The sequence below is a fragment of the Biomphalaria glabrata genome, chromosome 11 (genome assembly GCF_947242115.1).
Source record: "Biomphalaria glabrata chromosome 11, xgBioGlab47.1, whole genome shotgun sequence".
NCBI classification, from domain to species: Eukaryota; Metazoa; Mollusca; class Gastropoda; family Planorbidae; genus Biomphalaria; species Biomphalaria glabrata.
Window position 1 is genome coordinate 13223064 of NC_074721.1, and position 58201 is coordinate 13281264.

A 58201-nucleotide genomic window follows, 5' to 3' on the forward strand; every position below is an offset into this window, starting at 1 on the left:
AAACGTTGCAAAAACACATTATCAATAATATGTTGTTCCGTTTTTTATGTAAATAGCATATTAATGCTAAATCATAATCTCTATACTGACTTATATTTCATTAAGTGTAAAAATGTTCCGGATATTGTTTTATAAAACATGAATTATGCCTAATGATTGTTTGAAATCGCATAAGGCTTTTAAAAAAAGTAATTTACTAGAATTGATTACTGAAAATTACTTTTTAGACATTTAATTTTCTTGTAAAACATAACATAGAAGTTTTGTAATCGATAAAGAAAGTTACGGATTTTGTTTCTTACAAATCGTCGCCAGAAATTTCCGAATTTATTTAAAAATCTACTAACGCCAAATAATTGTTTGAACTCCCTCTTCTAATTAATAAACAAATAATCTTCTCATTTACGAAATAATGTTTTTACGGATTTTTATGAAAAATATTTTAACTCACTACTCTCTTACAGTACATTTAACTTTCTACCTAAAACATTAAAAAATCTAATTATCGTTAATATTATGTTCCGATTTTTAAGGAAAACAGAATCCAAACACCAAAGTAAGGTATGAAAATATCTCCACGTGGCTGTAGTACATCTAATTTTTATACGAGACCATCCAAAAAATTTAATTAACGGTATTACATTTATCTGAAATTCTCTTTTTTCTTTTACTATTTATACAAACATCCGGAACAATCTATTATATAAACTTTTCAATTGTGTTCATACCTAAAAATTATTGCGATGTTTTGAAACGTAAAATAAAGGTTAATCAATTTTTAATAACTTTTAGTTGTTTTTTTTATATCAAGATAACGGACAGACCGACTGACAGACAAAACGCAAAAACAATGTGGCTTTGATCCTTTTTAAATAATATCTATTAGAACTCAGTGCACCAATGTCTATGAACCCTCGTTAAATATCTCGTGTAAATAAAGACATTTTTTTTTTATGGTACCGGTAGGCCTACTAGCCTATTGTGAGGTAATAGAATTTTTTTTCTTTGACGTCATATGAATGAACTCTTTAAATGTAATGTTAAAAGAACGCACTCGGTGCACCAATGTCTATTAACCCTCGAAAAAATTGCTTGTATTAATGAAAACATATTTTAGTATAACTAAGCCGTGTGACGTAGTGTTTTTTTTTCCTTTAACGTCACATGGAATGAATTCTTTAAATGAAATGCTAAAAGAACGCACTCGGTGCACCAATGTCTATGAACACTCGAGAAATGGCTCGTGTTGATAAAGGTGATTTTTAGTCTAGCTAGGCCTTGTGACGTAGTGTTTTTTTTTCCTTTGACGTCATATGGAATGAATTCTTTAAATGAAATGCTAAAAGAACGCACTCGGTGCACCAATGTCTATGAACACTCTATAAAAGGCTCGTAATGATGAAGGCGATTTTTATTCTAGCTAGGCCGTGTGACGTAGTGTTTTTTTTTCCTTTGACGTCATATGGAATGAATTCTTTAAATGAAATGCTTAAAGAACGCACTCGGTGCACCAATGTCTATGAACACTCGATAAAAGGCTCTTATAGATGAAGGCGATTTTTAGTCTAGCTTGGCCGTGTGACGTAGTGTTTTTTTTTCCCTCTGACGTTATATGGAATTAATTCTTCAAATGAAATGAAAAAAGAACTCGGTATAGTAATGTTTACTAAGCCTCGTTATGTGACTCGCGTTTAAAAAAGGAATGATATCTTGATTTAGATCTAATCTAGATTTTTTAAACTAGATCTAGATTTTTATTACAGTATATCTAGATCTGGATTTATATTCTAATTAAAATTATTTTAGAGTCTAGATCTAGAATTTCTAGATCTAGTTTAGACTAAAATAGACTAGATTAAGATGTAGAATTTCAATTTCTAAACTTAAAGTGTAAAAAAAAAGTGTAGATTTTCATTTCCAAACGTTTTGATCAATATTGTAATGTTTTAATATACTAAAACTAATCTACTATTTTTTTTATTAAATTTAAATTTAAATTTACGGCAAATGAATCTTTGAAACATTATTACTTTTGACCATCGGATGGCTGCCTGGTCGTGCGGTTTGCGCGCTGGACTGTCGTTCAGATTTATGGATGGCCCAGGGTTCAAACCCTGCCCGCTCCCATCCCCCGTCGTCCTGCGGGAGGTTTGGACTAGGAAGTAATTATCTTCAACTCTGAAGGAACATCCGAAACGTGTAAAACATTTTACATCAAAATTAAATCACCTCTTGAATATTATTTGCGAATATGCAGATCTGACAGGGATCCGACTTCGACGGGGGCCGCCTCTGAGTTTGTGTAACACAAACTCTCTTTGTAATCTTGTTACATTTATTGTGAGGCCAAAATGTTTGCAGGCGTTGGCAAAGAGGGACAGGCTCTTTTGAAAGTCTTCTTCGTTTGGGGCATTTAGGGCACAGTCATCTTCGAATAGCATCTCTCTGATGCAGTCGTAGTTTACCTTGGTCGTTACCTTGAGTCTCTGAGCGTTGAATAAATTTGCATTGGTGCGATATCGTATGCCAACTCCAATGCTTTCTGTGCGAAAGGCATCTTTCAGCATGGCGGTGAACATTATGCTGAAAAGCGTTGGGGCCAGCACACATCCCTGCTTCACTCCATCTGAGACAGGAAAATGCTTGGAGTAGTCTCCGTTGTCTTGGACTCTTGCTTGCATGTTATCATGGAATTGGCGCACCATTGTTATTATGAATTGATCCGGGCAGCCAAATTTAGACATGATTTGCCAAAAGACCTTCACTACTGACATTATCAAAAGCTTTAGTCAGAGATATGAATGCAGTATAGAGATTTGAATTTTGCTGTCTACATTTCTCTTGGAGTTGGCGAACTGCAAAGATCATGTCAACCGTGCCTCTACCTTGCCTGAAGTCGCATTGACTCTCCGAAAGTAGGCCAGTTTCTAGTAACAAGGTCGCAAGGATAACAACTAGTAAGCTAGTTCCAATCCCAAATTTTGTTAATGCGGCCCACGGTAAAACAAGGTTACAAAGACAGTTTGTGTGGAGACACAAACTCAAAATTGGCCCCCGAAGTGGTCCACCCAGCCAGGTAAAAAGGCAGGTTTCAATATTTTCAGAAAGAACATGAAAATGAAATTCTATCAAAGATAAACGACAGAGAGGAATGGAGAAAGAAGGTTGACAGATCCTGTGTGGTGCCACAAAAGTCTAGCAGACAAAAGGATAGATGAAAGTGAATGTGAAGTTAGATGTGAACCTGGCCTAACCAATGTCTTATAATGAATATATAATTGCTCTAATTGTTTTGTAAAGGGACAATCTATTATCTGTGTGAAGGTTACCGTGATATCTTTTTAAATTTATTTTATTTAAAAAATAGTTGTACTACTTGAATTCGAACTAGAGGACTCACTCCTCCTCAAGCCGACACACTAACCACTGTACCAGCTTATGAAAATAGAAGGTTTTATGGCTATATAGCCTATTGTTAGTTTCAAACGTTAAACCGACGACCTAATTCTTTACACAAAGTATAAAGGGGACTTATTCAACTCATTTTGTCATATCTGTCAAATACAATTTCTTTCTCCTGTTCGATACCAAACAAAATAATTAATTACCAATAATAATTGGTTAATTATTTTAGTGACTCGTGTACAAGAAATAATTGCCCAAAATTTCACCTTGATCCAATATTGAGTATGAGAGAAATAAAGTGTACAAAAATTTACCAGACAGACTGACAGACAGACAGACAGTGTGAGTTGATATACTGTAAAAAGAAAAGGAAAGGCCACTTTAATTTCCCAAATAGACCTACCTACCAAATTTCTACGAAGTTGAAATTTCAATTTTGGCAATATCACAACAACCAGGTAAAAATAAAAGTTGAAAAAAAAAAGATTGTTTATTTAGAATTATTCTTATATGACAATTTAAAACATAAGTTTACGTGTAAATTAATTTTATTGTGAATGGTTATGTGTGTGTATGTGTTTCGTGTGATAATGTTGTTCGTATTTGCATCTATATTGTTATTGTACAGTAGTCAATTGTAGTCAAACTGATTTTCCATTTCATTGGATCAATAACAATTATCTTTTTTTTTAAATCTTATCTAATCTTAATTTACAGAACAATTTCTATAAAGTTAATGCAAGAGAGATAATCCAATAATTTTTAAAGGGAGATACAGTAAATGCAATGGCCAAGTACGAGATTTTCTATTTTTTCTTCTTCAAGTCAAAGTAGTGTTTTCTTACTCCTAAAACAGGATTATGAACTACAGAAGCGAGAGAAATGATAGAGTAAGAGATCACGTGGATATAAGGTAGTCATATTTTAGAAGATAATGTAGTCCCAGCGGAAATGTTGTGGTGAGAGAAAAAGGAAAGAGAAAGGAAAAGAAGTAGAGAAAATTAGTGAAAAAGAATTGGTAACAGTAGCTTTGTTTATATCTTTATTGGATGGTCAGTCTAGTCAAAGTCTATTGATTTGTTCGCTAGGCACTGCGTAGCTGCTAGAAGGAGTTGTCAAATCGGTTGATCATTTGTTCGTACCCTCATCAGTGCTATCCCTTATTTCGCCACGAGTCTATCCTTTCTCTCTCAATCAAAATGTGGTCCCCTAGTGCTGCCTTTATGTGTAATAGGCAGTGTTTTTTTTGTTTGTTTGTTTGTTTTTTTATGTGGCGGTACGCACCGGTACGGCGTACAGACACCTCTTTCAATGTGGGGAAAAATATTATTTTTCTGCATTTTAACGTTTATTATTATTTTATTAGTAGTTAAAAGTTAGGCAATCCATCACTAGGTACCGCACCAATTTGTTTACAAAAAAAGCACTGGTTATAGGTAGAATCTATACAAATTTCTCTGCAGTTGTTACAGAACTACGATATTGTTTATGATTTCTCTTCTTTTTTTTTTTAAAGTCACGATGACCCTCACTTAGAAAAGGCTCCGTTTCTATTCAATCACTAAAAAAACACGAACCTAAATAAGTGATAAAATTAAATATGGCCAATCAGAGATTAAGAAATAATATGTGCAGAATCAACATTCCTTGTTATGGTTGCTATTGAAGCTTTTGAGACTTATATTCAGTCAGTGTGAATCGAAGCTTGTCATCAAATCAATATAACAGATCTATATCTTCAAATAGATTGTACTTCAATATTAAATATTATGCTTTTATGGAGCTAAAAAAAAGTAAGGTAACATTATCATACCAAGAAAGTAAAATAGTTAAGTTAAGGTAATTTTTTTTTCGCGATTTTAGCTTTATTTATAAATATTAAATGATCTCTTCGACTCTTGACTCTTGGTCTTGGTTTTTAGTCTCTAGTGACTCTAGTATCTACCTACTTTAAGTTTTAAGTTAAATTGACTTAATGAAAGTTAATGAGTGAGTAATCTAGATCTAGAGTCTATATACTTAATACACTATCTATATATCTAAATCTAGTATAGGTAAGTAAGCTACTAAGTACTATGACTATGTAATTATAATAATTATAGATCATCTAGTCATCTAGACAATTCTAGTAATAGATCTACTATCATCTACTATAATAGTATAATAGTATATTTAGTAGTACTAAGCAGTAGTGGTAGTACTACAGTTACTACGCCCAAACCCTTCTAGGCCTCTATGTTACAATGTAGTATGGACTATGGTCTAGTTTTTAGTGAGTAGTACTACAGGCAGTTACCAATGTGAATGTCTCGTTCAACTTAAATTCAAGTCATTGTCTGGCAATGTAACAATAACAATCACAATGCTCAATTGTTAGTCATAATATGTTATCAACTATGAATAATACCATAAGACATGATAAATAGACAATGTATAGTGACTAATAAGTTAAAATTAATTCTAGATTACAACAGAATTATATATATTTTTTATATCTATAATATAACTCTAGTTATAAAATTTATATAATAGTAGATCTATCTTAATTATATATAAGATAAGTAGCAGTAATATTAGAATGAATGGATCAAAAGCATATATGTTTTGAAGCTATATTATGGGCTCTATAAAGCAGGCCGTTCCAAATCAATTTAAAAGTTTATGTCAGAGAAATTATGATGTTGAAAAAAAATGGGTGGATATAGAGAGAGAGAGAAAGAGGTCAGGCTGTTTCATTTCATTTTAACAGATAATTCACGAGCCAAAAGTATGTTATGGGAAACGTTAAAATGTGGTCTGTTTATTGAACTTTAAAAAAAAGGATGGGATGTTTTGAAAATTAATTAGCAATATAAAGCATGGAAACAAATCAGTGGGCATAGCCAGTATCATGTGTAATTCTAATATATATATATACACCGTACCTGTGCGTACCGTCACAAAAATACCATCACCTTTTTCAATGTGGGGAAAAAATTATTAATTTTCTTGTATTTTAATGTTTATCATTAATTTATTAGTAGTTACAAATTATGTAATCCATCACTGAGTACCAACACCTATTTTTTTTTTTACAAAAAAAGCACTGTATATATATATATATATATATATATTATTTTAATTGTAAATAGGACTAGACTCAAAAACATATATGCAGGGGTGAAACTGTATAGAAAAACATATATATGCATGTTTATTGTATTTAATAGGACTAGTTGGGAAAAATAAGCACTTTACACATTAAAACCATCAATTGTCCTAAATTAATTATTCTTTCTAATAAGTCTTCATATTTAAAAAAAAAATTGAAATAAAAAAATGACAGTTACACTTATAGGCTACATATGTAAAAAAAAAAAAGCATGTTTGTAGATCTGTGTGCATGTATCAAATAATAAGACTCGATGTCAATTTCTTTCTTATTTGTTAAAATTATTGTTCAGGAAATACGGTTAAAAAACATCAATAACACTTATAGAAGGTAAAAAATAGTTTTTTTTCCAAAAAGCCAGAAAGTTGTAGGAACATATTTGTTTCTTTGCTATTGGGGTGAACACCTTATAATGCTTGTCCTTCTAGTGAAGGATTCACAAAGTTAATTGTTTATGGTTGTAGCAGAAAAGTGTTAATAGAATATTTACGTTATCTTATCTTAGGTAATACATTAGCTGTAGATATAATGTATTATAGCTTTAAAGTATATAGGTAGGTATTTATGATAATAAATTCTATTCTAAATTTTACTTAGAAAGATGACATTAAGTTTGAGAAAGAAAACGTGATTTCATTCTTGCAATGGATAGTGATGATCTAAAGCTACAGTTCCAGCTTCTACAAGAACAACAACAACTAAAGCTGTTAGAAAGAAGAAAACGAAAGGAAGAGGCTAATAAAAATCTCAAGTCCCAATCAAAAGAAAATATTTCCAAATCATTTGGAGTCAATGATGACTTAGGTTTAAAGGTCAGTTTTGTATAATTTTGTTTTGACGATTTATTTGTTATTTGTCTTGTTTTTGTTACTGTCAACTAAATGATATTTATTATTTCCATCTTTTTTTTTAAAAGCTTTCGAGTCCTGAACAAAAAAACACAAATGGCAGCTATATATCAGAAGAGCTAGTAAACCATTTAAATGATCAAATTCGAGTAAGATATTTTACAAATAATTTTGTATTTCTTAAATCTTTGCATTTATAAAGATAAAATGAGCTTTTGTTTGTTCTTTTCATTGATCTCTCTAACCATCTATTATTTAATTAAAATCTGAACATTCCAGCAAATCAAAGATGAAAATGGAAGACTGTACAAGCTCCTGAATGAGAAAGATTTTGAAATTCGACAAATAAAAAAGAAATCTGAAGATTTTCAAAATACTATACTAGGTAATTGTAATTTGTTTTTAATTAAATATCATTATCATCACTTGTGAAAATAGCAGTTAGCGGATTATTTGGCCACATATATTCGTATCTATTACAGACATTACTACTAAAAAAAAAAAAAATACATCCTACCCATTTCATGTGTCAATTTAGTCATGCATGTTAATCAATCACTTAAACTCTGCTAAGTCATGGGTTTTCCTGGCTGATTCAGGCAACCCATTCCATTCTCTAATGGCACTAGGGAAAAAGGAGCACTTTTATGAATTTGTTCTAGTGTATGTAATAAGAAATGTTCCATATGGTACAACTTGACTTGAAGAAATCTCAGAACAAATCAAAGAATAGATATTCTGAATAATTTAAAATACAATAAGAATAGCTCCACAAATCTAAATCACAATATAGAATCAAAGTTATATTTGTTAAGCCACACTTGTAATATTAATTAATGAAATTAGTATCTTCCCCTTTCTACTAGAATGCATCCTATGTTACAAACACCTGAACGTATGACCAAATGAGCATTGTGCGGAAGCTGGCATCCACGAAGTGGGGAGCCCGAGCAGACATGCTCCGATCCCTGTATTTAGGAGCAGTCCGATCACAGATAGACTACAGCCTACCTGTGCAAATTTATGGCGCTAGGACTGCTCTTGAACAACTCGATAAAATACAGTCCCAAGCACTAAGATTTGTCTGAGGAACCTTTAGGACAAGTCCAGTAAATGCGGCTGAAATAATGGCTAATAAAGGTCCACTAAACCTTAGGAGGGAAAGGTCAGTACTGACCTGCTATGAGCGGTATAAAAGGCTGGATGAATACCTCCCAGCTAGAAAACTAGTGGATGGTTGGAGATGCAGAAGACGTATCCAGATGCAGTCTTTTATGCATCATGCCACTAGACTATCTGATGAAGCTGGCCTCTCCACCAACAGACAAAACATTCAACGCTTTCATCCCCTTCCCCCTTGGTGTCGCCCAAGGACCCCAGACATTCGCTTGAAATTAGTAGACCCTAATGCCACTAAGCAAAGTCGCTCATCTAACGACCTCCAAATCATAGCTCTGGAGACCATTAATACCTTCAAGTCCAGTGCTATTTTTGCATACACTGACGGGTCGGCATCAATAGATTCTGGAAGAGCAGGCTATGGAGCCTACATCGACTTTCTTGGCTCTTACACAGTCAAAATCTTTGGACCATGTGGTAGTATATGCAGTTTTGATGCGGAGACCATGGCAGTCTGTGAAGCCTTAAAAGTCATTGACTCTCAACTCGGCGAGGGACATTTGAGGGCAACACAGATTGTTGTGGTCCCTGACTCAAAATCTGTACTTCAGGCTTTGCAAAGCCCCGGACCATGGCCCCCCAATATCAACACTGTCATCATGGCTTCACATAACATTAAACAACGCTATGGCACCCCTGTAATAATGCAGTGGGTACCGAGTCACATAGGTGTGACTGGCAACACAATTGCAGACTCTTTGGCCCTCCAGGGAGGGCAAATTCCACCCACTGATCAGGCTGTAAGCTTTCATCAAGCCCTGGCTATAATACAAAAAACAGAAATGGAAAAGTGGTTTGAGTGCTGGGACAAGTCCCAAAAAGCCTGTGGAATCTGGGAGCGCATGAGGCGCCCTGACAGCACTTCCCCGTGGTGGAGGCTGTCCAGGCCTGAGCAAGCTATTAAAGCACAGTGCAGGACAGGCCACTGTCCTGTTGGCTCATATTTCTTGCGGCTATGGCCAAATTTTGATTCACGGTGCCCCCGCTGCGGGGAAGAAGAGGAAACCGTACCTCATATTCTGTTTGACTGCCCCAGACTTGCTGATCTCCGTCTCGACAGGTCTGGGAAACCCAAAATTCTCGACCTGTACAGCGACATTTATGCACTTTGCAAGACAGCAGGGTTTCTGTTCAGGGCTTTTGCAAGAGAGGATTTGAGCCTCTCAAGCCCTTACTCTAATGGAGTTTGATGATGATGACTAGAATGCATCCTATGTTACTAACACCTGAACGTATGACCAAATGAGCTCTTTAATTTATTTTAGGGTAGTTATGACAAAAAGTGACATTGCTAAAAGAAAACACATGCAACTCATTGTTGTTGTCTTTTTTATTGATGTTATTCTTATCATTTTAAATAGTTTTCATTTTATTTTTATAAATTTGTGTTTTAATTGCAATTACTTGTAGTAACACCTTGTACAATTTAAGAATTACTTTTATAAAAATGTTTAAATAAGTTATTCAACTCATTAGCTTTTCTTCACAGCAACTGGTGGTGCAGTGACCAATGAAACAGCAGCTTCTAAAATTATTGAATTAAGCAAGAAAATCAGAGAGCTGACAGCAGAAAAAGAAACTGAAAAAACAAGATATAGGCAATTGCAGAAAAAGTATCAAGAACTCCAGATTGAAGTATATTCTTGAACATTATCTATAAAACATCTTTAGCCTTAAAAAGCTTTTTTTGTGTATGAATGTGGATTATAGGCCATTTATTCTCATTGAATCTTATAAAACTTTGTAGATTAAATTAGCAAAAAGCTTTCATTAATATTGTAGTAGTATTACATTTTAACATTAATCTGTTTCTACCAGCATCAAAACAATAATGTCAATTTTGAGACTGCCTCTGTGATTAGCTCCGCAAAGGGCACCCAGTCTCAACACTCAGACAATAAGGATGAGGATGTTGTGGATGTGAAAGCCCTACAAGACAGACTGAAGCAAACGGAGTCAAGGCTAACAGATTTTAGAAATCAGTGTCAATCACTGAGACAAGAGCTAAAAATAGCACAGAAGGTTGTTATTTTATAAATAATTTTAAAAATTACTGTTACTTCAGAATTGTATAAAACATAATCGATGAATGGTAGAGCACTTTTTGATCCTCATACTGAATCTTGGACAAAATGTTCTTGGAATTCAAATTACTAAGTGCACTTTGTGTTGATTAGTAGCTGACTTCTGTAGGGTTAAAATAAATGGATTTAAATTGGTATTTGTACTGAATACATAAAATCCTCATGAAGCTTAAAAAGTATAAAAATATAAAATAAAAGAACTCTTCTATGCATACAAGAGTTTGGATACCAAAGAATTAGGAATTAAAAAAAAAAAATGTATTTCATCTTTAATACTTAATATTTTATTACATAAAAAAAATTAAACCCTAGAGAATTGACTTGCATACCATACTTGCATAAAAGTAGTTTCAAATGACTGTCATGAATTGTAAAGCTAATGGTTTGAAGGTTCAAACTAGAAATATACATTGTCATTTTGTTTCAATTGAGTCAAGGTCCATTCAGACTCAATTCAAACTCAAGTTCCCTTGATAGGTATAGTCAAGCAGTTTATGCTAGAACCTCACATCCCACCTTAAGAATTATTTTTTTTTCGGCCTCTAAGTTTGACATCCAGAAATATTGTGTCATTCAGATCTCTCTATGTTTATGTATAAATATGTACAGGTATGCATATATATTTTTGCTTTATTACAATAGGTTATCCTTCATGGTCAGTTGCAAGATGTGTTCTGTTTTATTGGCTTCTATAGTTTGTTTGGTTTGGTTTGCAAAAAATATATGAGTAACAGTTTCTTTTACCATATTTTTATTTTCTAAAATAAATTTAAAACAACTAGGTGTTGAGTCAGGAGATTGGGGAAAATGTCAACTTTCAATCTCTTCTAAATGAAACCAGCAGCTGGAGGGGCAGAGCACAACAAATTATTGCCTTACAACAAAAGGTTAGTTTTTTTTATTATTTTGGTAAGTGCATAGCAGGAAGCTTTTTTTTTTAGATATTTATTTTTTCAAATCTGCAGCTTTGAAAATAGGTTAGTCCCTATCTGAAAATCAAACATAGCAACTTGTTTTAAAAAGTTTTTTTTTTTATTGTTCCTGTCAGTTCCAGCAATCTTGCTTTATTTTGACACTGGCTCAAAAATGCCTGTATTGAAGAAAAACTATATGGAGAGCTGCCTGATTTGGAAACTATAGTGCAGTGCATCTCAGCTATTTGACTAGTTATCTGAACAACCCAACTTGATAATGAAAATGCAGTAGAAGAAACACATTTTTCAAATTCTTTACCCTTAACATTTTTTCTTTAGGTGGATGAACTAAAATCGCAGCTAGACACAACTTCAACATCTAGTCCCAATAACGAGAAACTGTCAGCCAGAAAGAGAGAAGACAAATACAAAGAAGAGTTAAAAAGAATAGAGAAAGAGAGAAAAGAAGCCCAGGAAGTATTACAAGTTTTGAACTCATTAATATTTTATAATGCTCAACTTTAGGGGTTCAAGTCCTAGTAGAGGAAGGAACAATTTTTTTATAGTTAAAGATCCAAACTCTTTCAGCTCTAAACACATACCAGTCATTAGCTAAAAAAATGTAGTTGGTTATTATATTGACTAAATAATATCATCTGCTAAATTTCTTGATGTAAGTTAATGTCATTTTATATTGTGCTCTTAATCCTTAATATGTATCTTTGAAGATATACCATTAAAATAAATCTCAAAGGTATACTGGATGTTTAATGCTACAACATATAGTTCGTCCATCGTGGTTCGATGATGACCACTTTTGTCATCCAGGGGGCTGAGGGCTTTGCACTGGGGTTTTGTGCCTCCTCATGTGGCTGGTGAGACCTATGTGAACCCGAATGTTCGGCTGCACACTGGGCAGGTTATTCCAGGCAACCTTTGCGCCAGTTTTTGCAGCGCGATGATATCAAGCTCTGTCATGTGCCTCTGTCTCCCAGGTGGCTGGGTCTATGCTGAATGCCTTCAGAGAAGCTTTGAGGGTGTCCCTGAAGCGTTTTCTTTGACCACCTTGCGAGCGCTTTCTTTCCCTTAATTGGCCATACAGGAGTCGTTTAGGGATGCAGCAGTCTTTCGTTCTGCTACAACAATATACATATTGTAATCCTTTATAGACCAGAAATGGCTAAGGATATGCCTCTTTAATAGAAGAGATTCTTATTATTATAGCTTTTATATAGAGCTACTTTCATGCTTAGAGCATGTTCAGAGCGCTTTTGGTCCAATCTCATTTGTGGAGGGGAGGGGGTATCTAGGAGTTAGTTTTCCATGCTGCCTTTAGGCGCTCAGTAAACACAACTCTGCCCGAGTCAGGTGTCGAACCTCGAGCCCCCTTCTAGGTAGCCAAGCCAAGCCAATTTCAAGCGCACTTGGCCTCTCGACCACACTTCCCACAGAAGAGATGTGATGATAACTAATGAATTTATATTTTCAATAAATCTGATTTCAAGATGTTATCAAAATTTGATAATAAATCCTCAGGCTGAATTATAAATCAGAACATTTTTATTTATATACTTTTTAAAATTGATATTAAATTCATAGCAAAAAAGCATAAAACAAAAGTAAAAAAAAATTTAAAAATTAAACAGTTCTATTATTTCTCCTGAACAAATAAGCATCGGAATTAACATCGTTTCTTTTTTACCACAGAATTTAGCCTCCAAACAAAAAGTAATTGAAGCAGAAAATGAGAGTTTGAAAGAAAGACTGGATGCTGCCAAAGCTAGGTAGTAATGTATTGTTTCACTATTTTTTTTCTTTTGGACTAATTATTAAAAATTGATCATTCTAGATTGATGGAATTATTTTCATGCAATTAAATGATACAGAATTTTTTATTCTAATGTATTTTAAATGTTACATTTTTCAGAACTAAAGTTTTATCCAATGAAATCAAGACACTCAAACCTCAAATCCAGACTCTTTTAAAAAAAAGTAGAAACGATGATGAATTCATAGATGCTCTGATGGTATATATTTTTTTTATATACTAAGTTGAATAGAAACTATGATATTAGAATAAATATTTAATATATATATATATATATATATATATATATATATATATATATATATATATATATATATATATATATATATATATATATACAAAGAAGTTTCATGTACATTTGGATGAAATGTTGAGCAAAGCTAATTTGAGTCAATCTTTCATAAAATGTAATAATATTTTTTCTTTAACTTGATTACCTTTCAAAGATTAAATGTATTTATTAGACATTAGAAAAATAAAAAAAAAATGCCTGCAATTTTAGCTGTTTTTTTTTCTGCTGCTGTGACAGTTAAGAAGTAGTCCTACTTGCATCAATGTTTCTCTCCCCTATGCTTTAGATATTCATGGATTCTTTAGAACTAAACATAGCTATCATGCTGCTAAATATAGCATTAATTTTATTAATTAAAGTGAAAAGTGTGTCATTATAATGAATATTTTTTTTAATTTTAGAAACAGCAGGCCCAGATGAAACAACTGCTGGATGAACACTCCAAGCATCAGAATCAACAGCAGCAACAGCAGCAGCAGCAGCTGCAGCATATGTCCATGAAAAGCCAACAGGACAGCAACATTGTGGAGCAGCTCAAGGCCATTGCTGCTCAGAAAGAGTCTCAAGTAAAAATGTTGGAAATGGAGCTGCAGCATTTGAGAATGGCTGTAAGTTCTTCTGTTGTATCTAATTCATTTTTACAATACCTCTATCCAGCGTGTAACTTCAGGGTAAAACATTTCAAATGTTTTTTAATCTAACATTCATTACTCTATAATTTGTATAAAGGAGGTTCAGTCTTTTTTTTTAAAAGTATTTTTAGTGTTTTTCTAGACAGATACTGGTTGAGCACAAAACATTCCTCAATACTAAACAAATAACTATTTGAACACTTATTGAAATACATTTTTTACTGCCTTTGTGAAGCTGTATCTTGGCCAGTCTGAGAAATGACCCTTAGAGAGCCATGCAAAGCCATAGTAGCTTATGCAACTGTTGGTTAATCAAATGAACATGATTTCCCCCCACCTCCTCCTTTTCCACCTAACCAAAGCCATTTTTACTTGACTGTAAAATAAGTAAAAGATAACAGCCAACCTTTTTCTTTAACTCTTACCATTTCTTTTATGGTTGTACTTTGACTGACATTGGTGGTTCAGTATATAGTCACCTAGGGCAGTGCCTGAAAAAAATTACCTTGTGTTGAGAACATTAAAATTGATTTGTTTTTGTGTAAGTTTTTTAAATACCAATTATAACCTGGCTTAGATTTCTTTGTACCATTAACTAAATTAAATTTATATTAACTTCTTGTGGATCCCAATTATTCATACGTATTTCCTTTTTTTTTTATAATTGACCTTTATCCAAGTAATTTTGTTGGTAAATCCTATCATTTAATATTGAAGGAAGGTCATTACTATTCAGTTGATGATATGCCATTTGGTAGAGTTGGTTGCCATAGGAAAACAGTTCATTGCACTTAGTAAGGATGGAAGATAACCTCATAAACTTGTCACAGTCCATAACAACATTTTCCAAAGGGCCCTTTTTCCAATTGTGTACCTCTCATGACAGTCGTGATAGAAAAAAGAAAATGAGATGATCTCTTTTATATTTTGGCTTTCTGCTTTAGTCCTGTGAATGTTTTTGAATGTTTTAGGATTATAGCCATGAAAGAAAAAAATAAGTTTTGACAAATTTGTATGGGGTTGGAAATAGTTCATTATAATCATACAGCAAGATCAGAGGAGGAGAGTCTTATCTATGGTCTAGAGTCTTAAGAGATGCTATTGAATCTGGTCAATGAAAACATGTTTTTGCATTGCTTTTTTTTAAATTTGAAATTGCTTAACATCAATTGGCTGACTAAAAAATGTGTTCCTTTAATATTATATAATTATTTCTAGTGTGTTAATTTATCAGTATAAACATTTAATGAAATGCTACAAAATATTTTCTTCCAGCATGCACAACAACACAGTATCACCAACGGTGACCACCAACTGTCTGAAAATATTTCCACTGCTATCATTGAAAGTCGACCAAGTACTGGCATTCGGTAATATTACTGATCTTTGTCTTTTGGGTTAAACATTTTCAACTGTAAAATACTTAATACAGTGGAAAGTATTAATTGTTTTCTTTATTTCTGTGTTTGTGTGTTTCTGCAACGTTTCTTCTTTTTTATTTTCTCATCTCACCCAATGATTTTATAATTAAAACTTAATTGACTTGTGTCATCTTTAGCAAATGGTAGTTAAGAAACATGTTACTTTTTCTAAAAATGAAAAAAAAAAATTCACTATTAGCCAATATGATTTTCATGTAATTGTCAAATTGATTTCATAGATTAAGTTTATTACATAATTTTTTGTGGCATCTAAAAGCCAGCTGCAACCCATATATGTTGGCATATCTGATACTGGCTAAATATAAATTCTTTATTTCTTGTCTTCATCTTTCTTCAATTCTAACTTTCCATGGCAAATGTCCAAGAGTTTTCCAGCTGTTTCTTTTGAAATCTATTGCTGAAAAGTGCTATTACTGTGCAAGTAAGAGAAATTGTCTTCCTCCTTTAAACTCTTTGAATAACAAAATTGCATGCCAAAATTAATTCTTATCCAATGTGTAATAGCTTGAGATCAATTAAAGATGTTCTATTTCAATTACATATATTGATGTATAATTAAATGAGTTTCACCATTTCTTATTTTAGCCTGAAAGATGCAACTCAAACTGTTCTGACAAGTGCTCGGACGGGATCAAGAGACTCCACCAGAACAGTGTCTGCACTTGGGTAATGCATTAATACACTTCATTTTACTTTTATAGTACTGGCAGAGAATAATTTTAAAGTAGAAAAGCTAAAATGGGACATAATTGATACCTGTCACAGCACAAATACAATTTAGTGTTAAATACAAGGGAAGTAATGTAGTTCATACACAAATGTCACACAGAAGTTTATTGAAATGTATTTTCTGTTTTCATTGCTGTTTTCTTTCATTGTTAGCAATGAGTTGTGGGGGTCAAAACATGTAGAGGAACATATACATTCATACTTTATATGTATATAATGTATGTATGTACTCATATGTATATAATGTATGTATGTACTCATTTTGTTTTTCAATACAAAAAAAAAGGGTAGGCCCTAATCACTAATGCAGAATTTTTTTAAATGAAATAAATACTCATCCTTATTAACTCACAACCCATAATAATTTTTGTGGCTTTTTTTTTTCTGCTGTTATGTCCATTAAAATTGGTTTCTTTCAGTGGCCAGATAAATGCTCAGATTTCACTGGAGGAGTTAGCTGCCTTGCGCTATCAATGTCAAGAATATGAAATAATGAGTAGAGCAGTAGAAGTGGAAAAAGATAAAATGACAGAGCTAGTCAAGGTGCTTCAAGAGAGGTAACAATTATAGATGTGTCGACACTGATACACTTGCAAATGTTATACATATTTCCCTTTTTTTTTGTACTTTTAAACCGTTGAGGTGGTTATGGTTATCTTTCTATTTAAGCCTTTTGTATGTTTAAAGCATTTTTATATTGTTAATGTTTTTTTTTAAATCATTCTGTACAATTCTCACTGTACAATTAACATTTTTAAAGATTTCAAATGTTGTCATTATTATAATGTCTTAATATGTAAATATATACCGGTAACTAAATGATTATACTTTGTAGAGCTCTCTTAAAACACTATTTGTTTCATTTAAAAAGGGTTATTTTTATTACCCATACAGACAATAAAGTACATGAAGGATAATGACAAATGATTCTTGTTCCTATATCGTGTCGAAAAATTTTACTATTTGTTTTAATTCTTTCAAAGTTATTAATTTGTTCTAATCAATTTTTAGTTCTTTCGTTTTATGGCATCCATTTTTTTTCCAAAGTGCTTATATATATCAGGCTTGTCTTCAAGTTCGAATATTAGTGAGGAATGCGGTATTTCCCTTGGCTGCACAGCTCCAGCTGTGACCTACATATTTTGCCACATTCAGGGCAAGCATAACCATTGTCCGCAGATGATCAATTTAGATTTTCTTTTTGCCGTCTGCATCTGTCCTCAAGTGCATCAACACTAACAACTATATGTACTTTTTACTTCATGTTGCATTGTATTATTACATCCTGCCTTATGAACACCATTTCCATTCTAATTGAAATGTTCTTAATGTAAGCAAGAATTCTCTTCATGTGTTGAAAAATATTATTTCAAAAATGGTTCCATTACCGGTATATCGAAAACATGATGTATTGTAAATATGTTTTTAAAACCAATCAACTTTCAGCATTGTTTTGGCAAAGGTGTATCTGTGTTTGTACCAGTATAAAACGAAGAGGTGAACATCAAATAAAATATGTTTCAAATACAGTACATATAAAAGAACAATTCATAACTTTTTTAAAATCACTATGTTGACAGATTGTCAGAAGAGACCCAGAAATTAACTGATGCACAAAATGAACTTCAGGCTCAAAAAAGGTTAACAGTTGACTTGGAGAAAAAAATAGGGAAATTAATTTTAGAAGGTACCAATAATTATATTGATTCATCAACCCAAAATTAAACTTTCAGATTATCTCCCTTTTTTTCACTGTTACTAAATAAATTCAGGTGTCAGTGTTTATCTTTAACTCAGCCAAACATTTTATGATGATTTCACAGCAGGGAAGAAAAAAGGTAACACAAAGGGTGCAAACTCAGCCAGAGATTTGAGTACTGGTGATGATAGCAGAGATGAAAGTGATTTGTTTACTGATAAAGGTGAACTTCTAACAAGGTAAACAGCTCATTTTTTAACTTAAATTTTTTTTTATATACACATACAATGCTAATGGTAACAAGATTTAGACATGCACACAAAAATACAGCCCCATTCATAAACAATTAATTACTAATTTTGTTTATTTTATTCTCTGAATGAAATGGCTGCCTGGTTGAGTGGTGTGCGCTTTGTACTTTTGTTTGGTGGTCTTGATGGTCCCAGGTTTGAACCCTGCCGGCTGCCATACCCCCATTGCCCTGCAGGAGGCCTGGGCTAGGATGTAATTAACTTCAAATCTGAAGGAACATCTGAATCATGTAAAAAAAAATTTACGTATGCATTTTCTTTTATTGGCAATAATAGTTGAACTAAATTATCAGTAGCTTTATTCTATTACATGTGGGATTGTGTGGCTGAATACCATAAACCACTTGTATACTCAAATGAAGGTGCTTGAGTTTGAATCTCAACAAAGACTAAGAGTTTTAAGTTTGAGCTAAGAAATCTTTTCAGTGATGCTTCCATACTCCTTATATTGGAAAAAAGGATTGAACCAGACAGAGGCATATAGTGAGCAAAATGTGCGCCCAGGGCAAGGTACTTTATTAGCGCCCACCCACCCCATTTTCCATGAACATCACATAGAAATATAGGCTGTGTGTGGCTGCCCACTGAGGGTGGAGCCCGGGGCATCATGCCCCCCCTACCATGTCATGCCTCTGCAACCAGAGTGCACCATGCATGCTATAAGAGCATGGAATTTTAAAAAGCAATAATAATAATAATTAAATTATAATAAATTTAAAACCAACTGCTTTTACTGTTTTGTTGTCAGGTTTGAAATCCAAAGGGATGAAAATGAGACTCTGAAGGCTGCACTGAAGCGAACGATAAAAGCAAAAGAAGAAGATTTGAAAATATACAGCACGACCTTAGAAGAGACAAAAAAAGTGTTTTTACAGGCTTTACGACAGATGAAACAGACATGCTCCTGATGACAAATAAAACAGACAAATCCTGATGACAGATTAAGACCTTATGGTCAAGAAGTGATATGAAATCTTGTTTTTACTATTGGATACTTTGTTTGGCTGTGATTAACATTTCAATGATGAATTTCAAAAAAAAGTTTAGTTGAAATAAAATGTTGGTGGAAAAATGTTCATAATCTGTTTCTAACAACAAAGATTAGAATCTTTTATTCTTTTTATTGATTGTACATATGCCTATTTTACAGTCGGGGTTAGTTTTTAGTTTGCATCACTATCTGATTGATGTACATTCAAACACAAACAAATGTTGTACATTCAAACACAAACAAAACTTCAAAATTAAAATAGGTAAAAAAATTAGTTCTACAGTACCTAAAAAAAAAATAATGTTAAGAATAAACAAATTCTTTTGTTTCATGGTTACACAAATACATTGCTCCCTTTGGACAGTTAAGGACCACATTCTAGTCTGCACCAGTTTTGAACATGTTCAATCTGTTTATTCAATTTTAATAGCCATAAATCTGTGTTTACTTCTCAGTTCTCTGCCTTTCAAGTCTCTAATGTGTCACATTTTTTTAACTACTGGTATCTTGTAGACACAATATGGCCTACAAAGTGCACATGTCATCTACCATAAAATACAACTGGATTAATAAATAGCCACATTGTACTCTGTATTTTGTGTAGCACTTTCCTTGGTAACTGTTATTTTTTATTTCAATTTAAAACTACCCTATACAAATATAGTTGCACTTAATATTTAAAAGTTTGTTACTTTGGTCATAAATAAAAAATTAATTTTCATAAACTCTAGACTCTGAAAATACAGCCAAGCCAAAAGATTCTCATCGTATAGATGGTAAAAAAGATGAGCCTAACAGTGGTAGAGAACTCTCTCCATGACAGTTTACTATAATTACTGTATAATAAATATTGGTTTCTTTTGTTTATTTTTAGTTAATCATCTTAAATGTACTGGCAAGCCTCCAACTGAAAGTATTTAATTGAAATGTTTTTTTAAATGATTTAATTTACAACATATCTAACCTTAAGAGGATGGCCAATTTTTTATCTCAAATTTGAATATGATAGAGAATTCATTGGAGAAAATACAAACCAGGGACAAGAGCTTTGGGACAAATCAGATGTTTCAGCTTTAAATTAATCATAGACAGGTTCACCAGTATTAATAGTTGACTTTCAGTACCGTTTTCTGTCTTTTCATTTTCAAGTTGGAGGTTTCAGATGACTAGTCTAATATCTGAGATGTGACCGCCAGTGCCAGTTAGGAGCATTTTATTGATGGTGATAGCTGACCTACACTGAACAATTCAAATGCAGTCCTCCCTCCACTTGTTACTGACAGGTTAAAGTCAAACTGAGCAGATAGAGCTGTCAACACAATAAGTTAGTTTATCTAGGAAACGAGTCCATTCTTTTTCTAGCAAGTGATGCTAAGGCTACGAGAGTATATCTGAGTAAGCATCTAAGGCAGTCAGATAACCAACACCAAAATGGAATGTCTAGCGTTTGTTAGAACAAGTTGGCACAAAATCTAAGACTATGAGAGACTATGTTGCATGATCAACCAATGATCTCTTTATCTAAGATGCAGCTGTGTGCCCCACAAATTTATCTCTTCTAGGTACCGGGTACATTCATTCTCAATGAATATTTAACATGTACCAGTATTTAATTGAAGCATAAAGTAACAATAAAATTATTAAAATGTTTTAACAAGTATCCATGCTGTTGAATCAGGACTTTAATGTTTGTGTAGGAGTTGAGTTGACTTGTACTCATAAAACCAACTTATCTGTACTGTTTTTGCCATTTCCATTAATTTATTTCCACATCAATATCCTTAGTTTCTTAAAAGTTATTCCAATTATTGACTCAATGTAAGAAGGAAAGTTCCTCAGTCTAGACTTCTAACAAAAACAACATGTATCTGCCTATATACATATAATATGGATTCTAGCAAAAGAACTTAACCTTGTGATCATAGCCTAATGACTATTCAGTGTTGTTAGAAAAGAAAAAAAAAAGCTAATGAACTTAACATACAAATAAAAAGATAACTATACCCACTGCAAGTTTTTATCAAATGGAGTTTAATTCCTTTAATAGCATCTTTTATTTTACCATCCACATATATAATTTATATATATTTAAAATCAGCCACTGGAAGCATTTAATACATAAAAGCAAATAGCATAAGATGCATCCTTTGAGTCCTTATAAATGTACAACTCATGGCAGGTAAACTAGACAATCAGCAGCAAGTAAGGCAGTATAAACAGATGACAGCTGAGATATTAAAACAACAATAAAATTTAATTGGGTTTCATTTGGTGCTATGAGTTTTGAATAAAACTTAAGTGCTATCTGTTTTAATGAACATCTTATTTTTTAAAATGTTTCTAAGGCTAATAAGGAATTAATTTTATATAGAATTTTTAATTGTAAAATATTAGAGCTGTTAGTCATCATCAGGTGATAGTGGTGACTGACACACAGAGCCTCGGGGTAAACAAGTAATATTATGAATTTCATTCCAGTCATTCCTCTGGCATGACTTATCGCAATAGCTTGCCACCATGCATTGCTTACAGTGGAAAAACTTCCAACTGGAACTACAAGAAGAGTCTACCCACTGATCAGCATCTATTTCCTGCACTAAAATGTCTGATATAAAATTTTTACCACCTTTAGGGTACCTCTCACAATACCAGCATATATAGCGCACTCTTGGATCTACACCAGTAATGGCAGCATTATGGTGTTCATGCATATACCTAATCATAGCAAAGTAATAATTATAATACTGTTCCTTATTTAAACTCAAGGCGAGAGCATGGTCAGGTTTCTTAATATAAAAGTAAAGGCATTTTTTAAAATTAACAGCTGGCTCTATAGATTTAATATCCTTCAATATTGACAAATCCGGTTCACATTCTTTATAGCACTGGTGTACATTATCCTGTAAATAGCGAACACTGGTTTCACAAATATCTTCAATATAACAATTATCTATTATGTTGCCATCAATCACAAGCCACACATGTGGCTCATAAGAATGAGTATTGTCAGACTTTCTCTCACCAAAAACTACTTTAGATTTAATTCCAATAGTCTCAAGGCACCTGTGTATCACAAGTGAAATAAAGCCAGGGTCTCTGCTGATGTCCTCATCTTTTTGCTGGTTTAGGCTGAAGCTTAGGAGCGGGTTGATTTTAGTACTGTTGCTGCAGGAGGATGAGATAGCGAAGGGTTGCCGGGTGAAAAATGCGGACAAGGTGTGCATCTGAGACCTCACGTTGCTGGGGAAGCACTCGTGCTGAGATAGGTCAGTGCACACACTAGCTCTAATCTCCAAGGTGGAATGCACAATAGTAGTTTTGACCTGCTTTTTGATGTGCTTGATCTGTTTAATAGCTGCCATGTTTAAAGCAGTTAATCCAGTCACGAAGTAATGTAAGATTATTCAGCAGTGATCCAGTATTTCATTGATTTCTATTAAAGAAAAAATAACATCAAATAAATTTAGCTGTTCCTACAATCAATTGGAATAATTAGTCACTAAATTCCACAAGCTTAGTTTAACCTCCAGGAGGTTTTCAAGTTACCACTCTACAATAAAAAACTATTTGGCGGGCGGGGCCGCAATTACTAGGTTGGCATCCTTACCTACCTTGTGTTCCAAGTAGCCAGGGAATGGTAAAAAGTGGTGGTTTAATTTATGTATGTGTTGGTAATGGCCAGGGAATTGTAGAGACTTGTGGTTTTATTAATACTGTTGCTAACGTGTAGAATTTTAGTTTGATGTATTACCTAATTATTTAAATTACATTTATTGCAGGTCGCAAGTGGGTTTGTGTGGACATATATAATAATTTGCAGGATTGAACACATTACTCTTTTTTTTTGCTAATTAATAACCATTCTCGTATGTTTTCTATGCATTACACAGTTTAAAAAAAAATTATCTTTATCATGTTGTTGTGACGATTGTTTTAAGCTTGCATACAATATCCCACTTAAAGTTATTAGATGTCTCTTATACAGTTTTAATTGCTATTATTTGTACCACTTCTTCATTTGTTGTTGTGATGAATGTTTTAAGGTTGTGTACAATATTCCACTTATAAATTATATGGCAAATATGCAGTAGTATGCGCGGCTGGACTTGAACTCGGACTTATCATCACTTATCGATGGTCCGGGGTTCTAACCTGCCCGCTCCCATCCCCTGTCATCCTGCACAAGGTTTGGACTAGTGAGTAAATTATCTTCAACTCTGAAGGAAATCTGAAATCATAGTCTTAGGCTATGGCCTTAATAATTTTAAAATTTCAAGGAAAATAACAGACTTTAATAACAGTAAACAGAAGAACATGTTACATTGATTGATTGAACATTTACATACTCATGACATACTTATAAAGACTTATTGATACTTACATAGTATGATAGTTACATACGTTTGGTACAATTAAATTTACTTATTTAATTTATTAAGATGTCGGCAATGTATTAAAATCAAGACTTGAGCCTTGGGATTGCTGTTTCAAGTGTTTCCAATGTATGTATTTGTAAATACTACAGATTAAAAAAGAGTGAGATAGATTCTAGCACTGGTGCCACTAGCCTCTAGCAGATACAGTGAGTGACTGAGTGAGATACTCTGATACTGCCTACTGAACTCACTACTCAAACTACTGAGAATACTGAGATTAGTGAGATAGTAAAGCTTCGTGAAGTTCGTCCTAGTGACTAGTCTAGAATTCTAGATCTAAATATTTCAAATAGATCTAGATTAATCATTAAATAGATGTAGATCAAGAGAAGTTGGATCTTTAGATCTATTATCCTCTAATCTAGACTATACTAGCTAGATCTATAGGGCATAAGTATAAGCTAGATCTAAATTATATTATAAATAATATAGAATCTAGGTCTAGATCTATATGTTTACTTACGATATATTTAGATCTAGATCCTGTTGTCACCAACCTAAATATTATAATCAATCAATGCTGCCAACTTTTGCAGATTTTTCTCTAGCTAATAAGGGTAGGTTCCGCAAGGTTGTCAGATATTTTGAGTCAGAAACTGTTTTCACTAACAGAAGAAGGGGAGATTTCGAAAGCGAGTAACTGGCAAGAGGAGCTCATTAGCTATGGAAGGAAAACTCTTAATTCAAACCTCTGCTGATTAGCAGTTATAGGATTAGGGTTAGATCATGGGAAAGACTTCGGGAGTCAACCCTGAGGAAAAACCATGAGTCGGCGACATTAAAGCAAGTTTGCATCACTCGATCAGTGCTACACCGGCAATCAAATCATTAAATAAGAACAATCTGATATAAACTTTGTCACATGTAAATTATGAGTGAGTCTGGTGTGAATGTACATTTTGGTTTCTTATAGTTATAATGTTTTTTGTTTGGTGTAATGCACAAGTTGTAGGCCCCTAAGACAAATTTCCTTACGGATAACAAAGATTATTATTATTATGTTAGAAATGAACGAGTAGTCATTCTCTGGAGCTGCCAGGGTCGAGTTTCGCTAAAGAGAAACAAAATTCATCGTAGTCCCTTTAACAGTTTCCACTGAGGAATTTTCTGGTGATGTGGCAGGTCTGCAGCAGTACCGCTCTCTGACAGGCAACGAAGATGTTCCTAGGAATGTTAAGGGCCTTGAAGGTGTCTGTGAGGTCAGTTGTTATTATCCCCTCGGTTGATATAACAATGGGGTATATTGTTATTTTGGACAATTTCCATAGACGCTTAATCTCCAAGCCTAGGTTCCAATATTTTCTTTGTTTTTCTATCTCAGTTTTTCTTAAATTATGAGACAGTGGTACGGCGATATCGATAATGGTAGCGGTTTTTTCTTTTTTATCGATGAACAGCAGATCCGGGCGATTGAAATCTACCGTTTTGTCGGTCAGAATAGGCCTATCCCAGTACAGCAGATGTTCAGTAGACTCGAGAACCTCTTGCGGAGAGTATTTATAATAAGAGGGAGTGTCCTTACCGATCAATTTGTACGTCAAAGCCAGGTGTTGGTGTATTAACTTTGCAACTTGGTTATGGCGACCCAGGTAGGCTGATTCTGATAGGGCTGGACATCCTGCCATAATGTGTTCAATCGACTCGCCCACATTTCCACATTTTCGGCATTTGTCGACAACATTGAGTTTCAGGATATGCTTCTCGTAATTTTTTGTCCTGATTACTCTGTCCTGTATTGCTGTAACAAAGCCTTCTGTTTCAGGGTAGAGATGACCTGCTTTGAGCCATGTTAAGGACGCAGCCTTGTCGATGTTGTACCCATGTAATGAAGCCGGAAATTTTCCGTGGAGTGTTTTTTCTTCCCATTGGCGAATCTCATGCCCTACGTCGTCCAAACCGACATTGACATCAGCATTGTGTAGGTTCAGAGGGGTTGCATCGGAGTCGTATTTCCGTAGGAAGGAAACTAATTTGTTGCTGGAGGCGAGCAGTTTTGATCGTATTTTTAGAACTTGCATCTTACACAATTTGAGCAGGGGTTCTCAACCTGTGAGTCACGACCCCCTTGGGGGTCGATTGACGATTTGCCAGGGGTCGCCTAAGACCATCGAAAATGTGGATTGTTATTGTCTACTCTTCTATAGCTGTATGTGTGTGTGTGGGGAGGGGGTCGCGGCAGAGTGTGGGATTGTAAAAAGGGGTCGGCGAGCATAAAAGGTTGAGAACCGCTGCTGTAGAGCCAGGCTGTATATCTTTGGATCTCCTGAATTATACGTGTGTTTCGTTACTGGATAGCCTTATCGTTGACCCTGTTATATATTCTTGGATTATTTGACCCCTGTTTAGGGTGAGTTTTATTTCATATTGTATAGTTACTTTTTATTTGGATTCGAATGTATTCGTATTTTTGTATATAGATTAGAAGAATCTGTTCTTTATCTTTTTATAGGGTCTCAGTGTCAAGTTTCAGTTTCAGTGTCAGTCTTAGATTACAGGACTGAGGGCTTTCACCTCAGGTATTGGGACTGAGGCTCGAGTCTGAGATTCCAGATTGTGGGTCTCTAAATACAGACTTGTTGTAGGTGTGAAGTTGTGATTTGAACTTTGACTCTTCATCGTGATGAACATTTATCTTGGTTAGAAGATAGATCTACTTGTGTGTCACTGGTGTATGAACTTCACATGAAGTAGACGGCACCTTTGTCTTAAATTGGAGCATTGATGAGGTCAATTTTGTTTTTCTTATAAATACTATTTTAGTATTGGAATTGAAATATATTATACTATATCATATATATATATACTTGTATTCATATCATTATCATTATTCATATATCCTATCATTATATAAATATCATTGTATTAAATTCATAATTTTATTTTAATCATCATACACATCGTTTATTAGTTTATGCACAACTGGGTGTGTATGGTGTGGCTGTCGGGCTGAACTTTGGGACCAAAATATTACAAGTTATAAAGTAATGTTAATATGTAAACACATTAATAATTTCATTCATCTTAAGACCTGACAGTAGTCACAAATCGCAGGATTTTCCCGCTAAAAAATCTTTTACAAATCACAATTTTATGGAATTTTATGGAAATAGAAATGTGTAGGATAAGAATAATTGAGAGATTAAAATTACGAATTGCTGGAATCCTCTGCTAAAAGATTTCCACACTCCAGTTTGGTACAACCGATAACGCTTAAGGAGAAACATTCACAACGCCATTTACTTTGGAGAGCAAGTCACTATAGAGAACACTAACTCATATTCACGAAGATGATCTGCACCCTTCAACTCCTCCTGAATATTGATTATATATACATGCGCGTTTTCAACTTCCTAAACCTAACTCGAATCAACATTCACTCACGGAACAACAGTAGTGCCGTGGGATAATACAAGTTTGACTTACTCGAGTAGGCATTAACGTACTGAATTGATGAAATAGGCGATAGAGTTGGCCTATTATGAATATACGCCTAAGAGTGGGGGTATGTAAAGGAAGATGACTAATGTGAGCGATAAAGGCGAGGGCAATGAGTTTATCTTGTAATAATTGTTCAAATGATTGTTACTGAATCTTAAACACATTACAATTTATCAACACGGGCATGTATGGTCGTTTGGTTTAAGCTTACGCAAGTAACTAGTGGAAGAAGTTTAAGCATCTTGACACACGAACACTTGCAGGTTTCATGATTAATTAAGTTTTTGAATGAGAACACTTTTTATCCCTGATAAATTAATGTATTGCAAGAACTATTATGTTGCTCCCTTTTTAAGTTTAATAGCCTATGCTTCATTTTTTAAATTTTAAATAAGGTGGCAAGATAAAATAACCAGTGAGGAAGTGCTACGAAGAGCATGATGTCAGGACATCCGCTGTGTTATCAGTAGCAGACGCCTTAGCTGGCTTAGCCACGTTTAGAGAATGCCAGAAGATTGACTTCCACAAGTCATTCTGTATGGCGATCTAACAGAAGGCAGGAGAGCCGCTGGTCGACCAATTTTACGATAAACGGGTGTATGCAAACGCTACATGAAATTCTTCAAAATCGACACTAGCAGCTGGGGAAAAAAAGTGGCACTGGATAGATCCACATGGAGAGCGAGCATAAAGGAAGGGCCCCAGATTGCAGATGCCATACACAACAGTAGTAGAAAGAAGGGTGAAAATGCAACGCGCGTGTGACCGCAGCTCGATTGGTCATAGCCTCTATGTCTATGGTTGTAGAAAAAATTAACAAAAGGTTCCCTTGCTTGCGTTCAGTTTCCGATGCATTATCGAAACTTCATTTAATAAGAGCATAGGACAATTAATTTGAGGGCCGGAAGGTATAGTAAACACCAGGGCCGATTTTGACACTCGATCCGCCCTGGTTTCAAATATGTACATAAATTATTAATATTATAAATAACATACATAAAAACAAGGTTACAAAGACAGTTTGTGTGAAAACACATACTCAAAATTGGCCCCCTGAAGTGGTCCACACAGGCAGGTAAAAAGGCAGGTTTCAATATTTTCAGAAAGAATATCATAATGAAATTCATTTAAAGTTTTAAATCACTACAATTTTTTTTCAACAATTATTTTGTGTATGAAACTGTGTATCGAAAAATGCCGGGTACTTGAAATAAGTTAGTCCTAAAAAAAACAACACAGATCTTGTGTAAAAGACTCATCAAATAAAGTACTGTAAATGTGTAATTTCACGCGCTAGTTTCAGAGCTTTTTTTTTTTATAGCCTCTTTCGGGTTTTATACCAACTACCAGGGGCGGACTGGATGTCAAAATCAGCCCGGGCATTTCTTAACAATCCGGCCCATAAATTGTATGTCATAATGATATAAGATAATATAGGATAGATCAACTGCCTTCACGTATCCCTCAACCAATGTCAGGTACCCATTAGAGCAAGGTGGATCCCGAAATTAAAAACCACAGTATCACTTAAATTAGTATTACACTGTAAAAGTTTTTTTGAACACCAAGCTCAAAAGTGACTTATAAGATAATATTATAAGACCTCAATTTAGTGAGTGTTATAATGGCATCCTTGAGATTCTTTAGGTTCCTTACCGGCCCATTTGGGTACCGGCCCACCGGGCATTTGCCCGAATGCCCATATAGCCAGTCCGCCCCTGCCAACTACCCGTATTTTTGTGCAGATTTTTTTTCTCTATCAGGCACACTTAAATTATAGCATAATCATAGACATAAATAAATATAGACTGGCCGATTAAAGAGTTTTATGAAACGAAAATTTGTGACTTGCAATTTTGTGTAGCCTACTTTATTATACAGTATTTATGAGCAGTTATCTATTTCAGTCACACACCTATATATATTGTAAATAAGGAGGTAGTGTAGTTTTGTTTAATCTCTAAGAATGAAGATCATGCAATTTTTCATAATTCGGAAATCCGAATACAATAGATTTACATGTTTTCAAGTTACATGAAGTTACTTCCTTCGGCCAGTATATTTTTATTTATGTCTATGAGCATAATAATGTCAGTGTAATTAAAAAAAAAAAAGAGAACTGAAAAATGCAAAGATATATAAGGAAAAAAGGCACTTCCGGCCCAATTTATGATTCTACTTTTTAATCAAAGAAACGAAACGCATTAGTCCAACATTGCCCATTAGGGCCACCAATATCCACTTCGCCTAGGTCCTCCAATAATCCAAGGCCAGCCCTGTTTCTCTTTTACTTCACGAGGAACTTGTGTAGGCCTACTTTGTATGTTGTCTGTCATATGTCTTGTTTAACTTACCAGAAAGGAACTAAATTTGTTTACTTGAACTCTGCCAACGGGTGTATCCTGGTGCAGACGCCACTGCTTTGGCTATTTGTTGGGTAGAAGATTGTATATTTTCTTCGTTAATTCTGAGTATTCAAAGTTGATGCTGCCAATTGTGGAGGCTGCTGGCGATTATCGAAATTAAAGTATCTCTGTTATGATAGAAATGCCTTCTTCTCCGCATTTCTTTTGCGTTTTAATGCACGGCAGCTCAAACTAACATGTTTCATCATATTCAACTATCAGAAGCCACAAGATTCTTGTATCAGGTAGTCTAAAAAGTGAATTATAAACCTGAGTCATAGTAGAGACTTAAAGATAGACATAGAGCCATTATGCTCAACTATGAGATTGATACAAGTTTCGCAATTTTTCTTCTGAATTTGTTTTTTTTAGTCATATGTTAATGAGGATAGTATGTGATAAGAATTATACTTGAAAGAAAAAAAAGAGATCTTACAAGCTAGTTGAAAAATTTAAACAGGCCCTCACTTTACTACACTGTCACATACTGTCCTCATTAACAAAATATTAACAACAAACAAACAAAAAATTAACAAGGAATTTCGGATTAGGCCCGATCTCTAGCAATTTTTTGTTTTTGGAAATATCCAGTGAACGATTTGTCTGTGAACAATTTGTCTGTAAACGAATTGTTAGTGAACGATTTGTCGTGAACCAACTGTCGGTGAACAAGTTGTCTGTGAGCGAATAGTCCGTGAGCGATATGTCGCGTGAACGAATAGTCGCGTGTACGAATTTTTCGGTGAACGAAATGTCTGGTGAACGAATAATCGCGTGAACGAAAAGTCGTGAACCAACTGTCGGTGAACACGTTGTCGGTGATCAAGTTGTCTGTGAGCGATATGTCGCGTGAATGAATAGTCGCGTGAACGAAAAGTCGTGAACGATTTGTCGGTGAACGAATTGTCGAACGAATCTAAATTGACCACCTGCGGACAATGGTTATGCTTGCCTTAGATGTGGCAAAATATGTAGGTCACAGCTGGGACTGCGCAGCCACGGGAAATACTGCATTCCTCACAAATCTTCGGACTCGAAGACTAGCTTAGCCTTATTATTATTATTATATCCTTAACCGCGTAAGCTTCAAGGACAAAATGTAAATGCGATATGCGATTGATTAGAAAGTTAAATAATCCTGTGGGTATATCTAATGCCCTTATTTGGGTTGTTTTTTTTCCCACGAACCAAGAATAGCATAGAGTGCAGTTGGGCCTACAAATTGAAGTCTAAATCTAATTTCGTCTCCTATGCTAAGGCTACGGTGACGCTGCGCATGCGCATAACTATATTAAATATGGTGGAACACACTCCCGGAAATAGCACAGAAAACTAAACTAAAAGCAATAGATTATAGTTTAGTTTATTTTTCTGTTCATTATTAATTTGCTATTCTAGAGTCATTTAAAATTTTCACCTTTTGGTAAGTAACGTAGCTTTAATTTGATCAAATTTAACTATTCTAGATCTAGTCACTTGACTAAACACAGTCACAGCGACTTGTTACACTTACACTACCTAACCTACAGTGAGTTACTACAGATAGTTTAGTTACAAGTTTGAAGTTACAGTACACTGACTCTGACTGAGTCAGTCTGAGTACAGTAACCGTGCGTACACTCATTACACTGTGACTTCAATGTAGTTAGTAGTCAGTGTTGAGTGTAGTGTTAAATGTAACTCACTAAGTTCTAACTCATAAACTGTAACACTCTGACTCTACGAGTCTACAGACTACTACAGTCTACACTCGGACTGACTCAGTTACTACAGTCGAACTAAGTCACTGTGAGTGTGACTTACCCTGTTCTCTGTACAGAGTATACTAGACTAGTATACAAAAAATCACTGCTGTTCACTACAGAGTTTACAAGTCAGAGTAACTCAGTAACACTTTTTAGTATTTTAGTTTTTACAGTTAAATCTTGAGTTACCAATACTATTAATAATAATATTATACCAACACAAAAGTGACAAATTGAAAAACATCTAGAATCTAGATTAATCTAGGTCTAGATCTATCTAGAAATTAGATCTGATTATCTTCTTGAGAGTCAACAATTATAATATAATAATAGAGATCTATTTATTAGACCTAGACTCTAGTATTTGTAAATTATTAGTTATTTACTTATTACCATATAATATGACATATCAGTCATGTCATGAGATATATTATTATAGTAATTATTAGTTACATTAGATTCTATATTCTATATATTTATATATATATTATATATATTGTCATTTTTAGTATTATATTTAATATATTAGTATTTGGCTAGTAGCATAGTATTAGAATTAGATCTAGAGTAGAAATCTACTTAATCTTGAACTAGTAATTGTACTAGAGATTCTAACTAATAGTAGATCTAGTTAAATCTAGTAACACTAACAAACAGTAACACTTACACTACTAGATCTAGATCAGTGTACTCTACACTCTACCTAGACTGAGTCTGACTCTGGTTAGAGCAGGGGTTCTCAACCTGTGGGTCGTGACCGCCTCGGGGTTTGAATGATTGTCAGGGGTCACCTAAGACCCCAGAAAATCTGTTTTTTTTTTTTTTTTTTGTCTATTCATCATTGAAAGTTTTTTTTTCTAAAGTCCACTTTAATATGCTGTAACAAGCAGATTTGAACGGTACTTGGTATTCAAAATATTTCATATCCCGTCTGCGCCGTCTTCCATTTCCAAGATAAAATCTTTGCGAACCTAGGGTTTCCAGCTTTTAGTTATTAAGTCCAAATTCAGAAGCAGACTTGATGCAGAAAGTGACATTCGTTGTGCTATTAGATTCCTGATCTGGTAGACTAGAAACAAGCTTAACCTTCGCACTACCATTGTCGTGTTTGTAACTACTGTGGAAACACTATTTCTGTAACAATGTAGTTCACTGTATCAAAGATTGTTATCCATACTTCGCCATATTTGTCAAATTGTCATTAAGTATGTATATTAGGAATATGCAATAGAAAAGTAATATAAGTGCAAGTCTGAATATGCCTAATACCCTTTTTTTTTTAAATTTAATTATGAGCACACAAATTTTAGGTTGCGGGTTCCACGGTTGTGGAACAAAAAAGGTTGAGAACCGCTGGGTTAGAGAGTGGTCTAGATTCCACACACATACACACCAGTGGTGTCACAGACCTGGCCAGGCTTAGCAGACTCAAGTAATTATTTAGTGATTAGAATCTAGAGCTCTACACTATATTATCTACTATAAAGTAGAAAGTAAGGTGTATGTGTGTATGTCCCGCTTAGAAATCAAAACCGTTTGACCAATCTTGATAAAACTTGGCATATATTATATGCTGCTTGGGTACTAGCTGAAACAGTAACATATGTATGTAATGTTACTAAAAGTAAAATCTAAAACAAGCTTAAGACCCTCAAAAAAAAAGTTTCTCAACTCTATGAAAGTATTACTATTTCATGGATCTATTTAGGTCATATAGCTATGTTTATATGAGACAAGAGATCTAGATCTAATTTTAAGAACTACTTTTTGCAAAAAGATAGTTTTATTATTTTGACACATGAAAATACAAAATATAGTCCATTGATTTAATTATTTAATAAAATTAACCTTCAAATTTGTGTTTCAAAAGCATTTTTACATAAATTTGTTCCTTATACTTGTATTTGCGAAATTAGACGTCTTGACATACTTTATTATCTCATGGCTGCCTGGTTGTGCGGTTTGTGCGCTGGACTGTCATTCAGATTTATCGATGTTCCAGGGTTCAAACCTTGCCCGATCCCATCCCCCGTCATCCTGCGGGAGGTTTGGACTAGGAAGTAATTATCTTCAACTCAGAAGGAACATCCGAAACATGAAGAACAAACAAACAAATTAATTTAACAAATCGGGTAAACCCGTTTTAATAGTTTAGTTTATCTCCATTAAAGATACTTTTTAACAAATCTGGTAAACCTGTTTCCATTGTAGTTTATATATTTGATATGAATTTATCGGCTTAACAGGTAAACCCATTTTAGCAAAACTACTTTTATTTTCATGGCGAAAAAGAAAAACTTGAAAGGAACATTAGCTAAGTTTGACATAGATCTAAATCCAATCCACTAGATTGGTAGTACACAAACTAAGGCCGGCAGGTGCTGGTAATATCCAGCTAGTTATGTTATGTAGATCTAGGTAACTCACAATCACATCCACATTGTTTGTCTCTTGTAACTAGAAATCTAGATCTGGTCTAGACTAAACTTGACTGAAAAAAAAAACTTCATAAAAGACTGACTAGACAGTAGAGTGTCACTATCTCTACTTACTAATGTAAGAGTCTTAGAGTCTTCTAAGATAATGACAGGACTGTCACTGAATTTTCTAGTCTTGTATTGTGGTAGTTCTTCCATGCTTTGAGGTTTTGAGTTCCTTAACCAGTTAAACTAGAAACACTACACTTAATATAACCATAAACAACGTCAGCACTATAACACCAGATTCATGAGTGAATTTATTTACGCACCTTGTTAACACACATGACACATAACATTCCAACATTCACTCCCTTAGTCAAGGGAATCATTCAAGATACTCATAAACAATATCAACATAACCAGTTGGTACGCTTTTTTACTTTTTCATCCCCTCCTCAATTTCTTGACTATTATTCTCTATCCACATCTTCATTTCTTTCATTTCTCTTTTAATCCATATATATGACACTTTTGTATTCATGGGCATATTTTGGGTTGGACAACCTTTTCCCTCTAAGCTCCCGACGCTTTTCACAGTTTTAGAATATCCATTGTTACCCGGGTTTTTTTTTTTTTTTTTTTCGTATCTGTGATTGCTGTGTTCAGCTTATATTGACTTGTGTGTAGATGTCCTGGTCATTTGAGTCAAAGATATTGTGGGCTGCAATGCGTCATCCTACTTGTGCCTCAAATATGGCAGTTACATGGGAGTCTTTCAGTTTGTCCAGGTCAAATTTTAACCTGTTAGGTCCTTGTTTTGTTACCTTTTTGAAGTGTCTTGAAGTGGAATCTCCTATAGACGAACACGGAATTGAAAGAACTAAAGAGCTCTGATGGCGAGGATGAAATTCGTTGAAAGAAAGAAACCCTTAATTTAAAGATAGCCTCCGGCAAGCCTGTTTGAAGTACAGCCGAGCATGGTTGGGATCTTGAATGCCACTTAGGAACAGATGGGTACAATGCTGAACAACATAAATGATGATATCTGAACCATGCTTAAACAGATAGGTATTACGCTGATGGCAAGAAAAACAAACCATTGTTACGCAAAGACATGTAGCTGTACAGGTAATTACAACACAGACGGTGGTGATGTTAGTTCTGTCTGTTACTGTGATTGCAAGCCAGACGAGTGTGGTTCCCATGGCAAGAAATTACTGCAACTATCCCAATAAAAAGCACAGAGCTGAGGATGTCAATGTGATTCCTAATAGCACCCAAAGGTTTAACAAGAATTGTGCTGCCTGAGCCTCGCAGGGAGAGTGCAAGTACCAGTAGACTTACTCACATGGTCTGGACCCATCATATGTTTGTCTTGTTACCAAGATCAGCAAAAGATGCCATGATGGTGGTCCGGAAACCATATGAAACCTGATGCACATAGGCATTTTTTGCTAATTGGACATTACCAATATGCCCCACACATCTTAAGTTGATGACATGTTTGATAACCTTACCTTGTGGGCTTACAACTCATTTGCAAAGTATCCATTGAGTAAGCCTGCCGAATCAAAATATGAGACCAGTGGTCTTGACAACCATGGCCCTGACATCCACTAACTCGCAACTACCCAAGTGGCTGCTATAAGCATTGACTAGCAGAAAAGCCAGGCAAGGAACACGAGACCCCCACCTACCCTGATAAAACTCCACAGCCCATTTGGTCTGTTGGATCTAGTTCGTCATAATCTTCAACCATGTCTGGGGGGGGGGAGCAGGTTGGTAACACTCATTGTGCTAATGTCCATCAGCTGCTTCATCAGGCTATTCTGGTTTTCCTTACCACCGTCAGGGCTTCTTTTGGTGGTCTTGGTATCTGAGCAAAGATCTTTTGGGCCGAGACCTTGTTAACCCTACCCACATCGCCACTACAGTTATAATGTTTTCTTTGATATATTTTATAGATTATAAATTGATTGCTTTTGAAATATTTCAATTTTTTTTTCTTTTTTTTTTCTTTCAGAAATGGCATCAAATGAAGAAGGTTAGTCTTTGGCAGTTTTGTTTTGATTTTTTTTTTTTTCACAAATATACTTTTATGTATGCATATAAAATACTATGTGTCAATTCTTACTTTTAACATAATTTATTGTAAAAAAAAAATCTGTGTATTAATGTTTAAATTCATTATTCATACTATTTTATGATGTGTTTTTATTTCATGAACATAATTGTGCTTTTCATTGCAGAGGTTGTGATGACCCCATCAAAGAAAGGTAAAGTCACACACATCAAAATAGAAAGAAAAAAAAAGATGAATGTGAATCCAGAGGATGTAGTTCATGTTGCTGGTGGTCAGCATCAAGGTCTTGTTATAAACAGGCCAGGTAAAGTAGTACAATAGTTTGTAGACCTAAGCTTTGTGTTAAACTAACAGTAGTCTCCTTTGTGTTGTCACTCTTAATTGTTGAGCTGACTCATGTTTAAGTTTATAATTATACAGTTGACTCTTGATAGCCACACTTCATTATCAGACACACTAAGTAATCTGATGCGGTGCCGACATAAATTCATGTATATAATACATTGTGCGAAAGCTGAAATTGAAATATTTTTTATTTTTTAAATCAATAATTTTTTTTTTTATTTTTATTTTTTTTTTGAAAGTCTAAGAGAATATCTTATTATAAGTATTTTTTTTTGAGATCTTTGGTTAATTCTTTGAGGTACAGCTATCCTTTTGATAATACAAGGTTTTCTGCACTCTGACACCCACCAGTCCTCTTACAGGTGGACTATCTAGAGTCAACTGAAATTTTTTCTGCTCTTTATAAGCTATTTTGTGTAAGTTTTACTTTGCATGGTTCTTATTAAACTCAATAAGTTAGTTGTATAAAAGGTGAGTGTCTAATATTGAAACATTTTTTTACTTCCAGATGCTCAAGATGAAGATTTAGGCAAACCACAATTGCAACTTGGATTTTTATGTTTTCTGGTAGATTTGAAAACTGAGGAACACTATGTTGTGAGTCACAGTTTTTAAAAAATATTTTAAATTAGTTTGTTACCATGGCAACAGAGTGGTGGCTGGGTGGTAAAGCGATTGGCATCTGAACCGAGCTCAAATTTCAGTGAAGACTAGTGTTTTGACATCAGGACTTTAATAGGACCCCTTAATCCACCCAACTCTAGGGGGTACTTGACATTTGAGGAAAGCTAAAGGTGTTTGGTGGTTGTACTTACCACATGCCCTTGTACCACAGAAACAGATGGCCTTACATCATCTGCCCTATAGGTTTTAAAGGGTTACCTTAACCTTTGTTTTTAATTGTAAAGGACTAAAGCATTTAGCTTTGATTAGTGTAACATGATGGGATAATATATTCATGAATGAACTGTATTGCTCTTCATCTATATTACTACAGAATGGACTCTACCATTGGACTAGCAAGGGATGGAGTTTATTTTTGTTATCACTGCTAATTCTAAACCAAATCTCTAACATGTTTCTGTGAAAGATGGTGCCTTTGGAAGTCTGCATAAAATATTGCTTGTCCTATCTCTGATATTCACACATTTTCTTTTTTGTCTTCCTCTTCTTCAAATAGTTTGATCATTTACTTCAAAATCTGCTTCAACAAGTCTTTATCTAATGTTGATATAATTAACCCATTCGTTTACTAATCTATTTCAATGTTTACATTACAGGAAAGTAGGAAGTTAAAGTTTTGGTATAAAGAAGGATGTGACTATTATAATCAAGTAACTACAGCTTATGAATTTTTCAAAGAATTAGTTAGACCAGAAAATTTTCCTAGAGGTATGTCATCATTAATTTTTTTAAAAAAGTTTCTTATAATTTTTTCTTTAGAAATATTAGTATTTGTTGATGGTAAAGAAACTACTATTTCAAACTAAGAACTTATTGAGGTTTTAATTATATCAAATTCTTTTATAGGTCTCTATTTTATTGAATTAAATACTTCGCATGATAAGTAAATACATTAAATATATGGCATAAACATATTAGTAGTCTAAGTTTCCCCTAATAGAAACAAAAAGAATGTGACTAAAGAATTTTGCTTATTTAACACTTCAAAGCAAACAATTAAAATAAAAGTAGGTTGGGACATGCCACACAGTATTTTTTTAGGTCATGGAGCACAAATTCACTATATTTACTTTGTGGACTATGTAGTTTTCAAATGTGAACTTAATATTATATACTAATAGTACACACATCATATACTTTGGTTGTGTCTTTGTTAGTTTTTTAATGCCATTTCTTATGTTTGTTTGTTTTTTTCCCCTTGTTAGATTATGTTGGATTTATAAAAAAATGTATGAAACAAATGCAAAGTCCACGGTACCTGTTAGCTCGCAAAGTAGATCTAGAAGTTGAGCATCTGGATGCTGCGGATGCACCCATGAGCCCAGGTACGTTTCAGTGTCATCTTGTGACTGTGTCAATGTTATATTATACTGTCATTCTTCAAAGCTTCTTTGTATTTATGTTAGTCTTCCTGTCCTGCTACCTTTGTAACTTTTTTAAAAGTAAAAAAAAAAGTTTCCCTTTCAGAATTCTCAATCTATGGGGCAGATGATGTTAAGGTCAACTGTTTCTGGGGCAGATAATGTTAAGGTCAACTGTTTCTATGGCCAGCAGGGTGTCATGTGGCCAGCATAATGACCAACCGCCTTTACTTTCCCCAACTTAAGTCAGGTACCCATTAGAGTTGGGTGGACTCAGGGGCGCCTGAAATTCAAAATCTCAGTCTTCACTGAGATTCGAAACCAGGACTCCAGGTTCAGAAGCCAAGTGCTTAATTACTTAGCCAAAGCGCCCCCTGTAACTTTGTTGGTGTCTGTAAATGATTCTGCTTAAAAATGTTTAAATCTTCATAGAGCAGCTACTTAGTGTCTCTGATGGTGCCCTTTCAATAGTACTACCTCCAGTGATACTTTTTACTTCTGTTGGTGTCTGTTGAAATCTTTAATGCATAATTTTTCTCTAAAAAGTCATTATTGTTAGTATTTTTGGGTGTCTGCCATTCTATCATTGATACATTCTGTTCAAACTTTGAGTATCTGTTTGTACTTTTCAGTCTATGTTGTCAGTCTTTCTTATCTCTATTTATCTCTATTTATCTATTTCTATACATGTCTATTAAGAGAGAAAGAAAAGAGAAGGTTGAGCATGTATATTTACTTGAATACAATTAATATTGATTTAGAAATGCACTGAAATATAATAAAAACATTCTTTTATTTTGTACTTGTCAGAAGTTCTTGTACCTTTTATAACTGAAAATTTAAAAATCTTTTTTTTTTCTTTGGCATCATACACATAAATATTTTTTTTTTTCAAATTTTAAATGAATTTTTTAGTTTGAAAGGATTAGAATGACTATGTCTTGAAATTCTGTACTTAATTCTAGACATAATTTAAAATAGTTTGTAAAAAGTGTGTAGGTATTTCTTTTCTTGTCATGCAATGAGTCTGCGCTGTCTCTACTTCTAGACTGCCTCATTCCTTTGGATCAATTTGGTAGGTGCCGGATCCTGTTGGATGATTGTCCCATTCATTTTTAATCTCTGACATATATTGATGTTCTTTAGTTTCTTTTGTCACCGTTTCTTATTTTATGAAGTTAAAAAAAAAAGGTGTTGCAAGCTAAGTTTACCTTGTCTAATACTAATATCTTCACTCAACCTTTCATTGTTGAAACCAACATGTTCATTAAATGTGTGTGTTAGCGCATTTGCACGTTACTTTTATTATGTTTTGTTCTCAGTTTATTCTAAGTCTTAACTTTTATGTAATGATTTGTTTTTAATATGAATTTCTTGTTTGTTTACATATGTAGTTATTAATGCATGTTTCAGATCAAAATTGCTCTTTAGCAGAAAGTGTTTTCACATCAATACCCATAAGCTTAATTGTAGGGCTTAATCCTCTTCTTTTTTTGAAGTAATGTCTGTATTTTATAAGATAAGAAGAAGCAGACATTCACAATGGATGCCCTTTCACTAATGTTCCATAAGCTATGACTTCATTTATTAACCTAGTATCCTAAAATATTTGATTCTGGCATTAGGCTCACTGCTCGATTTTAAAAGATTTCTGTTCTGTTTTCTTGTTGTTTTTTTTTTTTAAATATTTCATCGCAGTTCTATTTTTTAATATTTTTGTATTGAATGGTGAAAAATTCAGATTGCAATTTACTACACCCCCCCCCCTTTTACCCTTAGTTCCACTACAATAATATGAACACCATAGGTTGTATTGTTTCCAGAAAATGTTGCTTGTCTGATTCACTTTAAATGAATGGGCATTGATAACATGAATGCTATTTAAATAAAAGTTAGGGTAGTTTGAATGTCAATGTTTGTACTCTATTCAGGCTACTATTCAATTTTAAACACTATTAATATGGATTTTTTTTTCTTGGTTAATTTTAAGGTGTTTTTGCTTACTTTGTAGAGCTAAATAGACAAAACTATTAGAACAAGAAAGTCTTAATTGAATATTTTTAAGTAGAGTTTTGTTATAGTTAACTAGTTTGAATATATTGTTTGTATCTTTAAAATGTGACTTATAAATTAATGTAAGCCCAACATTTTTCAAGTTAATGCATTTTCAGCTTCCATCAGTATATCCACTTGAAATGAAAAAAATAACTTGACTAAACAGTATATTTCTTGTTTTCTATCTTCCAATCTTTTTTTCCCCCACTGCCTTCTTCTTTCTAAAGGAATAGAAAATATGAATGGAGAGGGTAAGTGGTACCGTCTGGTTGTTTGATTTTATATGCAGGACTTTGTTTTGTTAAGTGTTACATATTTATGCATTGTGGTTCATGGCACTTTCAATGTACTGACACAAACTTTATACCAGTTACCTTCTTTTATGTTCTAGTTTTATCAGTTACTTTTTTTTTGTTTTGATTATGTTCATTCACAAGTAATAGCATAGAATGATCTCACCCTCCCCCTCAAATCTCTTTTTTTTTTTTTTTTTGTGTGTGTGTCCTTTTTAACATTCAACGTTCTAGGAAAAAATACTTGAATTAAACATCAATCCCTTTGCTCTTTATTGTATTCTATGGGGAAAAAAATTATAAATAGATTGATTTATAGGTTCTGAAATAGAATATGTGCTAAATATCTGATAATTAAGAAAGTATAACCTGCTGTTATTTTGGTGGATGGTGGCAATGGTGTTGAACTATTTTTCACTATGTGGTCAAGGAATGACCAACGCCAACGTTTGCTTTTCTGTTTTAACTGGCAGTTAAAAATGTTGACGGGTTGCTTCTAGTTTTACATTGCATGATTAGTAGTTCTGTTTCAAGGGGCAAGTAATCTCTCTCTTCTCCCAGCTACCATTGAACTAGTTTTACTTGTTTGATGTCCAAACTTAGTGAATGAAATCAAAACAAGGGCTTAGGTTTATTGTAGCACATTAACAGGGGCGTATCTTGTTTTAAGAAAGGCGCAGTCAAATCTAACAGCATCCTAGTGGACAGTTTAACAATTGATGCATCTCATCTCTTTCTTATTGCTTGTGAATGTTAGTTACTGGTCTCAATATTTAAGGACTGGTTTTCCTCTGACAAAAACATAATGCTAATAGGCCCTTCCACTTTTCCAGGCACTGTAAACATTTTTTTGTATTTAAGAGAGACTACACTATGTAGAAAAGAAACTACTCTGGTTATTTTTTTTAAGCCTAAGGCTATGTGAATCGTCATTATATCATATCAAAGATAGGGTTTGTGAACAAGTGTTTTGACATAATATTGCATCATATTTAATTGTTTTGAAGAAGTTCAGTATTTTTCTATGATTTATAATCATAATAAAACACAAGAAAAAAATAAAATTTTTCCTCTTGACTTCTGATTCTTGTTAATAATAAGAAACCATCTTCTTAAAGCAAGGCTTTTATTCAGTTAAGCTACAATCTCTTCTTGCTCTGAATCTAAAAATTTCTGTTATTTACTTGTGTGGATGGAGGATTTACTGGCATCTTAAACTTTACAATAGGTCCAAACAATTTTTCTGGTATGTGTGTGTGTTGGGGAACCATGGTATTGCGTATGCAACCATCATTCTGATGTCATTTTTTATCTAAATCCTTTTACTAGGGATGATAATATATATATAATATTTAACCAAATATATATATATATTTGGTTAAATATTATTTTCTTACTTTTCATGGTACAGTTAATTTAATCTCAGTGCACCTGACTTCTTTCAAGGCTTCTTTTTAGCTATTGCAAAGTGTAACTAATAATTAACAAGAACAACCAAAAAAAAAAGGTTTTATACAATATATAATCTTTATGAGTCATTAAAAACTGCTTACACTTCAGTTTTGTTACTCCCAATTTTTTTGTTTCTTTTGGCTATGTACCTGTTCTTTGGGACATTTTGAGTGTGTATAAGTGAAGGTCACTTCTGCCAAACCATTCATCACATTGTCTTTATCCCCCCTCTCCCTTTTTTTTTTGGGTAGTTTTTCATTCATTTGATTCCCTGTAAAGGTCATTTAAAAGAAAAGGTTAAAAAAAAAAGTAATGTGAAAGCTCTTGTAGATTTTTTTTTTTACGTTTTATTGTGTTTTTAGTGTTACTGTCTTGTTCTCTGATAAATCTCACTTTTAAGGGTGGGTGTGTTAAGGATATACTGTGTATTTTTTCCCAACACTGAAGTGTTCCACTTTTGTCAAAAGAAAAAAATGGCTTGGAATTTTATCCTTAGCTGTCTTGATTGAATGAAACAGCAATCTCTAGTCCACCACCCACCCCACTTCAACTGCCTTGATGAGAAACAGACTGTAATAGTTGCTGTGTCAGTCTTGAACTGAATGAGGACACAATTTTTATGTATTTTTTTTTTGAACTGTGGCAATGACAGATTTATGTCTGTCTTACTGACTCACCAGCAAAGCATTGGGTTATTGTTCTTTCTTCCAGTGTGTAGAAATACAATTAAATGAAGCTAGGATTCTTTTTATCCCCCTCACCACAATCAAATGAAATGTGTATCTATTTAAAATTGTTTTTAAGTTGCATAATCATTTCAATTAACAAACCAATATCAGAAGGCACATATAACGATAATAATACTTTAGACAAAGACAGTTTAAAAAAACATTTTAGAAGCTTTCCTAGAAAATTAAAATTGATCTTGAAATATCTTTACTGATAAGAGACTTTTTAAAAAATCACTCTCTTCCAGCACCAACCGAGAGGAGCGGGACAGTTAAATCAAATGTCCATTCTTTCTCCTTTTTTACATCTCTCTTTTAACTTAAAAAAAAATATTTACACACTACAAATAGATCATTTTAGTTATACATTGTTCTCTTTTAAATACAGTCTTTTTGTTTCAATTGAAACAATTTTATGAAACATAAATGACAAGAAAATTAAGTCCAAAAAAAAATATATTTTTATTGGACAGTTCAGAATATAGACTTACCTATTTTAATAGTGCATCATTGTTTGTAGAAATGTTTCATAGACCCTACACTCCCTGTCTGGCTGAATCATCCTGATTTGATATGAGTAGCCAATTTTTTTTTGTTAAGAAAACAATGAGATCACATGGCCTGCTACTTAATCTTCTTGGGATGGGCTGTGGAAAAGAAGTTATGTAGTAAACAGTGTCAAGGGCTTTTCTGAGAAACAAAATGCAGGTCATGTTAAATTGTGCAATCTATGCTTACCTCATTCTTGGAAATACTTCAAGAAAGGAACTATGTTGCAATAAAAAAAAACAACAACACAGCACAAGAAAAGTTTATTTGATGTCTACATTCTATCTTTATTTTTATTTGTTTTTCATTACTTTTTTTTTAAAACTAGGTAATACATTTAAATAACGTTTAAACGTGCCCTAACACTCTCATGTTCATTATTAGACTTTTTATAATCTATCTGTACTCTCCCAGAACTGTTTGCTTAAATTCTGAAGGCCACTCTGTGGTGCTTTTTTTTTTTTTTTTTTGCTGGATGGTTACTCACTTGTAGATCTAGGACATTCCTGTGGTGACATCTGACATAAGAATCCTTTTAGAGTTGCTCCCCTAAGATTTTTTAAAAAGTTTATATGTGTGAATCGTTAAAACACTTGGTTGTTATTGTGGAAATATTTTTTTCCACACTAATAAAGTTCTACACAAGTAGTGATTTGTATATAAGAATCCCGTCCCTTAAAAAAAAAACACTAACAAACAAATACAGTCTGGCATTCTGTAAAGATGGTTGTAACTCATATCTTTACCAATTTATTTACAGGCAGCAGTGTTAAAATGTTTGAGGGTCTAGGTAAATACATTGAGAACCATCAGTTTTTTTTTCTGGTAGCCATTGCTCCAGTGCATTTTTTTCTTTTCCTTGGGACTTATTGTTCTTTTGATTCTCATTGAACACTTTGTCTTCTTTCGAGAAAGATGAAGATAAAGCATTTGGTTGATTTACTGTACTCTAATTTTCAAGTAAAATTTCCTATATAGATTTTCGTATACTTAAAAATATCTCTTTTCAATGAAAACATTCTAAATATTAATCGTTAATATTTATCATATCATAGGAAATCTTAACTTTAAAACCGTTTAAAAAAAATAAAAAATTCTAAGATGAGTTTCAAAAGCTAGAAATTTGTAAATGCTAGAAAACTTTGACACTTGTTTGGAAAAGTGAGATAAGTTCAAAAGACACAATTAATGTATATGACTTAGTTTGTGTGGTATACACACATTTTATGTACACAATAGCTACTAGTTTTTAGGTAAATGTCTGATCAGGAAAGCCTGATAACTCTGGATTGTCTACTTCCTGTCAAATGCCAACCATGTCTTACTGTTTCCCTTCCTTTTTTTCAAACTTATCACTCAGTAACCCTAATAAAGGTCACAGGTCATGCTAAAAGGAAAAAAATAACAACTAAAATAGTACAAATTGTTACTTGCTATTTCTAGAAAATAGTTAGACCACTTAAAAATCAGACATTCTAAGTTTTTTTGTTGTTTTTTTTTCAGTATAACAGCAGATACAATTAGCATACTTTATTCTTTCAGTGTTAGCTTTTTCAATATCTGTACCTATTGACCAACACTAAAGGGTGTAAAGAATATGGATAGACAACAGTATTTGAAAAATGTTTCATAATTACATACCTACTGTGTATTGTGCATTATGTCAAATAATCCATGTTATTTTTCTTTTAGCATTGGTTTGAAAATCAGAATGAATTGTTCTGAAAACAAAATCTTAACTGGCACACGTCTATGATATGCATTATAAATGTTTCCTGGTTATAAACAGAGTCACTAGTAGCATGTGTCTTTGATTTCTTCTCCTCTACTTCTTCAACAAAGAAAAAATATTGAACCACACACTCTCCCTGGCCAATAACTTAACTAATGTTTTTTTTTTTTTTTTTTTTTTGAATTTTTATTTCTTAGTTTATTATTTTTTCCAGTCAGACCCCATTATTTCACTTTCCTGCATTGGTATAACTGAAATGAAAATCACTTGAGAATAAAATGTGATTTCAAAATGAATTGTTTCAAATGTAGGAAAAACAAACAAACAAAAAAGTGTTGAACACATTATAATTTTATGTCTATAAAATTCTAATTTCTTAATTTTGTAGATAGAAAAAAAATTAAAGTTTTCCTTATTTACCTGTATGATAACATGATCTATTCAAGAAAACACTTAAAGTATTTTTTAGTGATGTTTAGCTTAGTTTGTTAATGTAAATATAGGTAAACAATGACTTAGAAACTCTGGACAGAGCTTAAAATGGGCATAAAGACTGACTTGTGATTTTGAACTTTATATAAATTAATAAAGAAAATTACGAGTTCAGGGAAATGATTAGCTATGTGTCAGGATAAATACTAGTTTCTTATTTAGAATTACTTTTTCTGAAATATATATAATTAAGCATATTAAACCAAAAATATGTTAGATAAAAGAACTACCGTATTAATTAAGCATTTGAAACTATCGATGGCTGAAACCATTTTAACAGAGTGGGGGAATCACAAACATCTTTTCTCTAATTCAATGTTGGTAATGTTTTGCAATTACAGCCTAATTTATACTTTGAGTTTGATCAATATAATTTTTTAAAAAAAGATGATGATTAGGGCTACACTCTTTATGTGTGAGGTATTGCATGTGATAGACTGACATTCAGCATGTTCCTAGAAGTCTGGTGTTTCAATCTCTATTCTTAAAGACTTTACTGTGGCATCCTTTGAATGTTACTAATTGTATTCTTATTTATGTATTCTGGAACACGATTTTATATTTGTACAAACTTTATTTTTATTAGCTATAAGAAAGAAAATTTTTATGTATTTTTAGTTGATACTCAGAAATGAAATTTTATTTTTTTATCGATAAAATTTTTTTTTGTAAGTTGGAAGCTATCAGTTTAAATTAAAACATATGTAGCATTAATTACCCAAACATTTGCTGTCATTTGTGCTTTTTTTTTTTTTTTGATTTGTTAATATATTTCAATAATATTTTATTATTTTTAGTTGAATCTTGACTATGTGTAGATTTTCTAATGAAGGATCTCCAACATAATATTTTGTATTACTTCTATCTAGGTTTCAACAAACGGGATGACAGGCCTATAGAAGAGATCATCAGAGAGAAATTGTTAACACTTCTGGAATCAGCTTATCCTAATGTGTTATCTGTGGAGGATCTAGTTAGGTAGGTTTTCATGCAACTGAGACAGTGAAGTAACCTTTATCAATAACCAAATAAGCTGAGTAAAATGACATGTCCTCATTCAATTAATTCCTCAATTCTGTACACCTGGAAGTCATATGCACTTGAAGATATCCACCTTTAGAATTCATTTTAGAAATTCCATATTATTTATTTTTTTATTAAATTGCTTTCTAGTGCTTTCTATGTGAGCTATTTTTGTGTATTGAGATAGTTGTGGATTACATATAGAGGATAGATAGGAGTCCCTGTGCCTTTATGTGGTGCTAAAGATTAGGGTATTAAGACATAATCAATTTTTAATACTTTTATTTTGTTTACAAGCTGAATCTCTAATTATCTGTTTGATCAGAATTAGACATTATTTATATGCCCAAACTACTGATAGGGGTCATCTCTAACCTCTCACAGTGCATTTTGAAGCCTTAAGAGGGTTGGTTCTATAGGGTTCTATAGGACAAAGCAGTGTTTAGCAGTGACCATATGTTTGGAAATTCATGTAGCCCCTGGTTAAAGAAGCCTTCTCTGCAAGTCTGGAAATATTTTTTTCCCGTGTGTTACATCATATTCTCCTCTTGACCATAGTGTGTGTAAACATGTGCCAGTTGCACAGTATGAAATGTTGTTAAACTTAAATTTTTATTTTTGGTGCATAACATTTTTAGGATTACTGGAGCGGATGCTGCCATGGTTCAGCTTCAGTTACAAGAATTGCTTGATAGGCAACTTATTTCCTCAATGGAGAATGGAGGTTTTGTCCGCAAGGTGTTGGATGACAAGACAGGCAAGTCATGTTATTTTAAACTCAAATAAATTGTATCACTAAGTATAATGACATGTTTTGAAATTAAACATTGAAGCCAAGTAGCTAGACAAGCTCAGCGTAACATAAGGGTTTCACAAATTTAAATTGTTTCAGCTTTAAAGCTACAACCAAACTTTGCTGAAGATGCTGCTAACATTGTGAAATATTTCTTTTAACAAATTCAGTGTAACCAGTTTTCTTACTTCTAAATGACAATTAAATTGTCTCCCTAACGATTACCTTTCATTAATTTCCAGGAATGTTTGGTTTAAGAAAAGGACTTTCTATGCAATGACTTTATGGCATATTGTTCATTTCTGTCTTTCTGTTTCTATTTATAGAGGTCCAGATGATCAAAAACATGCCAGTCATTGCTTCCAATTTGCAGCCGACTATTGCTATAATTACCTACCAGTATTGTGAGAAGATGGCTGTTGACGCCATGATGGAGAACAAGACAACCTATGTCCGCTACAAGACAGAAGGTGATTTTTTGTGTGCCTTATTTCTAACTCTTTGTGCTTCTGTACTAGTTACTGATTCCTTAACAATTTTAGATTAAATTGTTAAATATGGAGTTTCAATTTTACAAGCATAAAATTTCAAGCAGTGATTTGAACTAAGCTGCACATCAGATTCTCTTCCTCCCACAAAGCAGGGGGTCCAATTGGGATGAACAAAAGCCATGCATGATGCCCCTCCAACAGCTGAGTGGCTGAAGAAAAATATTGAAACATGGATATCTAAATACTTCCTATATAAAGCAACTCAGGACAGCTCTTATAAACCCTAACATCAACAGCGGGGAAACTGTTCTTCATGAGTTCCAGCACACATTGTATTAGAAGGCAATAAAAGAGCAGACATACTGGACAAAGATGGAAGGACAAACAAACAAATAAAAATTCCTCTTTACCCAGAAGAAATGATGAGTATGAGTGTTGAATAAATAAGAATTGGATCAGCTCACATCCCAGTTACCAGAAACATGACCAGCGCATAATTTTTCGCCTCTGAACCGGACACTAGAAGTTGGGACTAGCAAAACTTGCCCTTGTGGAGAATCACCAGAGAATGCTGACCATGACCTTCAAAGCTGCATACTTTATCAAGAGGCCCAATCAACACTCTGGCCCCAAAACCCTCCTATAGATGAGAAACTATGCGGAGAACTGCCTGATCTGGAAACCACTGCGTGGTTCATCTCAGATATAGGATTACTGATCTGAACTGCCTGATCTGGAAACCACTGTGTGGTTCATCTCAGATATAGGATTACTGATCTGAACTGCCTGGTCTGGAAACCACTGTGTGGTTCATCTCAGATATAGGATTACTGATCTGAACCCTCCAACATGAAAATGAAGAAGAAGGATATCTAAATTAATAGCAAATCATTTTTCATAAGTTTTTTAAAAATCTAGTTTTTAAGCACCACTTTTTAAAACAGCTTATACGGTTGTGAATGGTATTTTCTTTTCTGATTAACATTTTTTTATTTTTATGTATATAATGAATTTTTAATGCATTACCTATGGTTGCTTAGAACATTATGCAAAGGCCGATTCTCAGAACAAAGTCTAGCCTAGATAAGTTTGTCTCAGGGTTTGAAGATGTTACTCAGTTGTATAAAGCAAGTAAATTAAAATCATCTTCCTTGCTAGATTTGATTTATAAATAGCTTATATTACGAACAAAGGACATTCTTTAGTTTCTCCAGTCCAAGCTTTGTGCAGGGAGGATTGGAACCTGGTACTAACATGTTGACAAGGCATGGTTCATAATGGAATAATTCTGTATACATTTGTACTCCTTGTGTTATACATTTTATTTTTATATTTTTTTGAAGTATGTAGAAAAGTTTTATAGACAATAATTTTTTTTTTGCTTGTTCATGAAGGTGAGTCCAATGTCTACACAACTGGTTTTATTGGAGAACACAAAGTAGTCACCACTAAGTTGTCTGCACTTGGTAATTTTAGAGCAGCTCAGATCTCTTCAGGAAATACAACCACAAGATTGTTGGGTAACTTTTTCTTTTTAAATTTTAATTAATTTTTTGTTTGTTTGATAATACTTTAAAAAAATACTACAATTTAACTGAGTATATTAAAAAAAATGTGCATGCAAGATTTCTTCAATTTCTTAGCCAAAATAATGGTAGCAAAAAGTGAAAAATAAATTAAAATCTCTATAAATTAGTTAATGAGGTCTAATGAGGGTCAAACTTAAAACATAAGCTTAAAGTATATTGTTATTGTTTGTTAGTGTAACTTGATGTGCAATGCTTCTACTGATGATTTGTATGTATTTGGTTACTTAGGTACTTTCCAGGCTATAGAACATGTGTTCCTGGTTGGTTGTGCTGGAAGTGTCCCACATTTCACTGACTTCTACAAGCATGGACGCCTGGGGGATGTGGTCATCTCAGCCAGTGACCAGAGTGACAAGGGATACATCTATTATTACTGTGACAAGATCACCCAGGATAAGCAAGGGGAGGTAAAGGCAAAAACAAATTCCTTACAATAGTCCTAAAACTTAAGTAAAAAAACAATGAACTTGTAAAGAAGGTTCTATTTTTTTTTTTCAAATATATTGTTATACTTAGGGATTGTTTACTAATATTATCGAAAACTCAATAATGCCATATATTTTAGACACAACAACAAATATGAATTATCCATTATTTAATTATTTTCAATTTATTATATGTCACTACTATGTCAAACACTGTATTTCAATTAAGGCGCCTGACTTACTGTATACTTGTGTCAATATGCTGCTTAGAATCTGTGGAAACAGAAGAATGTATTTAGAAATTAATGAGCTTGTCTAGATGCTTTATGAGATTTGATTGTGTGTTTCAAGATACTAATGTGTGGATGTCACATTACTATCTAGGATTCTTTGAATTAGAGATCTGTAAAGTAGAAAGCACTGAAACACAATCCTTGGTTTAAAACTTAAAAGTACTTTATTTAAATATTAAATAAACTCATTAAGCACATTTTGATCTTGGAATTACACTACTCAATCCAATGTAATAGATTCACTAAGACTAGATGTATTAAGACTAACAAACAAGTCACCAAACCCAGAAACTATTCTTATCCACCTTTATATAGTTTTTCTTGTTCCTATTTTCTGGTCTATTCTGCCATGTTGTAATGAATTAACTAAGCTATTTTTACCTGTTTCAAGTAAATGACGTCATACTTGTTTAAAATTTCACAGTAAACAAAGTTAAAATCACACTTCTTGTGTTCACCAAATTAGCTTCTGTTAGTTAGTAATTATAAATAGCCGCACTTTTGTAACATATTTTCTTAACGTTTTTTTTTTTTTTGTGTGATAGACTCAGTACCAGTTAAAGACCTGGGCACCTCGTGACCTTGAGCTACAGAAACTTGTTGAGAAAGTAAAGGAGAAATTGCAGGTGGACCCAAGCTTTGTCCCTTGGGAACAATACATTGCCGAAGGGCAGGATCTGTTGGCATCCCAAGAGCAGGACTACACACGGCCGCCCAGGTCAAGTGACAGACTTTATATGGGCATTGGAGAAGGACAGGTAAGAACACTCTTTAGGTATTGCAGAAATATCTTTTAAAAGATTGAAACGTTAGGAATTTCATGGGTTCTACTTCTTTTGTAATGACTATGATAAATCTATTTATGGTTTGATGGTACTCATATCCATATTAGTGTTTTTTTTTTTGTTTATTTGGTGCGTTGCTTTCTTCTTCTTCTAACCAGCTTTTTGCTGCTGATCTGTCTGTAAGGTTTTTTGCAGTCTGTGTCAAGGAAAAGTAGTGTGCTGTTTTTTTTTTGTTCCCCACTGCCGTACAGAGTGTTAGTTATGTTGGTTTGTGATAGTAGGGTCTACCCATGGTGAATTAATTTGGGGCATTCAAAGAGGTTATGATTGACAGTTTTGTATGGGTGGGCAAAGAGGTTTGTAGGATGTATTCTATTGAGGTGAAAATCTAAAGAGGTGTGTCCTGTTCTTATTTGAAGATTGCAGATTGCTCTTTGCGTGTTAGAAATTGTGGGGACCTTACAATAATGAGCATAGTTTAAACTTCGTTTGGTTTATTTTCTGCACATTAAGGTGATTGAAGTTCAACATCCGGAAAATCCAACGGGTATTCCAACAGATACAGAGAGACCAGTCATCAGATTTGGAGTGTTTGGGGCAGGTCGACCGGTCAAGCAAGAGATGTTAAGACATGACTTTGCATCCAGATATGGTATCCAAGCCTTTGATGCAGAGTTTGATCAGGTAATAATTGCATGGCGTGCATATTTTAGAACATGTCTACACATCCAAGTATGTGCATACGTCATATATATGAAATAATTTTGATTGAATACTTATATTGTTACCGGTATATATTATTTCGTGTTCATTTTTGTTGTTAAATTATACTTTTTACATGGTAATTTTAAATTATAAAAAAACTTATCCATAACATATAAGATTAGAATTAAAACATGTAAAAAAACTAACAATCTTAAAATGCTTTGTAAGATTCATTCTATTATAAAAAATCTTGGCTGTAATTGGCTTTCAGCATTTCAGAAAAATGTTTAGACTTGATGAGGGTTATTCATCATTATTAAATAAGATTAATTCATTGGTTGTTTGATAAAATTTACTTCAAGCATTAAGAAAAATCTGGACTTTAAAATAATTAATGAAACAATAATTTTGTTTATTAAACTGAATTGTGCTTGATATACATCTTTATTTTTGTCTTGCGATGCAGGTCATGGAAAGTATCACAGGTAATCGCAAGGACAGTTTCATGATTGTCCGTGGCCTTGCCGACTACATTGATGGCACAAAGAATAAAGAGTGGCAGCCTTACGCTGCACTGGCAGCAGCTGCTGTGACCAAAGCTCTGATCATGTCACTGCATAATCCCCAGTTGGATGACTATTGATGCAGTTACTTAAGACAATAGTAAAGTAAAGACTAGGATACATAAATAAATAAACTAAGTAATAATATTCTTTTTGGTATCTGAATGGAATTTTTATCTTGTGCTTGGAGCAATGAAGCAATCTGCTGATAAATATGTTTGTTATATAAGTGTAAACCTTTTAACATTTATGGAATGTTAGTAAGTATGTGATTATTCTATTCAAATTTGTTTTATTCTGTGTAAAAAAAACAACTGAGTTGAAGTGTTGATAATAAACAACTATGTGATCTTTTGTTTCGCGCCTATCTATCCCTAATGAAAACTAGAATGTTTTTCAAACTTTTCAATCTTCTAGTCTGGTTGGTTGAATGGTCAATTTTTATGTTATATTGACACTTATAGTGATTGAAACTCTGGGCTAGAAAATTTTGTTTGCAATCCATTGCCTTTGCAAGATAAGCATAATAATGAAACTTAATTATTTAGCATATATGAATATCATGTTCTGAGCTAATTCTGATGAATGCTGAATCTTGAGATTCAAGATGATGCAATTTTTAAAAGCTAGCAGAAATATTTCAATAATAATCTTTCAAAGAAGAAATAGAGGTAAACACATTTTTTTTCTCTCTAAGACAAGCTTAAATAAGGGGTTCAATAAATGTTTTGTGATGGGTTTATTTGGCTTTGAATCATGGCATTTTAGAAATGCTAATATAGAAGCACTGATCTGAAGTTTTACTTGCTGGCGTTTTTTTTGTTGTCATGTCTGAAGAATATTATTGTTGCGTCGTGCCAAACAACTAAGAAGCAACCAACTTGATATACATAATGTGTTGGGGATGACAATATTGAACAGTTGCCTTGTGCTTTAAAATTGGTGTCTGCACTATGTGTGTGTGTTTGTTTTATAGGTCTGTTAACCAATAATGTTTCAATAAATGCATGTAACTAGACAGCTCAAAGAAGTCTAGTCAGTTGGTGCATGTTACAAGTAATTGTTAGCAGAGATATAGCTTCTGTTTTCTTGTTTAATTTGATTGGTTCAAATGTACATACAAGTTTTGAATGTTACGTTATACAATTTAAAAATTAAATGTGTATATAGTTGGGATGTTTCAAAACTAACAATCTTATGTGTGAATTCTAAATGTCTGTTTAAAGGACATAATCAATTTGTTTCTCATATTGTACAATTTAAAAGAATGAACTATTAATAGGTATTAACTTAATGGCTTGGAGTAAGCACTGATATGGTCTCTCTTTTTGTTCTGGGTAGATCTTTTTTTTTTTAGTACATAAGGCATGTAGAGAATTTTTTTTTAATATAACTACTTTTAAGTTTAAGACAGCATTAGAAATAGCGAAAACAAAAAATTCACAATAGTAAGTTGTCTTTGGGATAGGTAAAGGCTCTATTTGTTCTTATGAAAACATAGATGAAAATTAAAATTTTGATGCAACTGCAGCAGTTGAAGCCATTGACTACTGGTGGGCCACTACGATTTCTTATTTAGTCAATGATATGTATGGTAAGCCGGTGTTATCTGTACAGTTGTTACTTTGATGAAATGAGGGTTATCTATAAAGCTATTCCCTTGAAGGAGTGGGGTTATCAGTACTGCTTTCTTCCCTTGATGAAGTGGAGGTACTTGCACAACTATCCCTTTCAAGGAGCATTGGAGCAGGCAACAAATATTTTTACCTGCTTAAAATGTAGAGAGAGAAAAAATATAGTCAGCAGCACCATCATTGATTATAGTAACAGATAAGAGCTGATGTTTTTTTATAAATACAATTCTTTTCTTGTAAGAAATATTCTGTAAATAATTTTATCTAAACATGGTTCATAGCATAAATAATCGAACTCTAGAATAGAAATGGCTTTTCATTTTGCTTAAAAAATATGAATAGCTTCACGATACCCAACTTAAAATCATTATTTTTGTTTTTCTTTCATTGAGCTTGTTCATAATATATTGCTCCATTCTATATTTCCATTATCTGATTGACTGATTCTGTAGCAAGAGTTTTTTAATTAAAAAATAATAATTTTCTCTTATCTTCCAAGATGTCAAGTTGTTCTATTGGTACATATTTATAGACCTAGGATTTTGATTAAAACAATAGGTGATTGTACTATGTTTGAGTTGATATCTATTTTTATTTATATATAAATAGTTTTGTTTTCTAGTAATTGTCATGATGTTATAGATAGTAATATTATATTCTATTGTTGCTAAACTACAGAGCTCTTTTGGCATTTTGTTTGGTCTAATGCAACAAGATGTTACATTAGGTTTAAATAACGCAACAATATTTTAGCTTCTGGTCTGCATGCTTGACCAACTTTGTAGAGTATTTATTTAAAAAGTTAGATTAAAACAAAAACTTAGTTTTCCATTTCTATCTAGGCAAGGACACCAAAACAACTTTTGTATCGGATGGGTCAAGTTTAAGTAAATATTTTTAGTTTCTTGTTGGATTTTTCTTTTTAGGACCAAAATTCCTTCACAACAGAAAAAAATTTGCTGAGCAGTGTGGGCAATTCAGATCATTTGTGGTCAGATTTGCTGTTGTTATAGGTGTCATTTCGGGTTGATAAAATGCTGGAAAGTTTTCAGTCCATTCTTGCCAACTTTTCATTAAATGAAAACATTTTTTCATAGTCTTCTTATTTAAATGTTTAATTTAGGATTTGTCAATACAATCAATAAAGACAGTGACAAACATACAGTATTTTAACATCATATGTCATTCTGCATTAGCATTTAGGTGACGTTTTAAATGTTTAGATTATCATATTTTCTCAGTATACAACTATTAATGAAAATTCCTATAATCATTGACCTATACCCAATCAGATTGTAGTAGGTAATGTTATAGAGTTATAATGTTACAAAATCAATCAAACATGTTTATAGCAAATGAATACTGGCATGTATGTGTTTGTGTGTGTTTTAAATCATCTGTGTAACTGCTGAGCTGTTTAAACTGGTTATATTGATGCTTAGTTTTTCCCAATGTAATAACATTATGTTTTCCAGAATCATGTGATGTTTTTACATACTTAAATATACAAATTATTAATTGAAAAGACAATTCCACTACCTACATAAAGCTGTGACCAATTGTTGATTTCATTGTAAATTTTGAAGTCTTTATGCATTCAAAATGTTTTACTTTATTTTAAGCGGGTGTAAACAATTCTACTTGTATACTTTGTTGGTATTTATAACTGTTGCATTCCAAACAAATCTGAAATTATTTTTGGGCAAAGTTTGGAGAAAAAAAAAGGGGAGGTGGCATTTTTTCAAAATGCTGAGCTCGACATTTAGACTTTTAGTCACACACATCTTTACCATTTTATTTTATTATTTTTTTCTTAAGCTTTTATGTTATAGTGCTAAGTGTATTAATAGGTTTCAGTTGCTTATGTGTCAATAGCTGCATAATTTCAACAGGGTGTGTATGTACAGTTAGTATATAGTTAGACTTATAGAAATAATGTCATCTTGGCTTTGTATGCTTGATTCTTGTTGTTCACTCAATGTCTCATTATGCCATAATATTATTACATCCATATAAGTGTTCTATTAATTTCATTGTAAAACTTTCATAGTTAGGCACTATTTATGTACCGTACATTAGATTTTCTCATAAGCCCCTTTTTTTAAAACTTTCAATGAAGAGCATTTACACATCATATTCTTTTAAGATTGTTTTGGGGCTTTATTTTTTTATTTGTGCTGTAGCTTATACAATGAACATGCAATAACTTGGATCTTTACGAGATAAAAATAATAGCATAAGATGTATTAATTTGACTTTTTTTCTATACGCCTAGAGCATTGTTGTTATAACTATCATATTGAGTTATGCCATTTTCTTCTCACAGGGTTGATTTAATTTTCATTATAAATCTCTATTGTCTTGAGCTCTTCATAAGTATAGTTCGTCCATTGTGGTTTAATGATGACCATTTTTATCATCCAGGGGGCTGAGGGCTCTGCACAGGAGTTCTGTGCCTCTTCATGTGGCTGGTGAGCCAGAAATGTTTGCACACTGGGAAAGTTATTCCAACTGGAGCTAGTGTCATTGACCTTTGCTATTAGTTTCTCTGACGCTTTTCTTTTGCCAGCGCTGTTCTCTTGTCCTCTGCAATATATGCATCAGTTTTCACAGCGCGACTCCACAATGCTCTATCATGTGCTTCCGTCTCCCTGGTGGCAGGGTCACTGCTGAAGGTTTTCAAAGAAGCTTTGAAGGTATCCCTGAAGCTTTTTCTTCGTCCATGTTTTGAGCACTTCCTTTTGTTTAATTTACCATAAATAAGTTTTCAATAGTATTTTTTAAAAAGAAGTTTTTAACCCTTAAAACGCGTTTTAGTTTAGCCTCTAAACATCAGAATTGTAATTCCATTTTGTATGCACTCATTCACAAACAGCTCAGCATTTTAAGGGTTAACTAAAATGTACATTATAAACAGAAAAAAAAATAATTTGTAAAGCAAATTAAATTATTAACAAGGTATTGTTGTTGATTCTGAAGATTAAGGATGAGTGTTGTATTTCACATGACCACACAAACCCAGTTGCATATATTGCCACATTCATGAAGAGCTCTTGTCTATTCAATTTTTTTTCTTTTGATTGTCTGAAGCGTTAAAATTAGAACATGTAGTATTTCACTTGGTTGTTAGTTTTTATATTTAATGTTCAATGTAGTAGTACATTCAGCTTTACTTTTATGTTTTGGGCAAGGTAGATTTAGGCACTTTGAAATAACTAGGTTTGATGTAGGCAAACAAAAAAGTGTGAAGTTTATCCAGTGTCTACTTTAACGAAATGAGACAAAAAATATTTCCAAATGTTTCTTTCTAGTATCTTGTATGTTTTGAAAGCAAGTTTTTTTTTGTTCTGTGTCCTTTGTGAGGTGATGTATGTTTAGTTAAAAGATAAAATGTTAAGGAACACACTCGTAACAGAGTTGTATATGTTCTTGTTGTTCACCTCATATCTTTCATATGTTTCTGAAACTGTTTTGTTGTTATCCATAAGTTTCATTGTCACTATTTTTATCATTTGCTCAGAACAGAATTAAAAGTACTACAACTATTTAAACACACATCTTGATATAAAGTGTTGAATTGATTACTTTGAAATATTCAGCCTGGGCTTAATCTGTTTTCGTAGTCATATTGATTTTAGTGAACATATTTTTGTTTTTAAAGAAACTTTACAACTATAAAATAGATCTATGACTGAGGACTAGGTTTGTGTGCTGCCATTTTCAGATGAGTCCTTTACATTGTAGCCAGATTTTTTCTCATTTTTGATATGCCATTGAAGTTAAAAAAAAGTTATATATAAAATATTTTTTTATAAACCTTCCTTATGTTGAATAAAATTTTGAATCAATCATAACTGTACAAATTTGCATAAGTTACTCTCCTAGTCTTGCGACTTTTATGCGTCTGCTATCATGGATATTGATTTTAGTCCCATTGGCTCTTAAAGGGAAGAGCACCATTCAATCGCTGCTATAACCCTGCATTGTTGTAAGGCTTATTTCCTGTTGCCGTAGTACATTTTCCATATTAAACAAAATTAATCAATTACAACTGATAAACTATTGGACTTTACATTATCTTAACTATAGCTGCATAAATTTCTGAATGCTTACAATGCTAAATCTGTATTATAAGCGCAAAATACCAATCATTGAAAGATGTACCTATATTTGGAGA

General features: G+C 33.2%; 3 protein-coding genes and 1 long non-coding RNA gene across 15 annotated transcripts; 2 read left to right on the forward strand and 2 right to left on the reverse strand.

Moving 5' to 3' along the window:
- Positions 1 to 5024: 5024 nt before the first annotated feature.
- On the forward strand, positions 5025 to 21165 carry LOC106074625 (coiled-coil domain-containing protein 13-like). Of its 4 annotated transcripts, none has more exons than XM_013235433.2 (17): positions 5025 to 5203; positions 7154 to 7368; positions 7473 to 7553; positions 7684 to 7789; positions 10073 to 10218; positions 10402 to 10605; positions 11450 to 11554; positions 11921 to 12058; positions 13289 to 13365; positions 13509 to 13608; positions 14103 to 14309; positions 15609 to 15703; positions 16361 to 16441; positions 16924 to 17061; positions 18085 to 18191; positions 18328 to 18442; positions 19263 to 21165. In XM_013235433.2, the coding sequence occupies exons 2-17, from the start codon at positions 7201 to 7203 to the stop codon at positions 19420 to 19422; spliced, it is 2028 nt and encodes a 675-aa protein (XP_013090887.2). In that variant the 5' UTR covers positions 5025 to 5203; positions 7154 to 7200; the 3' UTR covers positions 19423 to 21165. The 4 variants fall into 4 exon arrangements, with proteins under 4 accessions (XP_013090887.2, XP_055859910.1, XP_013090886.2 ...); XM_056003935.1 differs by having other exon boundaries at positions 7158 to 7368; XM_013235432.2 differs by having other exon boundaries at positions 5025 to 5198.
- Positions 21166 to 21513: 348 nt separating this feature from the next.
- On the reverse strand, positions 21514 to 24539 carry LOC106074626 (uncharacterized). Of its 4 annotated transcripts, none has more exons than XM_013235436.2 (2): positions 24405 to 24539; positions 21514 to 22938 (listed from the first exon to the last, which is right to left on the reverse strand). In XM_013235436.2, the coding sequence occupies exon 2, from the start codon at positions 22865 to 22867 to the stop codon at positions 21905 to 21907; it is 963 nt and encodes a 320-aa protein (XP_013090890.2). In that variant the 5' UTR covers positions 22868 to 22938; positions 24405 to 24539; the 3' UTR covers positions 21514 to 21904. The 4 variants fall into 4 exon arrangements, with proteins under 4 accessions (XP_013090890.2, XP_055859912.1, XP_013090891.2 ...); XM_056003937.1 differs by having other exon boundaries at positions 24439 to 24457; XM_013235437.2 differs by lacking the exon at positions 24405 to 24539 and adding an exon at positions 24074 to 24398.
- Positions 24540 to 31054: 6515 nt separating this feature from the next.
- LOC106074623 (uncharacterized) lies at positions 31055 to 57579 on the forward strand. 6 transcript variants are annotated; one of them, XM_056045705.1, is made up of 17 exons: positions 31055 to 31207; positions 35973 to 35993; positions 36199 to 36336; positions 36886 to 36974; positions 37658 to 37769; positions 38267 to 38386; positions 39471 to 39497; positions 40705 to 40728; positions 44260 to 44289; positions 46593 to 46701; positions 47385 to 47503; positions 47866 to 48009; positions 49425 to 49550; positions 49848 to 50026; positions 50883 to 51095; positions 51636 to 51806; positions 52294 to 57579. In XM_056045705.1, exons 2-17 carry the CDS (start codon positions 35975 to 35977, stop codon positions 52468 to 52470), a joined length of 1797 nt encoding a protein of 598 aa, XP_055901680.1. In that variant the 5' UTR covers positions 31055 to 31207; positions 35973 to 35974; the 3' UTR covers positions 52471 to 57579. The 6 variants fall into 6 exon arrangements, with proteins under 6 accessions (XP_055901680.1, XP_055901683.1, XP_055901682.1 ...); XM_056045708.1 differs by lacking the exon at positions 44260 to 44289; XM_056045707.1 differs by lacking the exon at positions 39471 to 39497.
- LOC106074624 (uncharacterized) lies at positions 42274 to 45313 on the reverse strand. The gene is made up of 3 exons (XR_001218978.2): positions 45141 to 45313; positions 43442 to 43597; positions 42274 to 42493 (listed from the first exon to the last, which is right to left on the reverse strand). It is a non-coding gene; the product is annotated as an uncharacterized LOC106074624 (long non-coding RNA).
- Positions 57580 to 58201: the final 622 nt, after the last annotated feature.

What these genes read in the sequence shown, in the direction of transcription:
- LOC106074626 (XM_013235436.2), bottom strand. Translation starts at nt 22,867, where the DNA reads ATGGCAGCTATTAAACAGATCAAGCACATCAAAAAGCAGGTCAAAACT.
- LOC106074623 (XM_056045705.1), top strand. An exon ending in AAACTGAGGAACACTATGTT is followed by an intron (nt 36,975 to 37,657) that starts GTGAGTCACAGT and finishes TTTACATTACAG; the next exon opens with GAAAGTAGGAAGTTAAAGTT. An exon ending in CCCAGGATAAGCAAGGGGAG is followed by an intron (nt 50,027 to 50,882) that starts GTAAAGGCAAAA and finishes TTTGTGTGATAG; the next exon opens with ACTCAGTACCAGTTAAAGAC.
- LOC106074625 (XM_013235433.2), top strand. Translation starts at nt 7,201, where the DNA reads ATGGATAGTGATGATCTAAAGCTACAGTTCCAGCTTCTACAAGAACAA. An exon ending in ATGATGACTTAGGTTTAAAG is followed by an intron (nt 7,369 to 7,472) that starts GTCAGTTTTGTA and finishes TTTTTTTAAAAG; the next exon opens with CTTTCGAGTCCTGAACAAAA. An exon ending in ATCAAGAACTCCAGATTGAA is followed by an intron (nt 10,219 to 10,401) that starts GTATATTCTTGA and finishes TGTTTCTACCAG; the next exon opens with CATCAAAACAATAATGTCAA.